This window comes from Schistocerca serialis, chromosome 5, assembly GCF_023864345.2.
Source record: "Schistocerca serialis cubense isolate TAMUIC-IGC-003099 chromosome 5, iqSchSeri2.2, whole genome shotgun sequence".
Taxonomy (NCBI): Eukaryota; Metazoa; Arthropoda; class Insecta; order Orthoptera; family Acrididae; genus Schistocerca; species Schistocerca serialis.
In genome coordinates, this window is record NC_064642.1 from 833,867,532 (window position 1) to 833,939,620 (window position 72,089).

A 72,089-nucleotide genomic window follows, 5' to 3' on the forward strand; every position below is an offset into this window, starting at 1 on the left:
GATAAACCACACCAGATTTGGGTATTATTTGTATTAACAGCTATTTCAGTATTAGATAACGACATTTCAATTTTTCATGTAGCAGAACGTTTGACGAACTTCGATGAGGTAATAGATTCTTTTGCAGAAAGGAAAACACGCCATGTAAAGCTGTAGCATCATTGGAGAGAAAAAATGCTAGGAGCTAAGGCTTGAAGAAATGTGTACTTTCTTGCTTCTCATGACTTTATTGGTTTTATGTATCCTATATTTAATTTGTCACACAAAACAGGAAGTTATTAGCCAATAGGCAATAAACGCAAATTTTCTGAAGAGTTCTTTCTCTCCCGATTACAAATAATCCCATTCGCTATAAATTGCGAGATTTTTTTAAAGAGGGTCAGGCTGTCAAACTGGCTGACTGGGAGCAGGAGAGGCACTACAGGACATTTCAATTTCCACTGTCCTGAATATATATTGATGGCGCCCATTACAAAATATACACGTTTCAATACCACAGAGCGAAATACAGTGATGTGCAATAGAAGAATGCTGTATGAAGAGGCGTGGCACTGCACCTTGCCACACTTAAAGGCCATGTCTTAACATTTCCTCGAAAACATGTTTTGTTTCAGACTTTTGAAAAAGACGTGCGCTACAAGATGAACATATTTTCAAAAATACGATTTTTTTAGTATTGACCCGGTTAGCAAATATCGTAGATCCGGGGCTGATGCGCAGAGCAGTCTGAGTTATAGTGGGTATTCGCCACGTCACCCCTGTTTACATTTAGTGGTTTTGCAGTTTCTTCTTCGTTTACTCTCACGTCAAATGAAAACAAAACGGATATCTGTGGCCGGGAGCTATAAAGTGCATTACAATACATTCACATAATTACGGAAGGCTAAAATATGTTATTAGTTTCAGATTTTATTTTATTTCCACGTTTCTGACAGTCAAGCATGTTTAATTTCACACTGTTGGCTAGTTTCAACTGTTCGCTGCATTTCAAGTGCACGTTTTCCATCTTCTAGCTCGAATGGCACTATGCCATAATAAAGAACTAAGCATGAGATACTACAGTACTGGTACTCAAGAACATTTACATCCGAATCTGGACATACGAATGTGCACTTTGAGCCCAATTATACATTTTAGTATGGTTCACGAAATTCCGATGAACTTTAAGTGTCCTCTGATGTCTTGTTTCTTTTGTGACATAGTGAAAGATCTTATAATGTTTTACAAGTACGAAACTTACGGGCTTCCTGTGTCATCGTAGCTGCGCAAGAGCGGTGGCGCCTGTTATCTGGCGCTCTCTGGCAACTGCTGAAACGAATCAGTTTTCTAACAGGTCACGGGAAAACATTGTGGATGGTGGTTTGAAAAGCGTTACTTTCAAAGTAAATTTCCTTTTACACAAGATGAACTATATGCGAGAATGTACGATCAATTTCTTAAATCACAGAGCTTTTGACTCTCAATTAAAAATCAACTCTGAGGACGACCATCTAGAAGAGTTTCGAGCCCAGAAGATCAGACATTTACGGCGCTATTAAAAATTTTCCTGGGACATTTGTGTTATATTTTAAAGTATATGTGTAAGCTTAGCTTCTCTTGCAAGCATATTAATCTTCGAGACTACGATTACATGTGAAACCTTCGTTTTTCTTGTAGCAACACTGTTGTGGTGGCCTTCAGTCCAGAGACTGGTTTGATGCCACTCTCCATGCTACTCTATCCAGTGCAAGCTTCTTTATCTCCCAGTACGTACTACAACCTACATCCTTCTGAATCTGCTTAGTGTATTCATCTCTTGGTCTCCCTCTACGATTTTTACCCTCCACGCTGCCCTCCAATGCTAAATTTGTGATCCCTTGATGCCTCAGAACATGTCCTACCAACAGATCCCTTCTTATAGCTAAGTTGTGCCACAAACTCCTCCCCAGTTCTACTCAATACCTCATTAGTTATGTGATCTACCCATCTAATCTTCAGAATTCTTCTGTAGCACCATATTTCGAAAGCTTCTATTCTCTTGTCCAAACTGTTTATCATCCATGTTCAACTTCCATACATGGCTATACTCCATACAAATACTTTCAGAAACGACTTCCTGACACTTAAATCTATACTCTATGTTAACAAATTTCTCTTCTTCAGAAATGTTTTCCTTGCCATTGCCAATCTAAATTTTATATCCTCCCTACTTCGACCATCATCAGTTATTTTGCTCCCCAAATAGCAAAACTCCTTTACTACTTTAAGTGCAACAATATGCAGATTAATTTAAACCATCAACTTTACTTACTTGTGTGTTCGTGCTACTTAAGAGTGATCTTGCTATTGGCTAACTACATCACGTGTCCTATGCTGTCATCAGTTGACGAGATGACATGACAGGGTGTTTACGAGGGCAAGAAAAAAAATTCCCGGATTTTCCGGTTAAAAATACACTTTCTCCCAGGTGAAATCACACTTCTTCCGTGTTAAGTGACAGTATATTTTCCCTACAAAACTGATCAATCCTTCGAATGGATATGGGTTTATACACGGGCGTTTAATTTCCCAGCACTTTAGAAAAGGAAACTCAGGGAAAAAGACACGTTTTGGAAATATCCTTGGCATGCAGCAACATGTACGCTGTGTATTTTCGTATTACAAAAGTATACATTGTAATTCCACCAAACACCGCATGTTACTTTCCGAATCATTGAAATCGAGATTGCGATGCGCTTTTGTAAGCCAGTCATAGCTCGTGTCACGTGAACTCGCCAGCCGATGACAGCGGATATTCAGAGCATAGGACACGTGATGCATTCAGCCAACCGTAACTTCACCGTTAAGTAGCACAAACACCCAAACAGGGAAAGCTAGTAGTTTAATATACATAGTTTTGCTACAAGAAAAAAGCTTTCACATATAATATTGGTCTCTAAGGTTAATAAGCTGCAAGAGAAGCTTAGCTTTCGCATATAAAGTTTTTGCGCGTAGTACACTTTGAGATACATCACACAAATGTGGCAGTAAAATTTTTAATAATCACATAAATGTCTGATCTTCAGGGTTCGAAATTCTGAATGGCGCGTCATCAAAAGAGTTGATTTTTAAGTGAGAGTCAAACGCTCTGTGATTTAAGAAATTCATGGTACATTCTCGCACATAGTTCAACTTATGTAAAAGGATATTTACTTTTAAAGTAACGCTTTTCAAACCACCATTCGCAACATTTTCCCGCGACCTGTTAGAAATAGGTTCGTTTCAGCAGTTGCCAGGGAACGCAGATTCAGGTGACAACGCGCTTGCGCAGCTACCATGACGTAGGAAGCCCGTATGTACGTACGTGTAAAAAACTGAAAGATCATACATTATGTCATAAAAGAAACAGAACATTAGAGGATACTCCAAGAGCATCGGAATTTCGTGAAATATACTAAAATGCATAGTTAAAGTGCACATTCGTATGTTCAGATTCCCAATGAAGTAGACCTCGACTTGATATTAAGCTTTTAAGTGTGGTTTTCGGGATGTAAATTTTCTTGGAGCACCAGTATCATGTTTGGTTCTTTATTATGACAATGTCATACGTGCTGGAAGATGAAAACGTGCACTTGAAATGCAGCGAACAGTTGAAACTAGCCAGTACTGTGGAATTAAACATTTCGTTTCAAATACATTGACTGCCTCTGCGGAAAAGGTTAGTAAAAGTCAAATTTCTTTAGCATACAGACAAAAATAACTTCATTGTTCAGCAAAGTGATTAATGCTTGACTGTCAGAAAGGTGGAAATAAAACCTGAAAATAACATATTTTAGCCTTCCGTAATCATGCGGACGTAATTCATTTGATAGCTCCCGGCCACAGAAATCCGTTTTGTATTCATTTGATGTGAGGGTAATAAATGAAGACGAAACAGCAAAATCACTAAACGTAAACACAGGTCACGTGGAGACTACTCACCTCCCCACCACAACTCAGACTGCACTGTGCATCAGCCCCGGATCTACGATATTTCCGAACTGGGGCAATACTAGATAGTGGCGCCCAGCCACACATCCGTAGCCAGAAGCGGGAGAAGGCACTACCCATACGCGACGCAACTGCGCATGCACAAGAGAGCGCCCGCAACTGCTCAAACGAATCTAATGTCAACAGCTTTCACGTCATGCTCCTTGTAGTTATGAACCACTGCATAGTCTTTCGAAAGCCTTTGACACACATTGCTGTTGGCAGACACTTGTATGAGCACTATGTTTTGTTGTATATGGCGGATTTCCTTTGCGACTTAAGTTTTATTTTCGTTTATTCTTCCTCTTGTTAATGTTTTGTTGCTGCAGTATTATCCTGCAGACGCGGGATACAGTAATATCCTTTGTTGGAGTATTGGTTCTTACCAGTCAAAATCACAAAAATTTAACTGAAAACTAAAACAACGAAACATTCCTGGAGTTCTACAAAACTCCCAGGTTGTTCCCAGATCGTATACACCCTGGTATGAAGCAGAACTATGAAGCTAAGTGACACTGGTACGGTGGCAGCTGTTGTTTATATTGGAACCTTATGGTGTTATGTTTTTGATAAGATATTGTGGTTTAAAAACGTGAATTTCAGAACATTTTCTAAAAAATCATTTCTCATTGTAAGTAAGTGTGTGTCTCTCTGGCCGTGGGGGAAGTGATAGAAGGGGGCGCGTTCCAGCACTTAAGAACTGGTGGAGACTGTGCTGGATGAAGTGATCATTCCTGCCGTCAGCACTAGAAAGGTAACTGTCCTGTGTCATGCCATGCATCAACCCATGGATGTTTTAGTGGAATGTAAGAGAAGCATACCACTGAATAATAACTTTGTCATCCCTGCCTCTGTCGCCTTGTTTTAAGAACAGATTCGGTGAATTGTGGATAGTTAACTGTCGCCGAGAACCGCAGATCCTTCCAAGAGACATGTGCAAAGCAAACGCTGAGCTGTTAATTGCAGAACAGCTGAGTGTCGTAGAAACCTCCCATGCTGAGTCTGAGGGCAAAATTAGCGCTATCGCTACAAGACAAGATCTTCGAGCTCGACTATCACCAGATCTCACTTAGGAACAACAGAAGAAGCTACTTGCCATTTTTCAAGAGTTCCCTGAATGCTTCAATCCACAGGTGAAGAGCAAATTAGACAAATCACGGTGAAGCAACAGATTAGCACTGGAGACCATCAACCAATAAACCAGAGAGCATACCGTGAACGTTGAATAATTTGCGACGAGGTAGAGAAAATGATAACGAATGGCATTCAGCCTTCACAGAGCCCATGGTCGTCACCAGCGGTTCTTGTCAGGAAGAAGGATGGCGGTTGGCACTTTTGTGTCGACTTCAAGAAGCCTAATAAGGATGTTTACACTCTACCGTGAAATTACGATCACTAGATTGTCTCAAGGGTGCTAAGTTTTTATCAACCATGGACATGTACTTGGGATACTGGCGAATTGAAGTAGACGAGGCTGATCGTGAGAAAACTGCATTCATCACCCCTGAGGGCCTGTATGAGTTTAAGGTAATGTGGTTTTGGTTTGTGTAATGCACTAATTGACGAACACACAAAGACTGAGGGCAATTCTTGTGTGTCTCCAACAAGCTGGACTGAAAGTTAATCCAAGAAAGTCTCTCTTTGGGGCAAAAGAAATCAAAATACTTGGGCACCTTGTGTCAAACGAACGTGTGTGGCCAGACCGAGAAAAGGTGAGATCTATAACGGAATTTCCAATTCCTAAAAGATGTGAGAAGCTTCCTCGGATTATGTTCTTATTACCATTGTTATATCAAAATACTTTTGTATCAAAGCCAGGCTACTCCAAGAGTTGTTAAAAGCCAATGCTAAATTTATCTGAGGTGGTGCTCAACAAGATTCTTTCGATGTGCTGCGAAAAGCTCTGATGACTGACCCTGTACTTGGTCTGTATGATAAGAGCATCTACAGAACTACGCAGATGCCAGTGGGTATGGGATCGGTGTTTTTCTGGTGCAAATTTCAGATGGAAAACAAAAGGTTATAGCCTATGCTCCTAGGACACTTACGAAAGCCGAGAGAAACTACTCAACTAGAGAAAGAAAATGTCTTGCTGTGATCTGGGCCAGGTGCAAATTTTGACAGTATCTCTATGGCAGGCCATTCACAGTTGTTACAGACCATCATTCACTTTGGTGGTTGACAGGTCTTAAGGATCCAACAGGACAACTCGCCTGGTGGGCACTACATCTTCAAGAGTATGACATTATTATGCTTGAATTAAACCGGTCAGAGGATGTGAAAGGAAAATTTAAGGTAGTTAATAGATTACTTTGCAAGAAAAACTTTGATCCATTTGGAAAGAGGTGGCTACCAGTGATTCCTAAACATGCGCTTAGATGTTCTACAGAAATTCCATGACACCTGAGGTCGGACATTTAGGATTTATTAAGACATATGATAGGATCCGCAAGAGATTTTTCTGGCCAGGTTTATTTAGGAGTGTCCGTCACTGTGTGTCACACTGTCTAGAGTGCCAGAGGAGAAAGGCAGCTCCTCAGAAACCACCCGGTCGAGTCATACCAATTCCCGTTTTTTGGTATTGACCTTCTCGGATGATTTCCAATGTCTTGTAATGGCAATAGGTGGATTATTAAGTGCACTGATTATCTGACATGCTAGGCCATTACAAAAGCCATGAAAACAGCTGAAGCATTCGAGGTAGCCAAATTCATCGTGGAGGACATTTTATTAAAACGTGGTGCCCCAAGGTTGTTAATTATGGATCGAGGGAAAGTTTTTCAATCTAATCCCGTGACAGAGATAAACCGTCGGTGCAACATTACTCATCACATGACGACTGCCTACCATCCACAAACTAACAAGCTTACTGAACACCTTAATAAGACCTTGAACGACATGCTATCAATGTTCATCAATGTTGAGCAGAGCAACTGGGATGAGGTGCTACCTTTCATGATTTTGCCTACAACACCGCCAAACAAGACATCACGGCATTTACACAATTTTTTCCTCGTGCATGGGTGTGAAGAGACTACAACGATGGACACAGTGTTTCCGTTACATCCTGATGATGTGGACGATGACTACATGGGCCAGCTGAGGAAGCTCGGCAGTTAGCTCAACTCCGCCCGCTGCAGGCTCAAGAAAACGATCGCCAAGGGTATTACGCGAGCTACTGCCCTGTTGTCTACCAGCCCTGTGACTGTGACTTCGTCTGGATCTTCACTCCTGTTCGGAAGGTTGGTCTCTCCGAGAAGTTCCTCAGGTGCTACTCTGGACCTTACAAGGTTGTAAGACAGTTGTCTGATGTTACTTATGAAGTTGAAGATTTCGACCCCAACACAGGACAACGAAAGATCAGAGATACAGTCAATGTCCTTCGAATAGAGCCCTATAAGGATCCTCCAACCCAGGGTAAAATCGAAGCTCCAGTGACAGGCACAAAGGTGAAGGAAGTTCTAAGATCACCGCCAGGGCAAACATCAGTCATCGTGAGTCGGAGTATTCAGGACCAATGACTTGTTCTCGGACTAGGAGGACGTAACACTGAGACACTGTTCTCTTAACGAGAGAGCAATGTTGCAAAAGAAGCTGAGCAGCACAGTCACTGTGGTGTAGGGGTTGTGATACTAGACTGTTGCATGGAGGGTCGTGAGTTCAAAACTCGTCTGAACTGTAACATTTTAATTTCTATATTCAGTTCGAGTACATTCTAGAAGTATCCACAAATGTCAAGAATCATTGTACTAAAATGTTCTGTAACTGTATATATACCATATGTGTTCTGACTGGAGGCAGTTCACTCTGTGCTCATAAATGTGCAAGTGCTGAATAAACCTTCGTTAAGTGAAGTTAGTGTTTGTCATTCATCTAATTCTACGTGCCAATATGTGAAACAGATTCCAATGTGATAATGGCTGCATCACAGGACATTACATTTTGGAAGTTGTTACGGAGTTCAACATTTCGAGATCCACAGTGTCAGAAGTGCGTCAAGAACACCAAATTTTAGGCATTACCTCTCAACACAAACAACAAAGTGGCTGACAGCCTTCGCTGAACTATGGAGGGCAGCAGCACTCGCGTGAGTTGTCGGCACCAACAGATACACACCAATGCATGAAATAACTACAGAAATCAATGTCGGTTGTACAACAAGTATATCTGGTAGAGCAGTGCAGTGAAACCTGGCATTAATGGGCTGTGGCAGCAGATGGCTGAGTGTCTTTGGTAACATCACAACACTGCCTGCAGCACCTCTCCTGGACTTGTGGCCTGGTCAGTTGGTAAGAGCTAATGGTATGAAGCCACGGACCCAAGTCGTCAACAAGGCATCATGCAAATTATTTGTGGACTGTGTTTACATTGAATGGACTGTGTCCTCTGGTCCAACTGACCCAATCATTAACTGGAAATTGTTATGTTTAGCTGCTTGGAGACCATTTGCAACCATTCATGGGCATCATGTTCCCAAACAAAGATGGAATTTTTATGGATAACAATGTGCCACGTCGTCAGGCCACAATTGTTTGAGACTGGTTTTAAGAACATTTCGGACAATTCAAGAAAACTATTTGGCCACCCAGATCGTCCAACTTTGACCCCACTGAACACTTACGGGGCATAATCTAGAGCTCAAACTACCTGAAAAGTTACACAAAAAGGTTGTCTAACAGCCCCAATTGAGTAAAAAGATTTAAAATAACTTTCAGAAGAATCAAGAGGATTTCTCAAATGTACATCCTGGCACAGGCATTAAAATTCAATACATCACACAATGGAAAACATTTTATATAAAACTTGATAAGTGGGAAAAGGGAGATAGGAAAACTACAGACGTTATGTCCAGTCAGTTTCATTGGAGATTAAGCTTGGATTTAACTACAGTGCGTAAGGGATTCGTTAATGCCCTTTAAAAGGAACCATCTTAGTACTTTGATTAAAGTACCTGGTTCCTGTCGAGGATATTAATAGGGGGGATTTTACAAGGCAAGGCCTACACCTCAATAGGAAAGGGAAGGGTAAATTGGCAGGGTTGTTAGCGAAATCCATGGGGGGTGGGTACTAGTGTTCATGGATGTACCTCTTTTTTAGACTAATATCAGTGTCCAACGACAAGTTCAAGAATGCAGGTGCTAAAGAGATCCAAAACTCACAAAATTCTCACAACAGGAAAGTAAATAATAATGTTACCATATTTAACCAAAATATTGGTGCATTAAAGAAAAAAGTAGATTCTCACGAAAGTAAAGTAAGAAATAATGTTACAATTTTTCACCAAAATATTCTGGGATTGAAGAATAAAGTAGATGAGCTCCTGGTTTGTTTAGATGACATTGAATCTGATAATGTAATAGATATACTATGTCTGTCTAAGCATCACATTGTGTGATATGGAAAAGGCAAATAACAGTGGTTATAAACTAGCTGCACACATGAGTAGATAGAATAAGGTGGGAGGAGGAGTTGCCATATATATGTCAAAAGTTATCACTGTGCAGAAAGCTTGGATACAAAAAAAATTTGTCTAGAGCAACATATAGAAGCATGTGCCTGTCAAACTTAAGGAGGGCTCTTTTATAATTGTAACAGAATATAGGTCCCCTTCAGGAAACTTTCATTTATTCCTGGAAAACTTGGATGCCTTGTTGTGCTATCTGTCAAATAAGGGGAAAGCAAATTATTATTTGTGGGGACTTCAATGTTGATTCACTGAAAGAGTGTAATAGGAAGAATGACCTGGAAGTCTTGCTCAGTTCTTTCAATTTGACATTGTCATTAATTTTCCTACTCAGATAGTAAAGGACAGCAGCACATTGATAGATAACACTTCTATAGACGAAGATAGGTTTAAAAACAAATTCTTGTCCTGTTGTGAATGGCCTTTTTGATCATGCTCAGCTAGTTACAGTATATGACATGGCTCCATACAATAACTCAAAACTACCCGCCAAATTTGTGCGTTCAATTAATGACTGAACAATTAGAAATTTCCGAGAAAACTTCAACAGTTAGACTGGGATGAGGTGTACAAGGAAACCAATGCTAATTTAAAATATAACTTATTTCATGATACACTTTTAAGAAATTTGAAAACTGTCTAGAGCAACATATAGAAGAATGTGCCTGTCAACTTAAGTAGTTAAATCTAATTATAAGAACCCATACAAAAAGCCTCGGCTTACTAAAGGAATAAAAATATCTTGTAACCATAAAAGGGAACTCTACCTAACAAAAAGGGTAATCTGGGTAATGACCCAGAAACAGCCAAATAATATAAAGACTAATGTGCTACATTAAGAAAGATTATTGAAAAGTCCAGAAGCATGTGCATCATGTCTGAGATTAATACCACTGATAAAATAAAAACAATTTGGAATACTACGAGGGTTGTTTTTCAAGTAAGGGCCGTTCGCGCGTATAGTCCCGTAGTTCGCGCGGACGCCGCAACAAGCCACCGCGCCACTTGCCGGCATCCTTCCCGTTCACACTGATGCATGTTGCAGCTCTGTAGCTGACGTGTACGCATCGCTGTGCTACTTTATAATGTTTACGATTATTGAGTCGCCCGCCGCGTGTGAGATACGGGCAGTGATAAGTTTTTTGACTGCGAGAAGCCTATCAGCTGCAGAAATTCATCGTCAGTTAACAGAAGTTTATGGCTTGAATGCAGTGAGTGAAGGTAAAGTGCGTCAATGGGTTAGAGAGTTTAAAAATGGCCGTCAAAACGTCCATGACGAAGAACGCTGAGGCCAGCCCTCTGTGATCACTGATGATTTGGTGGCTGCAGTCGAAACAAAGATTCGTGAGGACAGAAGATTCACAATTTCCACTCTTTCTTTGGAATTTCCACAAGTTTCAAGATCGGTTTTGTACAAAATTGTGTCTGAAAACCTAAACTTTAAGAAACTGTGTTCTCGGTGGGTACCCAGACTCCTCACAGAGGACCACAAAGGGAAGAGATTTGCCACTTCATTGGACTTTTCGATTCGTTTCGAGGAAGAAGGGGATGACATGTTGTCAAATTGTCACTGGAGATGAAACATGGGTATCCCATATCACTCCCGAAAGCAAGAGACAATCGATGGAATGACCCGTCAAGGTCAAAGCCAAACAGACGCTGTCAAAGCGCAAGATTATGGGAACTGTGTTCCGGGACCGGTGCGGTGTTTTGCTAGTGGACTTTATGCCACGAGGAACGACAATCAACTCAGATGCCTACTGTGCAACTCTAAAGAAGCTCCGCAGAGCAATTCAAAACAAAAGGCGCGGCATGCTGACAAAAGGAGTTTTGCTCCTCACACCTCTCAAAAGACTCGGGATTTGATTGATTCTTTTGGCTGGGAAGTTTTGGACCATGCACCATACAGACCCGACCTTGCTCCTAGCGATTTTCACCTTTTCCGGTACCTGAAACACCATCTTGGCGGGCAGCGCTTCAATGACGACGATGAAGTGAAAGCGGCCGTGAACTCTTGGCTGTCGGAGCAGGCGGCCGAATTCTTTGAAGAGGGAATTAAAAACTTTGTTGTACGGTATGACAAGTGCTTAAATAAACAAGGCAACTATGTAGAAAAATAGGTAAAAGTGTGTAGAATCAGAAAATAAGTTTTTTACAAAAGTATTTGTATCTCTTTTTTTAAATAAAAACGGCCCGTACTTAAAAAACAACCCTCGTATTACAAGGGAGACAGGGCAACCAAGAGTACAGGATGACGGCATCACCATCAAAGTGAATGGAAACTAGATAAACAACAAGCCGGAAGTGTAAAACATTTTGACTAAAAATGTTTTAGAGAAAATAGGATCTAAATGTTCAGTAGAAGAAGCAAGGCAGTTAATGGAAGAGGCCTTACCCACACAATTTGATACAACTGAAATTCCACCCACCTCTCCAACCTGAAATTAGGAAGATAATAAACTCATGAATAAAAGCTCACATGGAATTGGTGGCATTTCCAGCAGGATAATAAAAGCTTGTTCCCAAGAGATAAATGGGATTCTTAGCCACTACCTTAGCTCTCTGAAGCAGGGTATTTTCCCAGATAGACTGAAGTATGCCATTGTTAAACCACTGCGTAAAAATGAGGATACGTCTGATGTCCACAACTACCGCCCAATCTCTCTTCTGACTGCCTTATCCAAAATTCTTGAAAAAGTAATGCATTGTAGAGTAGCTTCACACCTTTGTAAAAATAAAGTTTTAAAAAATGTCAGCTTGGTTTCCAGAAGGGTTTTTCAATTGAAAATGCTATATATACTTCCACTAATGAAATATTAAATGCTCCGAGTAACCGGAAGTCACCCGTTGGGATTTTTGTGATCTATCAAAGGCTTTTGATTGTGTAAATCGTGGAATACTTCTAGATAAGCTCAAGTACTTTGTTACGAATGGGACAGTGCTCAAATGGTTTAAATCATACCTAACTGGAAGAGTGCAGAAAGTTGAAATAACCAGTTCACATAATATGCAAAAAACTGGTGGTTTCTCTAACTGGGGAACAATAAAGAATGGGGTGCTGCAAGGTTCGGTCTTGGGTCCTCTGCTGTTCTTAACACTTACCGTGCGGGTGCCGTAATATTACGTCCCACCGCATTCCATACTGCTTTAGTGTTTCAAACGCATTGTTAGCGTTCCCGATACAACCTGTAGGTCCTGTAATGCTTGTAGTTCATCATATTAGCGCTTGATCGCAGCACCTAGTGAGGTTGTGCGATATATCCGTATATATTTCCGAACGAATTCAGATGTGTTTTTCACACGTATGTTACGTGTTCTGTGGTGTCCTGTCGTTTGTTTACCGTTTATTTTGGTGCTAGTGTTTTGGTTTTAGCTTGTTTACCTTCTTTACTCACGATGGCGAATGATGAGGACGCAAAACTTCGAAAAATGATCGAAAAAGTACTTGCTGAACCTACTGCTGATGATTTTTCGGATTTCGATAGTGACAGTGATTACGAAATGCCGGAAAATAACGATAGTCCAGATAAGTCTAACATCTTACTAAATCGATGCAGAACAAGACAGTTCATGTTGCGATTTGTTCTGTTACTTTCTGTATTATTTCAGACAGATTTGTCCCCCAGATGAAGGTGAGCCACCGCCTGTGTTCCCCCCCCACTCATCATCGAAAGAGGTCAAGATTGAGTGACATTTCGCAGGATGACTGGACTATAGCGGATCAAACACCAAACATTTTGTTATTTACAGGATCTCATGGTGTACTAAATAATGTAGGGCTCAGTCAGTCTAGTGAATATCTAGATTTTTTCCTCATTTTACAAATGACAGGGTTATTTCAATTATGAAGGAACAAACAAACCTATATGCTAGACAGAAGCTGGCCACACAGAGCACAAAACAAATTAGGGCCCAATTCTAGATTCAAGCAGTGGAGGACGCTAACAATTGCTGAAACAAAGACGTTTCTGGATATTATCCTTCCCATGTCAATCAGTGGTAGGACAAGTATGGCCAGTCACTGGTGTAGTAATCCAGTGGTTAGCTGCAATTTTTGCCCCAATATTACGCCAAGGGACAGATTTCTGAATATTTTGTCTATGTTCCACATAAATGACAATTCAAAGCAAAAACAGAAAGGTGAAGTAGACTTTGATGCCCTTCATAAGGTCAGGCCTCTTCTGGATGATTTGGTAAGGAATTTCCAAGAATGTTATCAGCCAGGTGTGTCCTTTTAGAGGGCGTGTAGGTTTCAAAGTTTATATGGCTAATAAGCCAAACAAATATGGCAAGAAGCTATACATTCTTGCAGAATCCAAAACTGGGTAAATTTACAACTTTGCAGTTTACCACGGAAGGGACGATAAACTGGACAACAGTGTTTCTGCAGTGGTAAAGCGATTGCTCGGCTCACTCCAAGGTAAGGGCCACACTGTATATGTTGAAAGATTTTACACCAGTGTTCAGCTAGCCGAAGAACTGGCTAGAGCCAACACTGGTCTTGTAGGGACCGCAATGCCAAACAAAAGGATTGCCCAAGGCTCTCAAAGAGGGTAAAGTCAAAAAGGGTGAACAAATATTTCGCCACAAGAACGATGTGCTAGCATTGCGATGGAAAGACAAGAGGGATGTGTGGATGATAAGTACCAGGCACACATAATGTTACCTGTTGCTACAAGAGAAGGCAATGAGAAGTTGAAACCAGTGGCAGTGCAGGATTACAACAAACAAAGCTGGTGTAGACCCTTTTGATCAGAGTCTTTCATATGGAGCACATGATCAAAAAACAGTGAAGTGGTGGAGAAAGCTTGCCTTCCACTGTATAATTGTGGCAGTTTCCAATGGTTGTATTTTGCACAATTGCATCAATGAGAAGAAACTGAGCACTCCTAAGTTTATACAGGAGGTCTGCACTGCATTAGTGTTACAGAGGAGAGAGAATTGAGGATTCTCATGGATCTTCAACAATTGCTCAATTGTCGCAGAAACATTTTCCGAACCGCGTGGAAATGGCAGAAGGGAAGAAGAAAGCACAAAGACGTTGTGTATAGTGGAAAACAAAAGAACATTACTGGGAAAGCTGGGAGGAAGGATACTTATGAGAGTAGTGAGTGCAATGTAGGTTTGTTTGTCACCCCGTTCTTCAAGATTTATCACACTGTGGTTCACTATGCAAAATAGCTTATGTGTATGTAGCTATGCTTTATGTGCAAATGGTATAACAAATGTCTTTTCAGTGTCAAATGATTACTTTCCAAAGTTTATTTCTTCTTTAAACTGAATAAAGTAGTAAAAATAAATTTTTGACAAATTTATTTTCACAAAATAGAGGAGAAATCCGCATCACTTCTTGGAAACAGTATATGCCCCATACACATGACTTAACCCATGTAAAGTTGAAACCTTAAAGTTTTAAACCATACCTGTAGTTTTATGTATCTCTAAACATCCTTTACAGCTATTTAAAGTCTGTTGAAAATAGAAAAATCAGCCCGCACACAGGGAGTGGCATGCAGTTCAAAGCTCAGCATGGTAAGTGTTAATATATATTAATGACTTGCTATTCTATATTCATGAAGATGCAGAGCTGGTACTTTATGCCGATGATACAAGTATAGCTATGACACCCAACAGACAAGAATTAACTGATGAAATTGTAAACGATGTTTTTCAGAAAATCATTAAGTGGTTCTCTGCAAATGGGCTCTCATTAAACTTTTACAAAACACAGTATATACAGTTCCACACAGTAAATGGAACGACACCATTAATAAATATAACTTCAATCAGAAATCAGTAGCTAAGGTAGAATATTCAAAATTTCTAGGTGTATGCATTGATGAGTGGTTGCACTGCAGGAAAAAAACCTGAAGATCAGCTGAAACGTTTGAGTTCGGCTACTTATGCTATTAGGGCCATTGCAAATTTTGGCGATATACATTCCAGTAAATTAGCTAACCACGCCTATTTTCATTCTCTGCTTTCGTGTGGCATTTTCTGGGGTAACTCATCATTGATTAAAAGAGTGTTCATTGCACAAAAGCGTGTAATCAGAATAATTGCAGGAGCTTATCCAAGATCAGCCTTCAGACACTTAAAGAGCTAGAGATCTTCACTGTAGCCTCTCTCTCTCTCTCTCTCTCTCTCTCTCTCTCTATATATATATATATATATATATATATATATATATATATATATAATAGAAGGAAACATTCCAAGTGGGAAAAATTATATATAAAAACAAAGATGAGGTGACTTACCGAACAAAAGCGCTGGCAGGTCGATAGACACACAAACAAACACAAACATACACACAAAATTCAAGCTTTCGCAACAAACTGTTGCCTCATCAGGAAAGAGGGAAGGAGAGGGGAAGACGAAAGGAAGTGGGTTTTAAGGGAGAGGGTAAGGAGTCATTCCAATCCCGGGAGCGGAAAGACTTACCTTAGGGGGAAAAAAGGACAGGTATACACTCGCACACATGCACATATCCATCCACACATACAGACACAAGCAGACATATTTAAAGACAAAGAGTTTGGGCAGAGATGTCAGTCGAGGCAGAAGTGTAGAGGCAAAGAAGTTGTTGAAAGACAGGTGAGGTATGAGTGGCGGCAACTTGAAATTAGCGGAGATTGAGGCCTGGCGGATGATGAGAAGAGAGGATATACTGAAGAGCAAGTTCCCATTAGAGATGGGGGATGCGCTCTTGAACTGATTCATAGAGTTGAATCTTTCAAAGGAGTGAACAATCAGTGATTCAGAAAAAAAGAACGGTAGCTCCAAACGTTTCTCACAGCAGAGAGAGAGAGAGAGAGAGAGAGAGAGAGAGAGAGAGAGAGAGAGAGAGACGGAGCATATCAGCGGGGCCTTTGCTGGTCAGAGCACACTGAACGCCACACAACACAGCCAACGCCGGCCTCTGCCCTGCTTCTACCTTGGCTGCCTGCATTGTGCAGTGCCCCATTGGATTTTGTGTTTCACATATGCCGTGCCGTCCATGTGCGTCGTCTGCCGCGCGCAGTGTCTGCCGCAGCTTAACTTCGCATCGCACTCTGTCGGCGATCGTTTCAGTCGCACGTCCTGCCCTCTGGGCAGTTGATGCGAGCAACAGGACAGAGAGCCACCTAGCGGATAACATAGGAACTACTTGCAACAACCTGCTCGCAAGAGAACAGACGATTTGTTTCGGAGCGGGTGAGTTCACCGCTCCCCCCACCCTCGGAACTCGCCCGCTCAACGCTCACCCCACCGTCTCGACTCTAGCCAGAGCGTTGAGCAAAGCTACTCAGGTGTCACTCTGCTCTCTGCGGTCTTAGCTCACGCAGTAATACAGCTCGCGACTCGACCCGCTCGACTCAGCGCCTCTGCATCGGAGTTCGTCCCTACTGGATATTGTTTTTCGTAGTAATACCGCTATGTATATTACATTATTATGTTATGTATACATCAATTGTTTTTATTTTATTTTTATTTGTTTAAACTGATTAGATTAGGTTCCTGATGACTTCTCTTACTATAGGATTTTTATTATGGACACTCGAATTTACGCTTTAATTACGAGCGAACCGATAAACGTATCGCAAAATGTGATACACCAATATTTTCCTTGTTTTATTCTGCGTAAGGCTATATGCAGCACTTTAGTTTTACAGTCAAATTTATATTTTTTTTTTCTTATTCTGGTACGGATTTTGCGATTTTAGGCGTCTTCGGAAGGAAACGTTCACTTTAAAAATATATGGCTTGCGATGAATTTGTATGAGGTTAATGAAATTTTAATACATTATAACCAAATATATTGTTAATGTAAATCTCAAGTTACAACATTTTCCGATCACCCAAAAAACCACGATAGTGCAAAATAAATCAATAATCAAAAACTTTGTCATATTGTGGAAATTTCAGTAAACAATACAAAATTCTTACTCATTATCTGTGTTACTTAAAAATAGGATCAAATAAGATCAAAATACAGGTGTAGTACTGGAATAAACCAAGTTTAAAGGACAATGTGCCTTCCATTTATTTTCTATTGTAAATGAGTGGTGAGTCATGAAAAAGAGCTAATTCATTTCAGGGAGTGAACAGTTCTGATCCAATCTCTGAAAAGAACAGTTTTGCCCATCTCTAGTTCCCATCTCCGGAGTTCGGATAGGTTGGTGTTGGTGGGAAGTATCCAGATAACCTGGACGGTGTAACACTGTGCCAAGATGTGCTGGCTGTGCACCAAGGCATGTTTAGCCACAGGGTGATCCTCATTACCAACAAACACTGTCTGCCTGTGTCCATTCATGCGAATGGACAGTTTGTTGCTGGTCATTCCCACATAGAATGCATCACAGTGTAGGCAGGTCAGTTGGTAAATCACGTGGGTGCTTTCACACGTGGCTCTGCCTTCGATTGTGTAGACCTTTTGGGTTACAGGACTGGAGTAGGTGGTGGTGGGAGGGTGCATGGAACAGGTTTTACACCGGGGGCGGTTACAAGGGTAGGAGCCAGAGGGTAGGGAAGGTGGTTTGGGGATTTCATAGGAATGAACTAAGAGGTTACGAAGGTTAGGTGGACGGCAGACAGACACACTTGGTGGAGTGGGGAGGATTTCATGAAGGATGGATCTCATTTCAGGGCAGGATTTGAGGAAGTCGTATCCCTGCTGGAGAGCCACATTCAGAGCCTGGTCCAGTCCCAGAAAGTATCCGGTCACAAGTGGGGCACTTTTGTGGTTCTTCTGTGGGGGATTCTGGGTTTGAGGGGACGAGGAAGTGGCTCTGGTTATTTGCTTCTGTACCAGGTCGGGAGGGTAGTTGCGGGATGCGAAAGCTGTTTTCAGGTTGTTGGTGTAGTGATTCAGGGATTCCGGACTGGAGCAGATTCGTTTGCCACGAAGACCTAGGCTGTAGGGAAGGGACCGTTTGATGTGGAATGAGTGACAGCTGTCATAATGGAGGTACTGTTGCTTGTTGGTGGGTTTGATGTGGACGGACGTGTGAAGTTGGCCATTGGACAGGTGGAGGTCAACGTCAAGGAAAGTGGCATGGGATTTGGAGTAGGACTAGGTGAATCTGATGGAACCAAAGGAGTTGAGGTTGGAGAGGAAATTCTGGAGTTCTTTTTCACTGTGAGTCCAGATCATGAAGATGTCATCAATAAATCTGTACCAAACTGGGTTGGCGGACTTGGGTAACCAAGAAGGCTTCCTCTAAGCGACCCATGAATAGGTTGGGGTACGAGGGGGCCATCCTGGTACCCATGGCTGTTCCCTTTAATTGTTGGTATGTCTGGCCTTCAAAAGTGAAGAAGTTGTGGGTCAGGATGAAGCTGGCTAAGGTAACGAGGAAAGAGGTTTTAGGTAGGGTGGCAGGTGATCGGCGTGAAAGGAAATGCTCCATCGCAGCGAGGCCCTGGACGTGCGGAATATTTGTGTATAAGGTCGTGGCATCAATGGTTACAAGGATGGTTTCCGGGGGTAACAGATTGGGTAAGGATTCCAGGCGTTCAAGGAAGTGGTTTGTGTCCTTGATGAAGGATGGGAGACTGCATGTAATGGGTTGAAGGTGTTGATCTACATAGGCAGAGATACGTTCTGTGGGGGCTTGGTAACCAGCTACAATGGGGCGGCCGGGATGATTGGGTTTGTGGATTTTAGGAAGAAGGTAGGGGTGCGGGGTGTCGGTGGGGTCAGCTTGATGGAGTCAGGTGAAAGGTTTTGCAGGGGGCCTAAGGTTCTGAGGATTCCTTGAAGCTCCGCCTGGACATCGGGAATGGGGTTACCTTGGCAAACTTTGTATGTGGTGTTGTCTGAAAGCTGACGCAGTCCCTCAGCCACATACTCTCGACGATCAAGTACCACGGTCGTGGAACCCTTGTCCGCCGGAAGAATGACGATGGATCGGTCAGCCTTCAGATCACGGATAGCCTGGGCTTCAGCAGTGGTGATGTTGGGTGTAGGATTAAGGTTTTTTAAGAAGGATTGAGATGCAAGGCTGGAAGTCAAAAGGATCATTTTTCTTCGTGAAAAATGATCCTAATCCTACTCCTAATGATCCGACTCCTCAAGACACCATCCAAATTGAACCCTGCCTGGAACAGTTCCGTCCTCCGTCACAGCGGGACCCACCTCCTCTTCCTCAAAATCACCCTCTCCAAACCTTCCAGGAATTTCTGACTTCTAGCCTTGCATCTCAATCCTTCTTAAAAAACCTTAATCCTACACCCAACATCACCACTGCTGAAGCCCAGGCTATCCGTGATCTGAAGGCTAACGGATCCATCGTCATTCTTCCGGCGGACAAGGGATCCACGACCGTGGTACTTGATCGTCGGGTGTATGTGGCTGAGGGACTGCGTCAGCTTTCAGACAACACCACATACAAAGTATGCCAAGGTAACCCCATTCCCGATGTCCAGACGGGGCTTCAAGGAATCCTCAGAACCTTAGGCCCCCTGCAAAACCTTTCACCTGACTCCATCAACCTGACCCCACCGACACCCCGCACCCCTACCTTCTTCCTAAAATCCACAAACCCAATCATCCCGGCCGCCCCATTGTAGCTGGTTACCAAGCCCCCACAGAACGTATCTCTGCCTACGTAGATCAACACCTTCAACCCATTACATGCAGTCTCCCATCCTTCATCAAGGACACCAACCACTTCCTTGAACGCCTGGAATCCTTACCCAATCTGTTACCCCCGGAAACCATCCTTGTAACCATTGATGCCACGTCCTTATACACAAATATTCGACACGTCCAGGGCCTCGCTGCGATGGAGCATTTCCTTTCACGCCAATCACCTGCCACCCTACCTAAAACCTCTTCCCTCATTACCTTAGCCAGCTTCATCCTGACCCACAACTTCTTCACTTTCGAAGGCCAGACATACCAACAATTAAAGGGAACAGCCATGGGTACCAGGATGGCCCCCTCGTACGCCAACCTATTCATGGGTCACATAGAGGAAGCCTTTTTGGTTACCCAAGTCTGCCAACCCAAAGTTTGGTACAGATTTATTGATGACATCTTCATGATCTGGACTCACAGTGAAGAAGAGCTCCAGAATTTCCTCTCCAACCTCAACTCCTTTGGTTCCATCAGATTCACCTGGTCCTACTCCAAATCCCATGCCACTTTCCTTGACGTTGACCTCCACCTGTCCAATGGCCAACTTCACACGTCCGTCCACATCAAACCCACCAACAAGCAACAGTACCTCTATTATGACAGCTGCCACCCATTCCACATCAAACGGTCCCTTCCCTACAGCCTAGGTCTTCGTGGCAAACGAATCTGCTCCAGTCCGGAATCCCTGAATCACTACACCAACAACCTGAAAACAGCTTTCGCATCCCGCAACTACCCTCCCGACCTGGTACAGAAGCAAATAACCAGAGCCACTTCCTTGTCCCCTCAAACCCAGAATCCCCCACAGAAGAACCACAAAAGTGCCCCACTTGTGACAGGATACTTTCCGGGACTGGACCAGACTCTGAATGTGGCTCTCCAGCAGGGATACGACTTCCTCAAATCCTGCCCTGAAATGAGATCCATCCTTCATGAAATCCTCCCCACTCCACCAAGAGTGTCTTTCCGCCGTCCACCTAACCTTAGTAACCTGTTAGTTCATCCCTATGAAATCCCCAAACCACCTTCCCTACCCTTTGGCTCCTATCCTTGTAACCGCCCCCGATGCAAAACCTGTCCCATGCACCCTCCTACCACCACCTACTCCAGTCCTGTAACCCGGAAGGTGTACACGATCAAAGGCAGAGCCACGTGTGTAAGCACCCACGTAACTTACCAACTGACCTGCCTACACTGTGATGCATTCTATGTGGGAATGACCAGCAACAAACTGTCCATTCGCATGAATGGACACAGGCAGACAGTGTTTGTTGGTAATGAGGATCACCCTGTAGCTAAACATGCCTTGGTGCACAGCCAGCACATCTTGGCACAGTGTTACACCGTCCGGGTTATCTGGATACTTCCCACCAACACCAACCTATCCGAACTCCGGAGATGGGAACTTGCCCTTCAGTATATCCTCTCTTCTCGTCATCCGCCAGGCCTCAATCTCCGCTAATTTCAAGTTGCCGCCACTCATACCTCACCTGTCTTTCAACAACTTCTTTGCCTCTACACTTCTGCCTCGACTGACATCTCTGCCCAAACTCTTTGTCTTTAAATATATCTGCTTGTGGCTGTATGTGTGGATGGATATGTGCGTGTGTGCGAGTGTATACCTGTCCTTTTTTCCCCCTAAGGTAAGTCTTTCCGCTCCCGGGATTGGAATGACTCCTTACCCTCTCCCTTAAAACCCACATCCTTTCGTCTTTCCCTCTCCTTCCCTCTTTCCTGATGAGGCAACAGTTTGTTGCGAAAGCTTGAATTTCATGTGTATGTTTGTGTCTATCGACCTGCCAGCACTTTCGTTCGGTAAGTCACATCATCTGTGTTTTTAGATATATATATTTTCACTTACGAAATTTGTTAACAATCCGAATGAATTCAAAAGTAATAGCGGTGTACAAGGCTACAACACTAACTCAAGGTTAAATCTAACTTTGGCTCAGAAGGGGGTAAATTATGCTGCCACAAAAGTCTTTGATCACTTACCTAATAGCATCAAAAGTCTGACAGATAGCCATATAATATTTAAAAGGAAATTAAAAGAATTTCTTAATGGCAACTCCTACTCATTAGACGAATTTTTGGATATTATAAGTGGGTAATTTCCCCAACCCCCACAAAAAAAAATTATTTTTAAGTGTTATAACTCTATAATAATGACACCGAGAACACTTCTGAACAGTCAACCTGGATTCATCAACAATGCAACTTTTTGTGAACTTCAATCACAATAAGATTTGCAAGATAATAATTAAATCACAACATATGACAAAACTAGTTCGTCAAACATATAAAAGTTCCAACAAAAAAATAATTATGTAATTTTTGATTAAAACACCACTAAACAAATTATATGAGTTTTTATTATCACTTGAATGTACACTTAAATATATCAGGTTTATGCTGGAGGGTCATCTCCTTTGGTTGTCCTTGTGTAGATGACCTGGGCATGGTGCTTTATAACCTGCTTTATCAGACCTGGAAAAAAAAATTGACAAGATTGTTATATCACAAAACTACTACAAAAGTGTGTATTTTTACTGCACACTGAAAGACAAGTGAACATTTCCAGGAAACCTACCACTACTCAGAAAATAAAATTCTTCATTGCCAGTTGTGACAGTATCAGTTTCATGAATATTAGAATCTACTAGCATCAAAACAATTTAACTATTTGTTTTTTTTTTAAATATTATGACTGACTTTACTGATCACTGTCAGCTGCTATGAAAATTATTTGTATCAGTTTCAACCGTTAGAAATTAGAAATTTATATAATTTTCTAGATTTCTGCAAAAATTACTACGTACTACATGTGTCATGTGATTCACATATTACTTGGTTATGTTCAAGAGAAGTTTAATTTATAATCTATACTTTTAAAGTTTACAACGTTGCAACTACAGAAGTTATGCTAGTTAGCTTCTGTTGATATATCTTAGACTGAAATCAATAGAGATGGATAAAGTCAAGTCCACCAAAGAGAAGCTAAAAGTGGGCAGTCCACCAAGAGGTGGATGACACAGAGGTGGGTTCTCACAACGTTGTAGGTAATCGTGTGTTAGCCATGTATGGCCAATGCAAAGCCAGCAGAGGATAACAGATTCCCTGTGAGAGGACCGCATGGTAGACTTCCACACATTCGTCGTCTCCTTAATAACACGCAGCTTGTCGTGTGTACTGCTATGCCATTCCGTCTCCCAAAGTCTGAAAACTGTGGCGTAAGACAGAACACAAGTCAGCTTCAGAGATGCCAATCTCCAGAAGCGGTTTCCTCGTCACCTGTTCGGCCAGCCTGTCACCAAGTTTGTTGCCTGGGATTCAGATGTGTCCTGGGGTCCACAAAAGCCACGGGACTCTTGGATGGATGCTACCAGAGAATGCCAAGGATAGCACTGGTCAATAACTTGTAGGCTGCTCAATGAGTCAGTACACAGGAGAAATGCCACACCAGGGCATCAGTGGATGTGCTCAAGAGCATGAGATATGGCTGCCAGCTCTGCAGTGAAAACAGTGCAGCCATTTGGCAAGGAGTGTCATTCAATATGTCCTTGATAAACATATGCAAAGCCTATGTGACCATCAGCCATCGGTGTAAACCACGTAAGAGCCCCAAACATGTCAAGAATCGTGTGGAAGTGACTGGAGAGCGGCGAAGTTAACGGAGCCCTTAGGGCCATTGCAAAAGGTTCAGACGAAGCTGCAGCTGAGGTGTACACCATGGAGACAATTGTGAACGGACCGCAAGTAGAGGTGGTAAAGGGAAGGACTCCAGTTTGGAGAGAAGGGACCACATGCAAACCGCAATCATTAGCCTCGAACTGGGCCGCCGATGCGAGAGATGGACAGCCGCAGACGGGAAAAGAAGGCGGTAATTCAGATGCTCTGGAGAACTACGGATGTGTGCAACGTAACTGGCGAGCAGTTGTGCACGTCCGATCTGCAATCGAGGCACCCAAGTCTTCTCCAATACGCTGGTCACCAGACTCGTCTTAAAAGCTCCTGTCACTAGTCGAACCCTGCAGTGGTGCACAGGGTCAAGTAAATGCAACACTGAGGGCTCTGTTGAACCATAAACCACACTCCGATAGTCAACTCAGGATTGGACAAGGGCTCTGTAGAGCTGCAGCAGTGTAGAGTGATCTCCACCCCAATTAGTGTTGCTCAGGCGACGGAGGGCACTGAGGTGCCACCAGCACTTCTGCTTAAGCTTACGAAGATAAGAGAGTCAAGTCAATCAAGCATCGAAAACCAGTCCTAGGAATTGATATCTCTCCACTACAGTGAGTGGATCGTAATTAAGGTAAAGTCCTGGCTCCGGATGAATGGTAAGACACCTACAGAAGTGCACGACACATGACTTTGCAGCTGAAAACTGGAAGCTGTGGGCTAGCGGCCTTGACCACATCTTGTGGATACCTCCCTGTAGGTGCCACTCAGCAACACCAGTACTGGAGCAGCAGTACGTAATGCAGAAGTCATCTGCATACAGAGAAGGTGAGACCAAGGGTCCGACAGCTGCTGCTAGACAGTTAATGGCCACTAAAAATACACACACAATACAGATCCCTGCAGGACTCCATTCTCCTGGATATGGACAGAACTATGGGAGTCACCAACTTCGACACGGAAAGTACAGAGCAACAGTAAGATTTGGATAAAAATCGGGAGTGGGCCCCAGAGACCCCACTCATACAATGTGGCAAGGATGATGATGTCAGGCTGTGTCTTATTCTTTACACAAGTCAAAAATGACAGCAACCAGGTGTTGGCATCGGGAAAAGGCTTTTCAGATGGCAGACTCTAGGGACACAATATTATCAGTGATACAGCGACCCTGGCGGAAGCCACCCTGACATGGAGCCAGTAGGCCATGTGACATCAGGACCCAAACTCAGCCACCGACATACCCATACGTTCCAGCACCTTACAAAGATTGTTGGTGAGGCTGACGAGACGATAGCTACCCACATCAAGTAGGCTTTTACTGGGTTTGGGCACTGGAATGGTGGTGCTCTTCCGCCATTGCGACGGAAAAACGCCATCGCACCACACCCAGTTGAAGATGACAAGGATATGTCGCGTGTAGTCAGATGAGAGATGTTTAACCATCTGACCATGGATCCAATCTGCCCAGGAGCTGTGTCGGGGCAATGTGCAAGGGCACTGAGGAGCTCCCACTCTGTATACGGGACGTTATAGCATTCACTGTGGCATGTAGTGAATGAGAGGACTTTCCCTTCCTGCCACCTTTTGATAGTGCAAAAGGTGGAGGGTTAATTCTCCGACGCACAGGCTTGAACATAGTACTCAGCAACTGCGTTTCCATCTGTAGATAGCACGCCATATATGGTAACACCGAGAACACGTGTTCGGGTTGGTGCCCGAAAAGACGTTTGATGTATGCCCAACTTGGGAAGGTGATGTAGGGCACCCAATGGTAGAGATATCTCTCCCAACACTCCTGCTTCCATCGTTTGATAAGCACAACTTCAATGGTCATTAGCGCCCACACTACGTTAGGAATGCACCGCGTGGCACAAGTTTAAAACAGCAACTAAAAGGGAAAACACGATAAAAGACAGACTGACAGGCATAGGATTAAAAAAAACAGCATAATCAAATGTCCTTAGAGAGGTTTGTCAAGTTGATAAAACGAAGAACGCGAGCAGCTGCTTGTGGGTCATCCGCTAAAATGGCATCTAGAGTACATGGCAGGCCAAGATCAAGACGCAGTGTGTTAAAATCTGGACAGGACGTTAAAATGCGGCGGACCCTCAGCAATTGCCCACATGGGCAGAAAGGCGCCGGCGCAGCAGTCAGCAGATGGCGATGGCTGAACCGGCAGTGTCCAATTCGTAACCGGGTCAAAACTACCTCCTCCCGTCGAGAAGGGCGGGAGGAGGACGTCCAAGCCGCAGGAAGAGGTTTCAAGGCCCGAAGCTTGTTGTCCGTAAGTGCAGCCCAATCGGCATACCACAGCGATAAAATGCACCGACAAATGACCCTGCTACAATCTGACAAAGGGACACAACAAGAAGCTGTCCAAGGCTGGAGGACCGCAGCCTTGGCCGCGGCATCTGCAGCTTCGTTCCCAGGGATACCAACATGGCCAGGAACCCACATAAAGCTAACCGGAGAACTGATGTCCACCAGCTGCTGAAGAGAGCTTTGGATCCGGTACACGAAAGGGTGAACCGGATACGGATCACTGAGGCTCTGGATGGCGCTCAGGGAATCTGAGAAGATGACATATGCAGGATGTCGGTGGCGGCAGACGTAAAGAACAGCCTGGTAGAGGGCAAATAGCTCAGCTGTGAAGACCGAACAATGGCCATGGAGCCGGTATTTGAAACTTTGTGTCCCGACAATAAACGAACACCCGACCCCGTCATTGGTCTTAGAGCCATCTGTATAAATGAAGGTCATATTAATGAACTTCGAACGAAGTTCGACAAAACGGGAGTGGTAGACCGAACCGGGGGTAACCTCCTTTGGGAGCGAGCTGAGGTCAAGGTGAACGCGAACCTGAGCCTGGAGCCAAGGTGGCGTGTGGCTCTCACCCACTCGAAAGGTTGTAGGGAGTGAAAACTTAAGGTGTTGGAGGCGACGAAAGCGAACTCCAGGGGGTAGCAGGGCAGAGACATACAACCCGTATTGACGGTCGAGAGAGTCGTCAAAAAAGGAACGATAAGACGGGTGGTCGGGCATTGACAGTAGCCGACAGGCATACCGACAAAGCAGTATATCGCGCCGGTAGGTGAGTGGCAATTCACCAGCGTCAGCATGAAGACTCTTGACGGGACTAGTATAAAACGCTCCGATCGCAAGTCGTAAACCCCGATGCTGTATGGAGTTGAGGCGGCGTAAGATGGATGGCCGTGCAGAGGAGTATACGAAGCTCCCATAATCCAGCTTGGAGCGGACGATCGACCGATATAGGCGAAGTAGGACGGTTCGATCCGCTCCCCACGACATACCACAGATAACATGGAGGACATTAAGAGAACAGGTACAACGGGCAGCCAAATATGACATGTGGAGACCAGCTAAGTTTCCTGTCAAATGTAAGACCTAAAAATTTTGTTGTCTCCACGAATGGGAGAGCAACGGGACCGAGTCGTGAGGACGGTGGGAGAAACTCTTTGTAGGGCCAGAAGTTAATACAGACCGTCTTCTCGGCAGAAATACGGAAGCCATTGGCGACACTCCAGGAGTAAAGACGGTCAAGAGAACGCTGAAGACAGCGCTCCAGGAAACGTACACTGCACGCTGCAATAGATGGTAAAATCGTCCACGAAAAGGGAGCCTGATACATCAGCTGGGAGGCAATCCATTATTGGATTGATCGCTATGGCGAAGAGAGCGACGCTCAAAACTGAGTCCTGTGGCACCCCATTCTCCTGGCGAAAGGTGTCTGACAGGACAGAACCCACATGTACCCTGAACTGTCGATCCATTAAAAAGGAACGAATAAAAAGAGGGAGGCGACCGCGAAGGCGCCATGTATGCATGGTGCGGAAAATGCCCGCCCTCCAACACATGTCGTAAGCCTTCTCCAAATCAAAGAACACAGCCGCGGTCGGGCGCTTCCGCAAGAAGTTATTCATAATGAAGGTCGAGAAGGTAACCAGATGGTCAACAGCAGAGCGGCGCCTACGAAATCCACATTGTACATTGGTAAGTAGGCGTCGAGACTCGAGCAGCCAAACCAAACGAGAGTTAACCATTCGCTCCATCAGTTTACAGACACAGCTGGTAAGCGAGATGGGTCAATAACTGGAAGGCAAGTGCTTGTCCTTCCCCGGCTTAGGAATCGGGACAACAATAGACTCGCGCCAGCATGCGGGAACATGTCCCTCAATCCAGATGCGATTGTATGTACGAAGAAGAAAACCTTTACCCGCAGGAGAAAGGTTCTTCAGCATCTGAATATGAATAGAATCAGGCCCTGGAGCGGAGGACCATGAGCGCGCAAGTGCGTTTTCGAGTTCCCGCATGGTGAATGGGGCATTATAACTTTCACGATTCGAGGAGCGGAAGGTAGGTGGCCTAGCCTCCTCGGCCACTTTTCTGGGGAGGAAGGCTGGGTGGTAATGAGCGGAGCTCGAAACCTCTGCGAAAAAGCGGCCAAAGGCATTGGAGACATCCTCAGGGGCCACAAGGACTTCATTCGTGACCGTCAAGCCAGAAACTGGTGATTGGACCTTAGTGCCAGATAGCCGGCGCAGGCTACCCCAGACAACAGAAGGAGTAAAACTGTTGAAGGTGCTTGTGAAAGCAGCCCAGCTGGCTTTCTTACTTTCTTTAATAATACGACGACACTGTGCACGTAATCGTTTATAATTGATACAATTCGCTACTGTAGGGTGGCATTTAAAGGTGCGTAAAGCACGTCGACGAGCACATAAAGCGTCTCTACATGCTGCGGTCCACCAGGGGACCGGTATGCGACATGGAGAAGAATTAGGGTGAGGGATGGAATAATCCGCAGCAGTGGGAATGACTTCCGTGAGGTGTGCAACCTGACGATCGCAGCTTGTAAAGGTTTGATCCTGAAAGGTCGCCCTGGAAGAGAAGAGCCCCCAGTCTGCTTTGGAGATGGTCCAACTACATGAGCACGGAGAGGGGGTACGCTGCAGGAGATGGATAACACACGGGAAATGGTCACTCGAATATGTATCAGAAAGTGCATACCACTCAAACCGGCATGCAAGTTGGGGAGTACATATAGAGAGGTCTAAATGGGAATAGGTGTGAGATGTGTCCGAAAGAAAAGTAGGGGCGAAAGTATTGAGGCAGACAAGACTGAGCTGGTTGAAAAGGTCTGCTAACAGGGAGCCCCCCGGGCAGGATGCTGGAGAGCCCCAAAGGGGATGGTGGGCATTTAAGTCTCCAATTAACAAAAATGGTGCAGGCAGCTGAGCAATAATTTGCATCATGTCTGCCCTGGTAACGGCAGATGACGATGGAGTGTAAACGGTACAAATGGAAAATGTAAAAGTGGGGAGAGTAATTCGGATGGCAACTGCCGGCAGACCGGTGTGCAACGTGATGGGATCATAGTAAATATCATCCCGGACCAGCAACATAACCCCTCCATGAGCCGGAATACCTACCACAGGGGGTAGGTCAAAACGCACAGAGGTGTAGTGTGCCAAGGCAATTTGATCGCATGGGCGTAGCTTCGTTCCCTGGAGGGCTACGACGAGCGGACAGTGCAAGCGGAGCAGCAACTTCAAGTCCTCTCGGTTGGCGCGAATGCTGCAAAGATTCCAGTGAATAAGTGCCATCGTAAGAAGAAAAGGAAGATGAAAGAAGGGGTCACCTCGAAGGCCGCTGAGGGTCTGGCTTCGAGCAAGCACTGCCGCCGCTATCAGTAGGTGGACAGTCATCGTCCATTGGTTCTATAGGTTCATCGGCCATCTTGGTAAGATGGCCGGGAGGAGGAGCTTCCTCCGCCGGTGAACGGCCAGATGTTCGGCTACCAGCGATGCGGCCAGGCGAAACGGATGACGGCCTGGGGCGGCAACCGCTGGGTGGCGCAGGAGGAGAAATGCGCCGTGGCGGAGAAGGAGAACTGTGCTTCCTATGAGCCTTCTTGGAAGGTCGTTTGGTGGAAGTACTGGTCGGTGGCTGGGAGGTCGAGGTCCATAGGAAGTCTGTACGGGACGGTTCCTTCTTGAAGGCCCGTGCATCTGACTTCGGGGTCTTCATCTTAGCGGAAGTTGATGAAGGGGCTTGTGTCTGTGGGGTGATGGGAGGAAGAGGAGACGTCGACCGCACGATCTTAGCACTGGCCGAACGGATGACCGTGGTGCTGAAGGTCAGATCGCATGTCTGGGTTGCCACCTCCCTGGTAGTCCGAGGAGAGGCAAGGACAGTACTGTATTTCCCCGCTGGGAGCAGCGTGGGCTTCCTACTAGCTAATAGCTTGCGAGCAGCCGAGGTGGACACTTTCTCTTTGACCCGAATTTCTTGGATACAGCGTTCTTCCTTATAGACGGGACAGTCGCGGGAGGATGCTGCATCGTCACCCTGACAGTTCACACAACGAGGAGACGGAGGTGGACAGTCACCCTCATGGGCATCCCTGCCACAAGTGACACATTTAGCCGCATTGGAACAAGACTGGCGAGTGTGATTAAAACGCTGACACTGGTAGCAGCGCGTAGGTGTCGGGACATAGGGGCGAACAGAAATAACCTCGTAGCCCACTTTGATGCGCGATGGCAGCTTAACACTATCAAAGGTCAAGAAGTGTCCGGGTCGGTACAAGGTCATTGTTGACCTTTTTCATGACCCTATGGACAGCCGTTCACGCCCTGCTCAGCGAGGAAAGACAATCTCCTCGTCAGTCAATCTGTCGAGGGATCTAGTATAGACCACACCACGAGACGAATTCAAAGTTCGGTGAGCCTCCACCCGGACAGGGAACGTGTACAGGAGTGTGGCTCTAAGCAGTTTCTGTGCCTGAAAGGCGCTCTCAGTTTCTAGTAACAAGGTACCATTACGCAACCTGGTACAAGATTTGACAGATCCGGCTATGGCATCTACGCCCTTCTGGATAACGAAAGGGTTGACAGAGGAAAAATCCTTTCCGTCCTCAGATCTAAAAACGACGAGGAACTGTAGGGCAGGTGGTAGTACTTTTGTCACTGGTGGCTGGTCATGTTTCCGTTTGTGGGCAGAAGTCGAGAGAGAAGAAGAGAAATCCATTGCGGAGGAATCCCCCATGATTGCCAGCGTCTCCGATGGCGCGCTCCTTCCTTATGGGGACCCTCTCAGAGGGCACTCCCGCCTTAGGTGAATGTTTACACCTCAGGTCACACCTCCCGAGAAACAGACGGAGGGACCAATCGGCATGGTCAGAAGGTATCAGCTAAGCCAATCACCCCTCCCTGGGCCTGGCCTTTACCAGGGGGTACGTGCGTGCCCTACTTGTCTACCAAGGGCGGGGAATTACGCGTTACCCCGTCACTGGCTACGCGTGCGAACGTGTGGGTCGGCCTTCAGGCGCGCACAGGGAGGAAGGAAGAAGAGGAAAAGGAAGAGAGAGAGGACAGACTGTCCCAAACGCCGAGCCGGAGACCAGAGAAGGCAAGGAGGAGGAGAAAAAGGCAAGGAGGAGGAGAAAAAGGCAAGGAGGAGGAGAAAAAGGCAAGGAGGAGGAGAAAAAGGCAAGGAGGAGGAGAAGGCAAGGAGGAGGAGAAGGCAAGGAGGAGAAGAAGGCAAGGAGGAGAAGAAGGCAAGGAGAAGAAGAAGGCAAGGAGAAGAAGAAGAAGGCAAGGAGAAGAAGAAGGCAAGGAGAAGAAGGCAAGGGAAAGAGTAAGGAAGACAGTGAGATGGAGAAGAACAAAGAAAGGAACCAACCAAAGGAACCAACCAAAGGAAGGAAGAAACGAGAAGTGAAAAACCAAAAAGACCACAAATATAGGTCGTGGAACCGTCCGTCTCCGGACGTAGGCACTAACTACCCACTTGAGGGGGATGGACTCCTTTTAGTCGCCTCTTACGACAGGCAGGAATACCTCGGGCCTATTCTAACCCCCGGACCTGCAGCGGGGGACGGAGCCGTTTAAAGGCTATGAGGTACTCCAGGGAGGGGTGCCGCTTATGCCGCTGCAGAGCTTGCCGACACTCAATTGCTTCAGCGACTTCCGGCGACCACCTTACGCTGGGGGCACCCTAAAGAGCGAGGGATCGCATTTTCTGCTGCAGAAACAATTTTGGTAGTCACCTGCTCAACCATGACACCTGACAAGAAGTTGGGGAAATGGTCACTACCACACAGGTCGTCATGTGCTCTCCAGTGGATAGATGGGAGAAGTCCGGTGCTGCAAATTGATAAATCAATGGCCGAGTAACTACCATGAGCCACACTGAAATGTGTGGCGGCCCCAGTATTGAAGAGGCAGAGGTCGAATTGCGACAGTAAAGTTTCGACATCTCTGCCTCTGCCAGTAAGTACGGTGCCACCCCACAAGGGGTTGTGGGCATTAAAATCTCCCAAAAGTAGGAAAGGTTTAGGGAGTTGATCAGTGCAGCTAATACATTCCGGGGCACTGCACCATCTGGATGAAGATATACAGACAGTTATTTCCTGTGTCATCCTTATTCTGACAGCCACAGCTTCAAGAGGGTTTGAAGGGGCAAAGTGTCACTACAGACTGAATTTAGGACTCCACCTGACACTATTATAGTTGCTACAGTTCCTGTAATATCCCTTATACCCGTGGAGGGTAGGGGTCCGCATTGCCGGAAACCAGGTTTCCTGGAGTGCAATGTAAATAGCAAGTGTAAAGCCTATAACAGTTGCCATAGCTCAGCCAGGCAGTGGAAAAAACCACCACAATTCCACTGGAGGATGACATCGTGAGACTGGGATGGCATGGAACATACAATGAGACAGTTTATGCCTCAGTCACCTGCTGCCACCGACTTTTGGCTTGAGCGGTCTACATCCATTGTGTCTGAGATTCTGGCAAGATCTAGGTCCTCAGCAGACACCAGAATCTCCACCCCATCCTCAGACGCAGAGCTTTTAGGCAGCGATGGTGTGGGTTCGATCGCAATTTCCTTGATCTTAGAGGTCTTCTTTTTGGATTTCTCTTGCTGCTCCTTGGGTTTCCCTGGCCAGGAGGACTTCAATGGCTCTCACTCTGGGACTGGGGGGGTGAGTGAAGCCCTACGACCAGCTGCTTTTGAGATTTTCAGACACTCTTGAGGATCATCTTTCCCACTAGTGTCATCTCTCCCACAAAGAGAAATGTGGGAATGGAGTGACCCAAGGGATCCCTTCCTAGCGAGAGAGGAGGAAGAAGACTTACGCATCTCCGGCTTAGAAGTGGGGACGGACTTCCCCGATAGTTTTGGGAGGGGAGGGGTGGGGGAGCGGGGGGGTTGCTCCTGAAGTGGGTGCTGGAGCAACAGGAAGGGAAATGCCCCCCCCACCACTAACAAGGCAGATGTAGTCTTCTGGCTCTGAGAGGCAATAGGGGTTGACGGAGCAGATGGTGCCAAAACTTTTGCAGCGGCGGCGTAAGACAATGTCAAACGTACAAGATGCAGACGTTCAAATTTTCTCTTAGCCTCAGTGTAGGTCAGTTGTTTTTCCGGGTCTTGTACTCCCTAATTTTCCTTTCTTTCTGGAGAATCCTGCAGTCTGGCGAGCAAGGCGAATGGTGCCCTCTGCAGTTGACACAGATGGGAGGTGGGGCACATGGAGTATTGGCATGTGATGGGCATCCACTATCTCAGAATGTGATACTGGAAGTACAGTGGAAAGACATTGCCTAACTTCCAGCACTTAAGGCACCACATCGGGCGAGGGATGTAGGGCTTTACATCACACCGGTAGACCATCACCTTGACCTTCTCGAGCAATGTATCATCCTTGAACGACACGATAAAGGCACCGGTGGCAACCTTATTATACCTCTGTGGAAACGCTGCACAAACTGTACACCTTGCCACTCAAAATTGGCACGCAGCTCATTGACTGCAAAAGAAGGTCCCTGTGAAATATAATACCCTCTACCGCATTTAAGCCTCTTATGGGGTGTGATGGTTACAGAAACATCCCCCAGCTTGTCACAAGTGAGTAACATCCGTGACTGGGCAGAGGATGCTGTTTTGATCAAGACTGACCCAGATCTCAATTTGGACAATCCCTCCACCTCCCCAAACTTGCCCTCTAAATGTTCAACAAAAAACTGAGGCTTCATCGTCATGAAAGATTCCCCATCAGCTCTCGCACATACAAGGTACCGCGGTGAATACGATCCGCTGCCATCCTTAGCCTGACGTTCCTCCCATGGTGTGGCCAGGGAGGGGAACGATTTAGGGTCGTACTTCTGTGCACTGAATTGAACTCATGATCGCTTAGAGACTGCTGGTGTTTCACCACCAGCAAGCGATGATGGACTAAACTGCAGCGCGTGTCATCTGCCCTGATGCCACCCACTCCGACCAGGTGCCCTCCCCACAGCACCACCCAGCCACAGCAAAGCCACCTGGCAAGATGACCATTGCCGGGAGTCCCTGATGCCCAAGGGAGATGGGCATCTACCCCTTGGCATACACGGAGAGTTAACGGTGCAGGCATTAGCAGAGCAATCCGTGTAGTCAGAGGGCTACAACGAACAGGGTACATGGCGGCTCCACCACAACTGGCTGGCTACCGTGCTGGATATCAGATACAAAGAAGTCTGTGGTCACTGCCAATGGAGAAAGATGTCAAACCCTAGAGGGGACCATCACATAAAGGCCAAAATGTGTGAGACTCCTTTTAGCCCCCTCTTACGACAGGCAGGAATACCTCGGGCCTATTCATAACCCCGGACCTGCTGGGGGGAGGGAGGGGGGGGATGTTATACGTGACCCGTTATGAATTTAACTGTTTTGTTATGCATTCCACTTCAGTAATACTGTTGTCCTGCAGTACCGGAATGAACAATATTGGGTAACATAAAAGGAATAACAATATTGGAATAGCATTATTGGTTGAAACATTAAGCCATGTAATGTTATAGCAGCAACAACGTTAATTCTAGTACATAAAGAATGCAGTGTGTTAACACAAAAGGAATAACATTATTGGCCTCAATAATGTTACTACGCTGGGAAAAGGGAGAATGGTAATGTACCCGTAACTAATAACCACAGGTTCATAACTTAATGAAGCTTACTAACAACATTACTTGGGACCTGTAGCGAATTAATATTTTTTATGTTCCACCTGGGTTGAACACTGTTGAAAGCCTGAACAACAACAATGTAAGGAAATTTCTGATCTTCTCGTAGTTACATTATAATGGGAGTGACTAGTGGCAAAATCTTCCTACTGTTTGTTCATATTTAGATAACTAATATTGTAATGAACTTAAAATTGTTTTCATTTGATGTTAAGAACAATTTGTTGTAAATTTGGAGGATGTTGTGGAAAACTGAGCCTTTTCTAGGAAATTGACTTAGAATATTGTTTTGAAAATATCAAATTTTGGAAACAGTGAATATGTTTGAAAATTTTTATTTAAATAAAAGATGCTATTTTATTAAACTGAATTACAAAAGAAACCTTCCACCAAGTCATAATCAATATGGTACTAACACTGAAAATGTTTCAAACTTTTATTTCCCCAAGAACTAACATTGCAATACAAACTGGATCATATCAACAATTATTGCAACCTCTTTTGCTACTACAAAGCAAAAGGTTGTTCTGGTTTTGTCAACTTTACACAACCGAAACAAACGATGATGAAACTGGTAAGCAGATTCAAATTATGGATTACAATGCCACGAAAGGGGGTGTGGACACAGATGACCTTGTGCATTCAAGCATTTCATCTTCTAGAAGAACTAAAAGATGGCCAATGACAATTTTCTTCAGATATCTGGATATTGTCGGAATAAACTCCATGCGAATTTACCAGATGAACAAGCCCTTGGAATCCTTAATGAGGTGGAAATGTCTTTCAGACCTGCCACGGAACTATTGAGTGAAAATTTGAGAGAATGAGCAAAAATCCCTAAAGATTTGAGCATTTTTCTTGGTGTCTACTGTGAAGAAGAAAGAAGATGAAGAAATCAGCCAGAGTTGACCATTTTGCTATATTTGTGGTTCAAGAAAAAATATAACAGTGCAACTCTTGTAACAACAGTTTTTACCAAAAACACTGGGTTCCTACTTTTAGTAATCACCGTAATAATGTGACTGACACAGACAAAGTCTGATAATTTTGTTAAAAGTTTTGTTTTTCCTTTCATTGCTTGTAATTTTTCAATTGTGTTCCTATTTTATTCTAATCTACCAAATTCTTAGACTTTATTGTGGTAGGATATTTTACAGTATTTACAAATTTATGATGTGAAAATCACTTTTTATGCATTTTGCTTAAGTTACAGTAAATTTTATTCTGTTGTTCCAGTTTTTTAAGACCAATTATTCTATATGTGAATGTCTTTAAAATGAGAATATTACCAGTTCAGGTAATTTTAGATCAATAATTGAGTAAAACAGATGAAAAAACAGCAATGCGGAAAATAACCGTCACACGCCCGTCCAAACCCTGATGAAAGTTAAGGAACAATAGTAGCAGACCAACCAGATGTTAAATAAACAGCTACTGACACTAGAAAACTGAATAACAGTTTACTGAGGTTTCAGCTAATTTTAATTTGTAGCTTACATCCCAAGTAGTACATTTAGTTCTAATGAACTGATACACTGCTTCAACAGAATTTTCATTTTGACAACGATAACTGCACTTGATCTCTTAAATTATTTGCAACTGCATATTTATAAAGCAGATTCTTTCTTTGAAAGTTATAATTTGGGAATTAAAAACATTCTATTACTCCCACATGAAATACTCAATTTGAATTCAAACGATTCTGCAAAGGAGAACAGCTGATTGCATCTGATATGCACCCTACATAACTGGAGTGTAAAATTAAACACTTCTCACTACACTTACTCAAACCAGCAGTTGGCCATTCACTCAAGTTGTCTTCAAATAACATTTCCAAAATTGACTCCAAAGTGAACATTTGACTCTTGTAAAGAAGAAGCCACATCCTTCGGAGTATAGGAATGACAGGCAAACTACATTCATGAGTATTTTTAATGAATGTTATGATGAAAGATTTATTTGTAGTAAACCTAAAGGTGTAAACTAGTCTGGAAGGTGATAGTTTGATTGGGAGATGGTATAACCAACATACAGGGTGATCAATCCTCAATGCAACAGCTTTCGTGGCATGCGGCTGCTGTACCTGCAGCATGAGTGACAGGAGGTCCACAGCAAACATTGTACTATCCGTTGCATCAGTTATTTCTTACATACAGAACAAACATTTAAAGAGAAAAGTAAATTACTCAAATATCTTTCTTCAAGCATTTCAGACATGCTTCGGAAATTGTTCATAACATTCTGCAGTTCCCTCTGAGAAATGGCAGCAATTTCTTGTCAGTTTTAAGTTCATTTTAAGCGTGTGGATTTGATTTGTACACTTTCTCTTTTAATGCCACAAGAGGTAAAAAATAGCTAGAGGAATGGAATAGAATGGAGGAGGCCATAGGTTGTGTATGGTAACCATCCTAAAACGCGAAACGCGCCATGAATTTCCAGTAATGGTAAGTTGGCTTCAAATGCTGTCACAGTTCTGCTGAGGTCACAAAAGCTTGTTCTCTCCCAATTGGGGGGGGGGGGGGGGGGGGGGGGGGGGAAGGGGGGGGGGGCACAAAATGTTGTCCACATATGTCTGAACTTAACTGTTTCCTGGAGGGAAAAATAATTATTCCCTCACCACTAATAGCACACCACACTTTTTTAGCATGCGAAAGTGATTCATTCTTATGTTAGGTTTCTCAGAACTACAATGACAGTTATTTTGTGAATTAACGTCGTCTTCACTTACGTGGAACCACGATTTGTCGAAAAAGAAAATTAGGCTAGGGCCATTTCTCTGTCACACGTACTATTCAAAACCCATTCGCTAAACTGCATCATTTTTACAGAGTCACCCAGTTTACGTTACTGCACTGCTGTTATTTTACATGTCTAACTTTAGTGACTTTAGCCATTTCAACAGAGCCACAGGGAATTTCCAGATGAGAAAGAAATCTAACTGATTTTCTAGGAAACCTTTGGAGTATGTCCAATGTTATCCAGAGTTTCTTCTCTGAGTACTGCATTTCCTGCGAAGAACACTTCCTGGTTCACAAAATTTATTTATCAATCTATGTATTGTACCCCAATTAGGAACTTTAACATCATGAAATTCCTATTGGAATACTCTCCTTACTGCATGCGCAGATTTTGTATGTACATATGAATCATACATGAATACTCGTTGGTCAATAGAATATTTGTAATTCACCATTCTACTTTTAAACACTTTCACTCAATACATAGTATTGTGTCGCCTGACAAGTGCTACACGTGCAAACAAAGGCCTCGCAATGGAGGGTGAACACTCACTCCGCTGGGATAGATCACCTTCTACAATGGCATGAATTTTTTTTAAAAAAACATACTTTACAATCACTTATATTTACACCCCAATGGAAAATCCAGTATGGAATGTAATATTTACATCCCCACTGAAAACAGATTTTTCCCACAGTAGTCTGATATTTACAAGTTTTTAACCAGTTTGAATGTGTTTGTAACTGTATGTCACGTACCACAAACATAGTGTCCTGATGAATAGTAGCATGGTTGACAATACTGATAAAAGCTTACTGGCTGCATCATATAGCTAAATACTCACAAAATCAATTCAATATTGATTTTGGTAACATACAGGCACTTGGGACACAATTTCAGCCATAAATTTACAACTTATAGAGCTTTATTATAACCATACGGTATCAGGCATGGAGGACCTTGTGTATCACCATCAGTTTACCCTTTCTTGTCCAGTCGCAAATTGCACACAGGAAGAATAGCTGTTGGTATGCCCCTTGTGAGCTCTAAACAATAAGCTTACTTTCATTCACTTCTCATGAGATACTTTTAGGAGGAAGCAATGTATTGGTTGACTATTCTTAAAAAGTACGACTGGACAAAAATTATTAAACCCTGAACATATAAACAATAAACGTATAAATTACATTCAAAATTCCACCACATATAACGTGTGCGTGTGTGTGTGTGTGTGTGTGTGTGTACACTATTGTTGACAAAAGCCTTAACCCTTTTAGTGCCAAATACGATCTGATCATGATGCCCTTCTCATTCATTTTTTCCGCGCTTGAAGGCAAAGTTGTTAGTATTTCCTAGCCAAGATGCAGAAGGAAGGTCGAAGGCACAGCATATCGATCTTTTCGATTGTCAGTGCAATATTTCCAGTAAAATAAACTTCTCTGGTGGTGTTTATTTACCGAGTACTTTGCGGCAGCATGGCGTCATCAAGGAAGAAGTTGCGGTTCGATGCGAGTGATATAGACAATAATATGGTAAGTAGTGGAAGTGAAGATGAATTTGCAGGATTTGCAGAATGTGAATCGGATTGAGATGTCTGGTGGAGAAGAGGACTTGTCGTTTTCTTCTTCAAGTGACGATTGTGTGTCAGCAAATGACGACAACCAAACAACTGAATTGCAATACAAATACTTCTGTTGAAATAATGGATGAGGCGTCAGATAATCTGCCCCCTCCAAGCTTTGTGTATGCAGAAGTACCAGGCCCTAAACATATACCAGCAAACGCCACACCAATTGATTTTTTCAATTTGTTGTTCTCGCAACAGCTTCTTACGATTATGGTGACAGACTAACAGATACGCTTGCCAGGTGATTCAGTCAACACATTTATCGCCGAATTCGAGAATCAAACAGTGGCAACCAACAACTGTAGCAGAAATGAGGGCTTTTATAGCAATGATTTTGAATGTGGGACTGATAAAAAAAAACCGAAGATTTTAGTTATTGGTCAACTGATGCAAACCTGTTGATACAGTGATTTTCGCAAATGTTTTCATGCAACAGGTTTCAATTGTTGCTGCGGTTCTTACATTTTGTAGACAATTCGAAACTTCACCCTCCTGGTCACCCATTGTATGATCCAACAGCCAAATTTCAAGTGTTTGTGGATATTGCCAACAATGTTTTCGGTCGCTACAACACTCCACACCAGAAACTGAGTGTAGATGAAAGTCTTGTTGGGACAAAGGCGCACTCGCAGCTAATCCAGTACCTTCCCAATAAACATCATCACAGATGGGGAGTCAAATGTTGGATGCTGTGTGATTCAGTAGTAAATTACTACCTAGGGTTTTATGCATACCGTGGTGCAAAAAGTGATGACAAAAACGAAATAAAAGAATGGCCTGGGATATGTAGTCATGAAACTACTAGCTCTTGGGAGCTACATGCAAAAAGGTTACCATGTGTTTTGCGATAACTTTTTTTACATCTATTCCTCTGGCAGAAAAGCTGTATTCAGTCGGCACTTATGTAACGGGAACAATTAGAAGAAACAAAATTCCTGCAACGTGGTCTTCTGTCGAATTATGCTGTAGGTCAGCTAAAGTTTTTCGAGAAATCTTTTTTACTTCTCTATGGCTTCAAATGGAAGAAATCACAGAAATCCAGTCCTCCTCGCAAGTACATTATCCTCTGCTACATCATCAGAAAAGACAATTCGCAATAGACAGTCGGTCAAGAAACCAGATGTAATTTTGGATATAATAAGTATATGGGTGGCATTGACTCATCTGGTATGATGGCATACTGCTATTTAGAGGAGAGGTGGTCTGTCAAGATGTGGAGGAAGGTAGTATTTAGCATAATTGCCAGGATGTTGCTGAATGCATATGTTTTGTATAAGGAAAGCCTAAACCCCAGCGACAAACCACTGACACGGCTGAAGTCATAGTCATATGCAAACTTTCTCAACAGTGGTTTCAGGCAACGACTGCAACCACAAGTGCAATAGATATAAATGTACCTGCTCCAACAGTATATGGTGTAGAGACTCTTCCGGGGAGAAAGGAACGCTACTGTAGTGTTTGTCCTACGAAGGATAAGAAGCGGCACTCACGCACAGTATGTGTTTGTTGCAAGAAAGGACTGCATCCTTCATGTGTTGGTCAGCATGTGTGCAAGTAGTTGTCATAACTACCACCTCACATTTATCAGTGATTTATGACTGAAGAACTGAGAACACATTCAGAGCAAAACAATTTTTTTGTAATGTTATGTTCTTTTTTATTTTTTCCTTAGTGAAATAAAAAATCTTTTATTCCTTTATGATGTTTTTGTTGAGGAAGCTACAGAGATTCCATATATATATCTGAAATTTGAGTATATCATCATTTGTGGGTCTCAGAGTAAACTGAAATCAAAGTTTCAATTTTTTTTTGATAAACCCCATCATGAAAATAAATTTTTTCTCTGAAAATATATTCTTTGACACTAGTTTATATTTTATTGCAAGTATAGCAGAGGTCTGCATGCATTACTGTAAAATTGCATGGTACTTTGATATTTTGAGAAAACGTCTGGCACTAAAAGGGTTAATGGCCGGAAGCTTTATTTGTGACAAGTCTTTGTTGTGTGTACCTGCAACTCACCATCCCCGCTACATGGTGAGTAAGTAACTTTCCTTTTCAATATTGTTGCATTCCATCCTGGATTTTCCATTGTTTGACATCACATCAATCAACACTCAACTGTGACTAAGCACATTCATAGTTTGCAAAATTAACCAAGATTATTTTATGTTAAACAGCTACTGCAGACAGTTAGTTTAGAAGATGTTTCAAAGCCCCTGGGCAATGGAGAAGAACACTTTAAGCCTAGGTGGCAGTGAGGCATCTTGCAGCTCCCCCATTTCAAGTTGCCATGGAACCACAAGCAGAAGACGACCTTTCAACTATGGATATTGCACTAGTAGCAGAAAATTTGGCATTTATACACACAATTCCTGTAATTAGTCCACATTAAAAAATAATCAATAGTAACTATTTATGTGTGTGGCCATGCCAAATCAATATCAGCTGGCATCAGGTTCCAATAAATTTGAATTATATGTGGACTACATGTTATTGCAATCTGGAGCAAATTGCGAAAACAACAGCTTGCAACTGATTTTGGTTACTGTCAAAGTCTGCGACAAGAGGTACACATGACAATTTGTTACAAGAGGTATGACATGCTGAGTTGTCAAGGGCTATGCCAGGCAAACAGGTCTGCAGTTCATTGGTGAGATTTATTATACATTATCTTTCACAGTCTTATTTGGTAAGAGTTCCAGAGCAATAAGTAATCCACATACCCTACCAAAGTATGGCAACTTGCATGTCTCCGATACGAACAGCTGTACCACAGGTGGAATCACAGTGGAAGGCTACCTGTGGAGAGGCCTGACAAATCTGCAGTTCCTGATGATGGGGAACAGCCAGGATGACTGATTTCAGGGGGCTAATCAAACTTATATTTCCCTGAGAATTCCACGTATGGGGAGCAAGATGGCAACAAGAAGTTCCTGACAAAGAGAAGGGAGGAGAGGGCAGGGGCAATCTCACAATAACTTTTCTTTCCTCTTGGTTGAGATAGTTTGATCACAGTTTTGAACACTGGTAATTAATGTGGAACAATATTCACATAATTAACATACTTCAAAATATTAAGTATTTTAAAATTTTGACATATAAAACTAAACATAATTAAATTCCAATGCTAGATTAAAAAGAGAATTCCCAATATTCTCCTAATTTTTCCAATGTCAAATTTAATTCCCAGAAAATTCCAGATTTTTCAGAAGAATCATCAACCTGTATTTGTCATTTTAACATATAGCCAATAAGGCCTTCCTACATTGGTATAGCACATGGCTGAAAGTAAAGGAAGCTACAGCCACTATATTTCCCGAGAAAAATGTAGCTTAATGATGATGGCCACCTCTCAGGTAAAATAATCCACAGGTAAAATAGTTCCCCCATTTATATCTCCAGACAGGGAAGATAATATTTGGAAAAACAAAAAGTGTCGGGTGTACAGAATGTTGGATCCCTTTACCAAATAGGTAGGTTGGAGAATTTAACAAGGAAAATGGACAGCCTGAAGTGAAATACAGAGGAATTAGCAGAGTCCAGTTACAAGAAGTGCTCTACTTCTGATCAGGCTTACACGGTTATAAACACAATTTCAACAATGATAGAGTGCACACGACGTAACTTGGTGGGTGACAGACTGCTGTGTAGACAGTAGTTAGTAATGTAGGGGAACCATTGGTTGGAATGAAGTCCGACTGTTCATTAGCTGCACTCCATTCGGTAGTCAGCTACTGACTGACAGTTATGTATGCATACAGGAAAGGTGGCAAGAGCAACAATGTACGCCTTTGTGAGGAACACTGAGCCATCAAACTGTGCACCTTAAAATACAGGGCTTTATGAAATATGTAACATGGAAAAATAATAACGCAACATAAATGGAGGAAAAGTGACAATAACAGATCTGCACCGTGTCATTTCCTCCATAAATGCAAGAGTAATTGGCAAAAACTACAGTGCATTTATTTATCTTTCCCATTCAAACTCTGTTCATCTTGGGATGTCTTGCTAAATAAAATTTAAAAAGGAGAACACAAATACAGTGAAAAATATGTATTTACTGACACATCCTGCACCAGCAGTGCCTATTGACCATCCTCAAATGCAATAAATAAAATATTGTGGCTATTATGCTGTGGTCAAATGGATTTCATATAAAAAATGTTTGAGGACATTTCTGGGGAGGGCATTTTTAAGGGGTGATCGGAGCTTTGTTGAGTGTGTGATTCACACCCTGGCTCTAGTGCAACTGGCCATTGCCAGTTGATGTCCACTGTTGCTTCCATGATGGAAGACACTTACACATCATCTTCAGCACAGGGACCCAGATGTCATTCAATTTCATGCCCTCCTCCTTCCTATTGAAATTCCTAGGGCGTTTAACAATCTCTATGGCCTCTATGTATAGCATGTCACAGCTGCCAGTAGTTTAGTCCTATCAAAATGAATGTGTGTTCTCACACATTTTTGTCTTGTTCCAAAGCAGTGTTATTCCGAAATTTTTGAGAATTAAGTGCCTATGCAGCTCAGTTGCAGTTGATTATCAATTGACAGAAGAGGTCTAATGAGAGCAGATTCAACTGACCTGCCATGACCTGGAAAGCAAGGATTGCAAATCAAAGTCTCTATATTACTATCAGTAAGAAATTCTGTAGTGGCAACTACAATAGAAGTGAGACTATTGCACAAGACTATTAGGAAGCGTACGTTTACAGCGTCTAGCAGACAGATGAAGAAATTTGATAATTTTCAGCCTAATCTGATAATCCGCCATTTAGAAATTTCCCGCATAGTTATCAATTTATCCAGACATTTATCTGACGAGAGATATGTGCTTGCTAGGGGTGGAAATTATGCTACTTGTCGGCAAATTTTACTCAGAGGAAATAACAAGCAGTGCAGAAGCAGGTATTCATAGTGTGGACACACAAATCCATATAAAAGCTGTAAGTGTATTGGTAGACACCAAACGTATAAAAAGAAATTTAAGTGTGGGTGGGGGTAATGCCTTAAAACACCTAAATGATGACATCACTTATCATTCTCCTTACACGACAGTTTTTCTGAATGTGACTGACTATCATAGTAAGATTAATGACTTACTAGACTCACAGACCTGTAGAAAACTTAGTACAGACCACACTGACAAATTTCTTATGACTTCTATGAGGTTAGTAAAAAAGTCGTACTGAACATAGAGAAAAATCTGAACATTTTTATAGCTGTGGACCAATCTGATTCAAACATCAAAAATTTGACACATTTTATCAGTAAATTAAACAGCACAGTGGTCCAGTCAGAGGACATATTAAGTTAGTTTTGATGTGGTATCACTATGTACTATGGTTGCACTCAATGAGGTGTTGCAACAACTTAATCAGATTTTTCTTCCCGATATTGCATAACTTTTTAAATGTTGCCTCGCAACCATATATTTCAAGTGGAACAAGAGTTCTATGAACAGACTGGGAGCCCCTTAACCTCATTTATAACTAATTTCTTTGTGGAAAAATTTCAGAAGCATGCACTAGAAACTGCAGTAATGTGGTACTAAGCAGTTCTGACACAGGCAAAAATCATCAATACTCTCACTGTCTAACTCACATGAATCAATCATGAAGATTATGAGAGGTTCCATTACTGAGTCTTTACCTGTTTCCTTTTAAAAATCTTCTACCTGTAGTGTTTCTCTCTGTCTATCGCGGATGGTTACTTTGTTCACTGCTTCATGTGTGGATCTTTCGGCATCAGCAATCCAGAAGGTGCTATTTCTTCATGTGATATGGCTTTAACTTGCACCCATACCAGCTCAATAGGATTTTGGTGGCAGCAATATGTTGGTATCCTGATTACTCAGTAACGATGCTGTCCTCCTAGATTATCTTGCAAGTGCAGTATTTTGGCTTGTATCCATTTACGAGCACAAGTAACTCTGCTCTTGTTTGTAATGCCGTGTGAAGAATTCCATACAACAGCCATGAAATAATTTCATCCTTTCTGACATTTGAAGTAGGAGCCTTATTCATTTGCATGAAGTACATCCATTACAATAATACAACTCTCCAGTGGGTACGGAAGTAGCTGTTGTACAAACCACCACTTTGAGATAGCATTAAGTCATTTCAGAGTGGCAGTCATCTGAATGCTTTGACTTTGATGCTTTAAATATTAATTTACCTTTTGGTATTAAGCCTGTCTGCATGAACAGCATGTAGCACAGTAAGGCACCTCCCTTTGCCAGCAGGAACCTTCAGGCCTCCCAGATCCTCATTTCTCTTCCAGCACATTGATCTCCAACACTTTCAGTTCACAAGTTTCATCAGAGTAATAAATGTTATTTTCCAGCTTGTTTTATCTCGTGCATTTTTCTCAAGAGAACAATTCTTGCTGCTACAATGTCATTTCTCTTCAGTCACTGGTCCTTCTGTATTTGAATCCCATTTCTCTTAATGTTCTGAGCACAGCATATTTGCTTCCGTTGAAAACTGTCGGCTTCTTTAAAGTACGAACATAATTTATCTGCTGTAGGATTTCACCCATTTTGCACCATAATACATTCTCTCTGAAATCATTGAGCTCACTTGTGAATTTCTTTCTATTTCAGCACTTACCTGGCAACTTAAAAATAGGTGATCCGTTCTTCAGCAGAAGTGTTTGCTTCACCTGCAATCTGACTAAACAGTTCCCAACCTGATATTGCAGCATTCAGCTGTTCATTCATGGCACTTGGCAAGACCAGGAGACAGTTTGTTACCAGACTTGGATGGCACATTCAAATCTCGTCCAAAGAACTGACACACGAAAGACTATTTCCCTCCTTTGTGTAATACAAGGCGAGATCTGATTTTGCCACTCATTGATCAGAGTGCTTCGAAATAACTTTCAAAATGACACCACAGAGTGCTAAAACCAATCACAAACTTGCTCCGCACAGAACAAAGGAACTCTGTTGCATGCTACGGCTGACTGGCTGCTATTTGTCAGCAGGTCACACGACATATCCATACTTCTGCAAATCCAAGTCTTACGCACCAAGTCAGGTAGCGAACACTAATGCAGGCATAGCTCCAATAACAAAGTAACAATGTGGGTGTAAGCTACTATAGGCAACAATGAATATTTTAACCAAAGTGAAAATGAACCCAACACTCACAACCACAGAACAATTTTATATGCAAACTAAAACAGTTGGCAAAAAAGGTCCCTGGTAGATGCACTGGGCTTGGCATGAGTATTTCAGCTGTCTACCTCAACTAATTGCATAATACTATTTCCTATACATCTCTGTTGTCACAGCTCTACTATTAACTACCCTTTTTGCTTGCTGGAGTCTGCTTCAAAGCTGAAAGCTGACAACAATTCTGCTGGTTATCAAGGATCATCTTCTATCAACTCTACTATAGCTCCCTCCAGGGATGAAGAAATTGGAACACTGCATTATGATTTAAAAAATTCAGATGTTTAAGGGAGGCAAAAATTAATTGTGCTGGGAGACCATAAATCAATAGTGGGAAAAAGATGAGAAGGAAAAACAGCATGACATGAAATGGGGAAAAGGACAGAGAGGAAGCTACTTGGTAGAATTTTGTACAGAGCATAATTTAATCACTTGAAACAGTTTAAGAACCATGAAAGGATGTTGTACACATGGATCAGACATGGAGGAACCAAATGTTTCAGATGCATTATAAAATGGTAAGACAGATTTCAAAACCAGATTTTACACTGCTAAACATTTCTAGAAGTCCTCAAATCAGATGGGAAGAGAATTTGATTAGGGAGCAATACCAAAATTAGACAAGTATTTCTATTTCAAGTAAAATAGCCGAGTATGGCTGAAAAAGATGATATAACACACAGGCTTCAAATTGCAGCAAGAAAATAGTCCTGAAAAGGAAACCGTTTCAAAACACACACACACACACACACACACACACAGTGAGACACAGACAGAGAGAAAACCATCACCTCTCCACCACTGGACCGATTTCAAGCAAACTTTGTATACATATTACTTACTGTCAGATGTTTAAGGGAGGGTAAGAAACACTTGTAATAGTTCAAGACAGACGATGTAGTAAACAATGAGATGTGAAAAACTTCCTTATCATGCATGATGTTTGAATGTATTACTTCTTTGCTACTAACTCCACTTGCAGCACACTTCACTGACAGTCTCCACAGATTTCACTGAATGTACATACATAAACAGATCATTGTGTGACATAGTTCAAGAGATGTGATAAACACAGATACATGAAAAAATCCTGCACCAATGCATTAAATTTTAATACATTTATTCTTTACAGATACCTGGCAGCATTTCTGACAGCTTTCAACTGCAGAGCACGAACTACTGTAGGTGAAAATGGTATAGAGCTATGAAGGGGTGTTGCCATAAAGATGTACAAAGTCATGTTGCAGACATGCTAGGCAGCTGCTTCCTGAGTGCAGAAACTTGTCTGGGATCAAATTTCTTAATTTGGATAATGGAAAATCCAGAATGGAATGCAACAATATTATGAAAAGGAAAATTGCTACTCACGTGCGTTGGTGCGCACACTGTGTGTGTGTGTGTGTGTGTGTGTGTGTGTGTGTGTGTGTGTGAGTGTGTGTGTGTATTTGTCTGTTGTTGACGAAGGCCTTAATGGCTGTAGCTTTATTTGTGACGGTCTTTTTGTTGTTCCTATCTGCAACCCATCACCTCCGCTATATGGTGAGTTCCAGAATTTCAAAGGTGTTTTCACAAACGCACATACATGAAATTTTTTTGATACTTCACTACAAAAAGTTTATTTTTTTGTTTTTGTTTAATAGAATTTTGGCAAAATGAATATCTGGACAATGCTAGGCTTGTCAGCTAATTGAATATAAAGTTTTATGAATTCTTTCCTGAAAGTATTTGTCTGGAGTGTAGCCTTGTAGGGGGAAGTGAAATGTGAATGATAAAAACACAAAATGTAACATCACAGAAGAATGCTAAAAGATGGGTAAAATGAAAACTATTGAAAAGGATTGAAGTGAAAAGGAAAAAGGAAGAAGTTAAATTTAAGGCACAACCTAACCTATGTTTCAGTAGTTTTGCACATATCAAGAGGCTTGCACAGCACAGAGTAGCACGGAGAGCTCCCTTTAACCAGTCTCAAGAATGAAAACCACAACTGGTCAAACAAGGGTTTCATCTGCTATTTCCTCTGTGGGTGAACTATACTTTGAGGACTGTTACAGAGTAAACAGTCTCTAGCATCCACTTGAGCATTTGAGTCTATTGCAGTGTAATTGACTAAATCTGGGACTGTAACAAGTATTTTACACGCACACATTGGGGCCAAAATTGAAAAGTTGTCAGCTATGCAGTTCGGCACCCAAGCAGTGAAAGTGATATAATAAGGGACAATTCTCCCTAACACAAAGTGTGAATACAGTAACATAACCAAGAAACTAGCACTGACAAATGTTTATTAATGATCTTTCCTTTCTAATGGCCAATAAACAATGAAAATGATCTATCTCGTTAATCAATCTTTTACTAGTTGGTGAATGACAAACCAGCCCCTTTGCTTCAGTGTCATAACGAGTTTCAGACTACCATGCCCATCTTCATATTGCTAATATTTTCAATTACAAGGTGTTTTGAACAACAGCTTATCTGTCTCAATACTCAATCTTTTTAAAATATTTTATTCGTAGCCACAAACATACTCTGTATGGTTTTTTATGACTGTACTGCTCGCCAAATTCTGCTAGTAGTACTTCGTGATGGAATTCAGGCCACACCGGAATACTTATTCCATTTTAAAAACATTAAGTGAAAAAATTAATTTTGCATATCTTACAGTTTGACATCTCCTCTCCATAAACAACAATTTCTTTTCCTTATTCGTCATAGTTACTGCACCACACCAACTTAAATAAAACATTGTACCATATTCTAAAAAGTTTACAGAGGTAAAAACACACAGCATCAACTGGGCATATGGCTGATTTTAGCTCATACCCTGCCATATATGAAATGCATGTAAGACACCAAACTTTTGTTTTAATTTTTTTGTTGAAAATATCTCATTTCAGTGTTCAGTTATTGGTTGTTATATCCAACTAATGGTCACTTGGGACACACTTATTTCCGCCTGTGTGCATTGCAAATCGCGTCCTAACAAGTCATACTTCATACATGGTTCAAGGTATCAGAATGAGGTTTTATGCAAATTATAGCATGCAAAGAGGCACAAACATTGTATGATAAACATCCACAATTTATTACCATATATGAAAGTAACTTGCCTGCAGCAGTGAGAGGTTGGTGCAATAGGACACAGACATCAACAGTGCTTCAGTAAAAGAGGCAGTACATTAAAAAAAATCTTTAGCACCTGGGAAGCAGCAGAGCACGAGGTAACTCTTCCACTGCAGTTAAAGGATTAAAAAGGCCACTGCTCATGAGATTTTAGCAAAATTCAGTACACATATTCTGTAAAGTTGCTCATTTTTTTGAAGACAAGTTAATACAGAAAAATCAGACTAGTTCTGCCAAAAAAGCTTAAACCTAAAACAGATGGCATTGGTCAAATTTACGAAAAGAAAAATCGGGAACCAAGGTAGAGGCTTAGAAATACACCAACAAATGAAACAGCAGGAAAATTGCCAATACAGTACATAACCTGTAAATGTCTCAAAAGAAGTACTCACCACTCAAATAAAACCAGAAACACTTAGCTTTTTTAAACCACCTTTTACTGCAATCAGAACTGCTATCTGGTAGAGCATGAGCACAAGGACATCTTAAACAGAAAGAATGCCTATGGCAAGAAGCTGGTAGGAAACCCACCCAAACAAGTGAAGTGAAGCATATTCTCAGTCAGAAACTGATGGCAATATGCAATTAACTGCAAGTTTCAATACCACTAGAGTGAAGAGCAGTTACAAAGGTGGGTGAGGGTCAGATGCGCAGAAATGCGGAAGTGTACCACATGACACTCAGCCTGTTTATTTCAGTCATTATGTTCTGTGCTGAGTGCTGACTGCATTCATAGTGTTCACTATGAGTGACAGTATGCAACCATGCCAAGTGCTACACAAACTGGCAAGAGGAATAGTGTTCCGTGTGTGAAAATACTTTAAGAGACAAACTTCCGCTGAATCCACACCATCACAAGGTGCGGGTCGCACCGTTGCAGATGCCAGGAGCAGACAGCTGAAGCCTGTGGTGCTGCTTTGAAGATCGTTCAGAGAGTATCCAGCAAAGCTAAGACATCAATACAAACCTACAGCTCAGCTGTTTTCAAATTACCAGGGAAGCAACACAACCGCAAAAAAAAGTGAATGAACTAGACGATTTCGCAAAAAAAGTTTTTCAGCGCATAGTGTTCAGCAGGTATGCTGAAAGCGAGTATCCAACAGCAGAGAAACTAGTTTCACGTATGCAAGAAGCTGAAAATTTTAATGGAAGCAAACGGACCATGTTGGGGATACTGAAAAACATGGGGTTCAGCTATCAGAAAACAAATGATAGTAGGAAATTATTAATGGAATTAAGTGATATTGTAGCTGCAAGGACTGTTTTTGAGAACAATGCAGAAGACCAGAGAAGATGGCGCACCTCAAATTTATTACTTAGATGAAACTTTCGTTAATTAGAACCACACAAGAGCTATGTGCTGGAAAATGAGTGATGGGTACACTGGATTAGAAGTTCCTGTTGGTAAGGGTAAGAGAATTATAGTGCTTTATGTCTGATCTAGAAATACTGGTTTTACTCCCCAGAGTAAGCCGATTTTTAAGGCATCTACAGCTAAGAATTCTGAAGATTACCACTCTGAAATGTACAGTGCCTTCAAAAGGTGGTTTACACAACTATTATTGCCAAATATTCCGGAGTCTTCAGTTATTGTCATGGACAATCCGAGCATCCACTCAGCGCAAGTGAACAAAGCTCCAAATACGAACTCCAAAAAGGCACATATTATTGCATGGCTGTCATCTAACGGAATACCTCATAACTCGTCGCATACCAGAGCAGAATTGCTGGTTCTTGTCAATCAACACAAGTCTGCATACAGAGTTTATGAGATAGACGAAATTGTAAAGCAGTATAGACACCGTATCCTTAGATTACCCCCATGCCATTGCCATTACGACCCTATCGAGCTGGTAGGGGCTCAGGTGAAAGCGTATATTGTAGAAATTCAAAGCTGCAAATGTTGAGACTTACATATGAGTCAATTGACAGCATCTCAACATCTGTATGAGCAGCTTGCATAAGACATGCAGAAAACTGCAAGATGAAGATTACAACAGGGAAATTGGCAGGGACATTGTTATGGAACCATTCATCATAAATCCTGCCGAATCTGATTTATCTACTTCAGACAGCAAAGATGGTGCGAATTTCTTGCTGTGAAGTATTGAAGTACCAATTACTGTTACTTATGCCACATTTCGTTCAATTAAGTACACATACTATAAGGCCACAGCAGGTTGCAAATGAAAGAAAATTAGCTTTTAGTAACACACTAAACAATCTGTTTCTGATATCTTTATGCTCACAAATTGTTAAAACTTGAAGATGCTTTAAATGTATTCGATCACTGTGGGTGCCTAACGTAAGCAACACAAAAGTTGGTTTGATTAACAAAACAAATTGCTGTCGTTCAAAAGATGGAACACTAAACATTGACAGTATTTAAAGAAAGAAAGAAGCTACATAACGCTGATAAAATAGGGTCTTGAGATTGAAGCTCTTCTGTCTTTGCTTTACAAATAAACTGTACTTTTTGAAGGGATCTGCCTTGACCAAAACTATTGTTTCTTTTTGTGCTATCACCCACAGACATTTCGTTGAGGTTTCAGCATCCCTGGGCTTTCATTTGCTTTATGTTATACAACAGGAAAAATATATATAGTTCTTAAAGTTTTTACAAATCTGCAAACAGGGTAAGTTTTGCACATATACCTTGTTACCACATGCAGTGGTTTTCCTTTTTTGTTTTTCTTCACAGCTGTTTTACTTTCAGAGTCTGTCGTCTTGAATCATATAGAACTAAATGTACAGAAATTATTTATCTCAATATTTTATACGACTGGGAATGTTGTAATTGAGTTAAACATTAATTAATTCTATGTGGAAGGTTGCGTGTGCACGAGTGTAAGGATTCTCGTTACTAAGAATTCAGTTCCTTAAGTTCACTGTGGAATGATGTTTACGCTAGCGCACCATCAGTTACCTCAGTGTGTGAGCTGACAGAAGGAAATTGGCAGCTCTAAATGATTACTCTAGGTATGTAAAACGTAATATATATATATATATATATATATATATATATATATATATATATATATATATATATATATATATTATTCATAGAAAATATTAATATATTTTAATATCATCATTTTTATCTTCAAATGTGTATAATAAATAAACGTGCTGCAAAAATTCATGATGTTATCTAAAAGAGTTTAAGATAAGCAAATTTTAAGTTTTGAATACAAATTAAATGGACCATTTCCGAAGGTTCAGAAAACGCAAAAACATAAAAACTTTAAAAATTTATAAAAAACTGTAAGAGATATAACAACAAAAAATTGCAGGTGTTGTCAGGATGGTATTAGAACCATTTGAGCCAAATTTCATGAAAATCTAAGGAGGTGGGCGTAAAATTTATTTTTTATTGGGTGATTTGATATGGAATGACCCTCCCATAACTTAATTAAAAACATAGATCCACTTATAATGTCCAACTAAAACTAGTTAGTCATGGGTTCTCCAGTCTTTTCCTGTTTGACTGCTTACTCATTTTCAGTTCCCGTCACTCACTGCACATACAATTACCAACTGCAACATGCAATAGAAAAGCCACAGACACCACAACCAAACTTTTAGCCTAGGACTGAGCTATATAGGTGAACTGGAAAGTGTGATACCAGCTTTGTGTAATTTCACTGGGTTTAGTCAGCACTGGTTACTGTGAAATTTGAGGGTGCTATAACCAATGTTTTAGCCACCATGTTAGATATGCTCAAAATAGGTCTTTTCGACATGACGTCATGGGTCAAAGCAGATAGGCGAATTGTCTCCAGTAACCCCAAAATCATTTTGCCACAACACTCAAAAATACACCTGACCACCCCCCCTCCCCCTGAAACAGCAGCTCCCCAAACCCCCCCGAGAACTGTGTCGCACCCCCAAATATACATTTTTTTAAACACACCTAAATATTTCTAACAACCCTGCATGCCACTACAGTCCTACTTAATGAACTTCACTGCAAAGCAAGGACCAATTAACAATAGTTCACTCAACCGGTGGGGGGGGGTGGGGGGGGGGGGGGTGTAAGATATGTGGGGGGGGGGGGGGGGGTGTAAGATATGTAACAACACTAGACAGAATGGCTGGAACAGTATCGCTTTCTCAAGCATGTAATTTAAAATAAACCACCAGATGTTCTCAGAGGCACCTCGACAGCCATTCACAAGATCAACCGCTTATCACAAATACACCAATCCACAATATCCAGCAATATCTCAAAGTTTTGCAGTAAATTTGTGGTCACTGCCATATTTACCATCCTCTCCCACATGCTGATACTTGTCTCCACTCTAATCCACATCCAAATAACACTGTAGTCTATCACCATCAGCAAAAGACACATGTAAACTGATGTTGAAACAACACACACACACACACACACACACACACACAGCCTCAAGAACTCACCTTTTTGAAGCAGTTCATCCAAAGCGCGCCTAGCCAAAGATCCTCGTACTTTTAACCTTTCACTAACAACAGAAGGTGTGATAAGTTTGTAAGCAGGTACTTCTTTCAACAGTTTCTCATATGTTGCCTTGTCAAAGAGCACCTGGTTGTTCAGCTTATCACGAACTTTTCCTTTTGACCACTTCTGCAATAAACATGGGAATATGTTAGAGCTACTAAATACTTCTGAACATCTGAACAAAAGAAATTACTCACTCAGACTCATTAAATCAGCTTTTGCCATCACAGCATTCTGGAGTTAGTGAATTCATCATATATGTAGACATGAATGAAAATTCTATCACATAAAAGTATGACTTTCAGGCACTTAAATCACTAAATTTAAATGTTATATATGTTAACTTGTGTGTGCCACTAGTAGTATCACACTATCAGTTTACTTGTATCTACACGACAAACTATAACTTTGAGGATTAAATTGTACCATTAATACACACTTAAAACAGGGAATGAATACCATAAAAGACATTACATTTTCTTTCTTACAAATGCAGTGCCACTTAAAAGTAGAACTTCAAACTTTTGTCAGTAGAACACATTACAGCCCATTTTTATTAGAAATGATAAGCACTAGAGTGCAGCTTTTCAAACTGTGCACAGGATCCCCCATTCCGAACAAAAATTGTGTTTTGAAAATGAGAATGAAAGCTGCATAAGTAATGAAATGGAGAACAATGACATCACAAAAGTTCTGAATAAATGATTGAAATCTGTATTAAAGGGGGTGCTACATGAAAATCGACCAAAACTGAAACACCTCAAGGTTATTTTTAGTGCATTGCTTAACATTTCGAGACGGCAGCTATCCTATTTACAAACCTTCTTCTTAGCTTTGCCTCCAGATCCTCCTTCCTTTTTTTTCTGGGTTTTCTGAGGTTGCTTTGAAGAACCCCCTTTTGAATCCTTTTTGGGCGGCTATAACATAAAAATTAGTATTACACCACTCACATTCGTACTAACACACAGTAAGTTAAAATAATTGCACTCATTTCAAAGGTAAGATGAACGCTCATTTTATCCGATTTAGAACAATCTACACATCTGATTGATCCAACTAATGTACTTCAGTTCCATAAAACTTTGGTAGATTAGAATCTAATTAACAACCATAACGCATAATTAAAACGCTCCACACGAGAGCCTAATTCCAGCAGTTCGGTCCATGTGGCCACGTTAACATTAAATTTAACCTCGTCACAAACGCATTTGGAAAAAACTTATAACTAAAGACTTATCGCGGCATCTGCACCGGCACATTAACTGAATAAATAAACATATAAAACAAATACGTTTCAATCTATATTTCTAACACGAAAACTCAAACCATCTCACACTCACCATGGCTGCAACACGAACAGGAACAGGAAACACACAGGCGTAGTGGTGGGCAGGAAATCGCGTATCTGTTAGAAATCACAGTGACTGAGAAGTCACAGATATCACAGTAGCAACTTTACAGAATCTAACTGCGATTTCAGTCACAGTTAGCAGTCGCAAGTAGTATTTCACACTGAAAGACGTGAGCCATCTATTGGTCGAATTTAGCACTGCTTTCTGCGATTTCAGTGACAAGTCGCAACTAAGAGTCGCAAGTAGCAACTAAAAAGCGCGGTTAACAGTGGCATCTGTTGGCCGAAGTTCGTACTACGTCCATCTCTGCGGTACGCTATGGAGTCTAACTGCGATTTCCGTGACAAGTCGCAACTAAGAGTCGCAAGTAGCAACTAAAAAGCGCGGTTAACAGTGGCATCTGTTGGCCAAAGTTCGTACTAGGGAGTCTAACTGCGATTTCCGTGACAAGTCGCAACTAAGAGTCGCAAGTAGCAACCAGAAAGCGCGGTTAACAGTGCCATCTGTGGGTCAAAGTTCGTACTACGTCCATCTCTGCGGTACGCTATGGAGTCTAACTGCGATTTCCGTGACAAGTCGCAACTAAGAGTCGCAAGTAGCAACTAAAAAGCGCAGTTAGCACTGCCATCTGTTGAGCAAAGTTCATACTACGCTATTCGCTACCGAGTCAAACTGCGATTTCTGTGACAAATCGCAACTAAGAGTCGCAAGTAGCAACTAAAAAGCGCAGTTAACATACTTTTCCTAGTGTCATCTGTTGACCGACGTATGTACTTCGTTATGAGAGCCTTGTGCCTCACGAGATCGATGTGCTGTGTGTGCATATGAAGGGCTTATTTCAATAGTGGTACAAGTCCATTTTTGTTAATTTTGAGATATAGAGTCGTAAAGTTAAATGAGTGCTGAAAAATCTGCAGTTGAGATACCAGAAATATTCAAGCATATGGCTTCTTGCTAGAGATGAACCTTTATTTATGTTTGTTTGGACCACTAATTTCGGAAGCATTATAGACAGAAAAGTGTAGGTAATGGACTTGTACCACTATTGAAATAAGCCCTTCATATTATATGACGACATGCACATTCAGCATCAGTTATGGTTGGTCAAATACTGCTGTGACTCTGGATGTATTATATTAATAAGAAGCAACATTGCCTTTTTCTCCTGAAAATATCATGTAACGTAACAAATGTGTTTGATTCTACTTCCAATATGACAGTTTTGGTTAATACTCCACATGCCTACAGGACTTTGCAATGTTAACACAGCAGAACTCAGACATCTGTATAAGTGTAGAGAAATGAAAACAGTCATATGAATGCCTCACTTTTGTTCCGACACAGTTCAAGACTCGGGAGAAAAGTTTTACACCTGGTGTTCTACATGGCAACTTCACACACAACAACTTTTTGCCGACACTACTACCACCTACATAAGTAAGCTTTTCCTGTGTCACTTTCAAGTAATGCACTTAAGCTATTCCTGATTTAACTGGAAGATCTGTACTTCCCACTTTCATATCAACAGCCTCAAAATGCATATTGTAGACTTCGGGATATGTTACAGGTCAGTGTCACACCAAGATTGTGGAGTAAGGGGGTGGGGGCGGCATGTTACTCTCCAAGTGTTTACCAATAAATAAGTGGCGGAAAATTACGGGTATAGGACGGCTTAACATGTGGAAAATGAGATTTTTATTATTCACTCAATGTATTTAACATTTATTATTCCTTTAAAATCGCACAACAACTTCAATAAAACACTTTAATCAGTCACACAATTATTTCATAATTATTTCACTTTTAAACTGCAAATTCTCTAAGAGCTGTCTTGAATCTTCACGAGTCTCTCTCAACAGCCTTGATGTGGATAGATATGTACAGCAACCAGTAATCAGTCAGAACTGCGTCTGCAAAAACACAAGGATTATTAAACAATTTTTGCTGTCACTAATTACTAGCAATATAATTGACAGAGTAGATTGCTAATATTTGCTATATCACATTCGCAAGAACGATCTCACTGAAGTAATTAAGTCCATCAAAACGCTTAGAAACTAACCTGTCGTCTGACGAAAACGGTCTAAAGACTGGCAATTTCTTCAGATCTGTTGACCATGATATTTTGAATTATCACTTTACTGAGTGACTGAAATGTAGTTCAGGTACCTATGAACATAAAAATATGTTAGAACTCATTTTCTAAACACGAACTATTACGGTACTGTGCGGCTACTTACATATTAATTACACTATTAATATTTTCACAGTTGTTTCTTTAATACAAAATTAAAGCCAACGGAAGAATAAACGTAAAACATACTTACCAATGACAGGTTTGTTGAGATGCAATTTTCTGTGTGGACAGATGTAACTTTTTCATACGGTGGTACGTCGCAGAAATCGCAGGAGTCACAGAAATCGCAGAAGTAGCAGAAGTCACAAAAATCGCAGAAGTAGCAGAAGTCGCAGAAGTAGCAGAAGTCGCAGAAATCACGGAAGTAGCAGAAGTAGCAGTGGCGGAGGGATACGCGACTTAGGTTCCTTAACTGCGACTCTTAACTGCGACAAATCACAGTTAAGAATAACAGATACTGAAAAGTAGCATTCACAGAAATCACTGATATCGGAAAATCGCAGTTTAGCCCATCACTACACAGGCGTCTAAAGCTAGCGAAATGAGGGATGCTCAACTACCGGACCTACCGATAGATGGCTCTACCAGCTGATTACTATCGTCTGTATTGCCCGCCATATTTGAATTTGCCAAGAAGTTTCTCTCGGTCTGTACGGTGTATAAGGAATTAAGGATTATCGAAATGGTGATTTCTTGTTCCGCTTTCAATTGTGCGAAGCGATGGAGTAAGGAAAGTGACTTACCATTTCACAGGTGATAAGACTGCCGATACAATACGACAACAATACAGACTTAGTGCGTTTGCTAATTCGATGTTTTTGAACAGGTTTCCTCTAAAGCACCCAGAGCTGCTAAAGAAGTGGATTACTTCCGTGAAGCGGAAAGATTTTAAACCTAAGTCTTGCAGTTTTCTTTGCGGAAACCTTTTCCCACAAGATGATTACGTAGTGAGCCCTGGAACGTGGAAGAAACGTCTCAGATCCGAAGCAGTGCCATCAATTTTTGACTTTCCGACACATTTGATGCCACCAAATAAGCAGCCACGACGACATTTTAGGATTTTGAGTGACTACGATGCTTCTCCATTTGAGGTAGCTAATTAATTTCCTTGCTATGTGTGTGGTTTTGACTTTTGTGAATTTATTTCGTACGGACACAGATGGGCTACATAGGTCTAAGCAATGTTGTAATACAGTTCCATATTTTTGTTTTTAGCGTTCTGTCCTGGAGTCTGTGCTTCATTTGCTCTCTACAGAAGCTACTGATTGCGTGGAGAATGTTGTCAATGAGAATTCTTCCCTGGAAAGCATGTCCCGTTTATCCAATGCAGAAGCTGCGAATTGTGTCGAAAACGTTAGTATAAGGATGTTTTCACATCCCCAAAGTTTTCTTATAATATTTTTCATCAAGCCTTGAGTTATTTCAATCATATATAACGAAATTATTTCTTTATTTCAGAGTGCAGTTGGTTCTCAAGTAATTGATTGTGGTATACAGTCGAAAGTAGAAATGGAAGACAAGGTATCCGAAACTTGCAATTTTTCTCAGACATTGTGCACGAATTAAAACGTAAACTGAAGTGTGTCTGTGAAAAACTTCGAAGAAGAGAGAAGAAAGTGTTTTCCATGGATGACATCATAAGTTCATCGAAGGAGAAGGGGCATCTTCCTGAATAGTTACAAAACTTCCTCAATCATCAGAAAGGAACATAAGTGGAATTAGTGTGCAATTTAGTGGACAACTCTCTCTCGTCAAGGGGTAATAGATACACAACAAATGTGAAAATGTTTGCGATGACTGTGTACTTTTATTCACCAGCAGCATATGAATACCTGCAAAAATTAATGCCTCTGACCCATAAATCATTGATTCCCAAAAGGGGGGCAAGTGTCGACTGTGAAACTGGCTTCTTAAAAGATGTTTTTAAGTAGGCCTACATTGATTCGAGCCCAATTGTAAGGGACCAGTTCAGCAATTCATGTCTAATTGTAGACAGTGTGGCACTTAGGAAGCAAGTAGTTTGGGACCAAGGAACTAAGCAATACACAGGTTTTTTAGAGTTTGGTGGGGAAGTGCCTCAGTCAAAAGAAGTAATAGAGGCATCTGAGGCTCTGGTTTTCATGCTTGTCTCTATTAAAGGCAAATTTATATGCCCGATTGCATATTTCTTTATCAACGGTGTACAGGCAAATAATCAGGCCACACTGATAAAATCCGCTTTAGAGAGGCTGCATAGTTCTGGCATTAGGGTTTGGTGTGTTACATGTGATGGCTGCAAGGTAAATATAAGCACTTTACGTACACTTGGCTGTACTTTAAATTTTTCCAAGGGTGATTTTAAGAGCTACAATGTTTATTGTATCTTGGGCATGTCATATGATTAAGTTTGCCAGAAATGCTCTAGCAGAAGTATCTGCTATTGAGTCTCCAACTGGCATTATTAGATGGCATTTCGTTGAGCAATTGAACAAGGTACATCATCTCCAACTGGCACTATTAGATGGCCTTTCGTTGAGCAATTGAACAAGGTACACCAAGAAGAAGGTATGACATTTGCCAACAAACTATCAGGACAACATATAAGTTATGTAAATAGAAAAATGAATGTTTCATTAGCTCCACAGACTGAGTTCTAGTGTGACAGATAGTATAGAGTGTTTGAGGAGGGTTGGTGATCCAAATATTAAAGGAAGTGAAGCAACAGTAGAATTTTTGTATAATATTGATAGGATTATTGATATTCTGAACTCCAGAAATCCATTAGGTAAAGGGTATAAGAGCCCCCTGAGACTTGACAACAAATCTTATTGGCTTGGTATTTAAAAAAAAAATTAAATTAAAAAAAAAAAATGGTTCAAATGGCTCTGAGCACTATGGAACTTAACAATTATGGTCAACAGTCCCCTAGAACTTAGAACTACTTAAACTTAACTAACCTAAGGACATCACACAACACCCAGTCAACACGTTGGTATTTTCAGACACACTGAAAATTATATCAAAAGCTTAAAAATCATTGGTGTTCCATTGCTGCTCCATGCAAGAAAAATTTTTGCTTTTGGGATAATTTTCAATGTGCAATCAGTAAGGCACATAGCTCTGACAAGTATGCTTCGTGTTGAATCTCCTTTGAAGTATTTGCTAACATATAAACTGTCACAAGACCACATAGAGCTTTTTTTCCCCTGCATTCGGTCCAGATGTGGTTGGAACAACAATCCAAAAGCATACCAGCTCAAATGTGCCATGAGAAAGTTGCTCTTGGGTAACAGTGTCACTGCAATGAATGGGAATTGCTCAAATTTTAATGTGTGTTGTTTGCCACCTGTTTATGATTTTCATGCAAGAAAGCATGTAGTAGAAAGTGATGAAAGTGCTGCAGAAAATGAAGTAGAGGAGTGGTGTGCACTTCTTGATGATAAGATTAAGTTCTCATTTCACAAGTAAGACATACTCAATTATATTGCAGGGTATGTGTCATTGCGCCTTTCAAGGCAGATCACATGCAAAGACTGTCTTCACATACTGAAGCCACCAGTAGTTAAATCTGCATTAGAATGTGATTCTCTCTATGCTTTTCCCAATATGGCCAATAAAAATGCATTTGTAAATTTTGTTAAACGGGGAAAACTGGTTAAAACAAGTGACTGCATGTACTCTGTTGTAGAATACTCAGAAACTCTTTCAGATGATTGTGACTGCTGGGGATATGTGACAAACATATACAGGCCAAGATTTTGCATTGTGTTAAAAATAAATTTGTAGATTACCCATTTCCTGCTCTTCATGATTACCGTTATGAAATTAGGATTGAGGACTTACATCAGACTCGACTTGTTTGTAAGATTGCATCCCTATACTCCTGCATACGCTTAAAAACATGTGGAAAAAAAGCCTGCTGAGAAAATTTTAAAAACAAATCAAGTAAAAGGCAGAAGTTAAATAAACTCATATTGTTTAATCATGTATAGTGCTCAAATTGGAAAAATTATGTAATGAGACATTCCATGCAGATGGGTGCGACATTTTGACAGATTTTTTAAAACTATTTTGTCCATAGATTTGTTGTTGTGTAATGATGAACTTCAAAAGATGAATCACATTGAAGTAAAATTAAGTCTTTACATCCTGTGTAGATATTGTAACAAAATTATAATTGTTTATTATACAAGCTTATTTTAAGATGTTTGGTGTTACAAAATATGCACTTGCATTAAAAACGGGTGATTTTTGTGAAATTAATGAAAAAAATGTGCTGAGACTTATTTGACAGATGGCTTTCAGTGTGAGAAAATATGTCCCTCAATAACTATGTTAACTTGAATTTTTCACTTTAAGAAAACAGTTTAATCACAGGATGGGTGTGATCTAATGAAGTATGCAGTGGCCCTATGTTTCAAACAGTAATGTTTGTGGATACTCTGCAACATAAGAGCAATAAAATTGTTACTCTGTTAATTCTTGTTTTAATACTTCCTATAATGAACACAATGTTCCAGTTGATCATAAGCATTCTTATTACTTTATAACCATTCTAGAATAAGGGGACCTGAGTCAGGCAAAACCTAATTTTCTGAATTTTGTCCTTATTTTGTTAGGATGTCTTTCTATTATATTTTCCTGTGGAAAGGAGTGGGGGGGGGGGGGAAGAGAACGCAAATAATCATATAGAATTATCTATCTAGCTTTACAAAGTACAGAATACAGTGATTACAGGTACACGTGGAAATCTAGGAAATTTCAGTATTCATGTTACATGCCTAATTTTCATCAACATTTACCTTAATTATACGGTTACACTTTTTGCTGATTTGAACTGTGTACTACATGTTAAAAAGATTTTGTTTGGTCATAGTAATAAAAGCATTTCATTTTGTTAGTTCTTATGTCCCATACGGAACTGAAATTATCAAGTTATGATGACAAAGGAAGGAAATAACATTAAGGAATCTTACTTCACAGAAATTATGTAACAATGGTTACACTTTTTGCTTGTTAACTTTAACATAAACCATTTAGTTTTCCATTAAGAGTGAAAGCAGTTGCACGAGTCACATAAAGAACAAAGTTTCCCATAGGGAACTAAAGTATTTTACGTTTGAATTATTGCAGACCCAAAGTATTGTGATCTTCATATTTCTATTTAAAAAAGTTTGTAACTCAAATTCACAGACATTTTGGAATCTGTACATACATGTGTGTAGCAAGGTACTTTTCATGTGCCATGTGGAACCTTTAATTTTCTGGCTTAAATATAATTTATTTCATGAATTACCTTTAATACCAGCACTGTCTGAATGCATTATTTACCATTTAGAAGAAGAAATATTAGTGTACAGAATAACAAACCTCATGAAAAATGCGAGAGATTGTTCTGTACAGAACTTGTAATGGCTCTTTATCAATAGCAGGTAAAAAAGAAGGCTTCTATTAAATGTTCAAAGAAACCAATTAGTACCTCTTTAATTCACCATAGAGGTGATACAGTAATAAAACAATTTACTTTTTTCAGAAGTATTAAAAGTGTGGAGACCTATTCAATTAGTATTTGCTTTACCAATAACCTGTAGTACAAGCACACGTATAAGCAGATAATTATGGGAGTCAAGAGTTATGTTAAAATTAAAGATACTGACTATTATTACTTGCTCACAAAGCATTGTAGTTGCTGTACTATTTATGCTGTATGTGGTGTACCCAATGTGATTCCTGGAGTACATAATATTCTGTTATCCTGTGGGAGTGCACTGGTACCACACCTACTGAAAGTACGTTTTGTTGTGGAATAGTTGTATCAGGTGTCTGTACCACAAAACAGATCTCCACTGTGACACCCTCATGTTCTTGGTATGCTATTAGCTATTATTACAGGAATACTCTTCACATGGAGGAGGAAGCATAGTGAGATTTTCTTTTTCATCATTTCCAACATTGTACACAACTTTCTTGCACTTTTATGTTATCACATTTTTCCTTTGATAATCGAAAAGAGAGAGAGGGGAAAAAAATTTAAGCGAGCTTTCATAACTGAGAACTCTAATTGCGTCATTTGTTATTTTCAAAATGTTACTCTCTTTCCCAATACTGTCCTATTTCTTCAAACCAATTTTGAATTTCTCAGATTATTACATATTATTTACTGTACATTGTCCACTAATACTTCTGTTGTTACCAGATAGTTTGTAATGTGGCACTACCATTGTGCCACTGGTATTGGCTAGTGTACTTTTGCAGATAAGAAAATCGACTGGACTAGATTGTCCTGTCAGTATAGGACAAATTCAGACAACATGGAACTTTTTACAATAAATTTGCAATATAATGTCACCCTTGTCTCACACAGATTGTAGCAGCCATTGGGGTGCCTGTCTGGCCAGCTTCTGCAGCTTTCACTTTCAGGTTTGTTTTTTGCTTGGGCCGTATACTGACAACCACTCATTCCAGTGATTGACACCATGTCAAAGACTGGAACCAAGATTCACAGAAATAGAATTCTGTGGTTGCAAGTCAAAGTGTAATTAATTTTGCTCACTGACATGTTTTGAATTCAATTTTAAGTTTGTTTGGGTGTCAGACTGGAAAATTACAGTTTTAAGACACGCCAACCTTAAAATTAACAGCTGTGATCGAGGTTATTTTCAACAACTTCCTTCACTCTCTACATCATCATGGATCAGTCCAATACAAGTCATGCATTTAAGAGGAGCCTTAATGTTGGGCTTTGAGTTTATCTCATTCAAATGTATTTCTTGTCTCGTATCAAAGACTGAAGCACTGTTAAATACTGGTGCTTCTACCATATCACTCAGTTTAAATACACCGTGTCATGTACAGGCGTTAATAAAATCATGGCATTTAAATTACTGATCAAAGGGAGAGCCAAATTCGTAAGTGCATGTTGCAATTACAGTGTCAGCATGGCAATGCATCACTTCAGATAAAGAAAAATAACATTTTTTTCTGTTTATACGTAAGTAATACTTTAATAGTTCAGTTGTAATTTCTGTTGTCAGTAAAGATACCCCTCAGCAAACGATGTCAACTTTTTTTCAAGAGACGTCTTCACTGTTGTCCACACTTGATTTTCCGAATTATACCAGTAGTTAAAAGTTTCGGCAAGTAAGGTAATTTGTTGACCTCCATTGAATCTTAAATAGTGTTTTAAAACGGGCAAATAAGTAAAGCACTCATAAAATGGTAAACAATTTATAGGTCCGCTTGTCGAACTTTCAAAACACACTCGAATTTAGGAATTTCATAGCAGAACTGTCACTGTTTTTTCTCGCTAGATTAGAAACACTTCATTATGTTGATGTGTAGATATCTAGAACATCCAATATAAAATACTTATGAGGGCGCAGAACGAAAAACATTTTCATCCGTGTTTTGACACTTCGTTTGTTTGCCGTACGTACGTGGGGTCTGGACTCCTCCTCCATCCTCCACACCTATAAATCCCTCATCCGCCCTATCCTTTGTTATGCCCATCCGGCTTGGATCTCCGCCCCCCCCCCCCCTACCTTTTATAAATCCCTCCAAATCCTTGAACGCCATGCTCTCCGCCTCGCCTATCGCATCCGTCTCCCCTCCCCCACGCGGATCCTATATGATCTCATCCCCTTCCCCCACCTCCTCCTCTTCCTTGAAAGGATACGGATCCTGTACACCTCCCGCAAACTTGATCCTCCTCGTCCGCTTGTCTCACCCATCCTCTCCCACCCCCGCCCGCTGCCACGCCTGTATTCCCACGTCCCACCTGGTCTCCATCTCTCCACCCTCCACACCCTCTCCCAAGGTGGCTTCCGCCAGCTCCCCCTCCCTGATGATGTCCTCCTCCCCTCCTTCTACCCCTCCTATCAACGTTGATCCTCCCCCCCTCTTCCGGTGTCCTTTCCTTTAGGCACCCTCCCTCCTTTCTCTTTCCTTTTCCCCAATCCCCTCCCTCCTTCCCTCTTCCCCCGGGCTTCCCCTCCACCTTCCTCCCTTCCCCCTATCTCCCCTGCCCGTGGCATCTGCTCTCCCCTCTCCCACCCCCCACCCCCTCCTCTCTTGGCAGGTCCCCGGACTCGTACATGGTTAGTGAACATTAGCGCGCCGGAGATCAACGCCTCGTGTTCTGTGTGTGCCGTCGTTTTGTGCTTAAGTGCTTCAGTGTTATTCGTTTTGTGCACCTACGTTCACGTGTGCCAATTTTCGTCTCTGTCTGTGTCCAAGTGTATGCACAATTTTATCTTGGACTCTACGTCCGTGAACGGCACCTTGTATTTTAAAAAGTGTTTGTCTTCGTTTATATGTCCACCCTGTTTATTCTCGAAATGTCTTCATTTGTCTATTTGTGTTTCTCTGCGGCCCAAGAACGGCGTAGTGTGCTGCTGCAGGCCTGCCTGTAATACAGGTTTCAAAAAAAAAAAAAAAAAAAAAAAAAAAAAAAAAAAAAAAAAAAAAAAAAAAAGTCTTTGACATGGTGTCAATCACTGGAATGACTGGTTGTCAGTATACGGCCCAAGCAAAAAACAAACCTGAAAGTGAAAGCTGGCCAGACAGGCACCCAAATGGCTGCTACAATCTGTGTGAGACAAGGGTGACATTATATTGCAAATTTAGTGTAAAAAGTTCCATATTGTCTGAATTTGTCCTATACTATCCATTATAGTCCAGTCGATTTTCTTATCTGCAAAAGTACGCTAGCCAATACCAGTGGCACAAAGGTAGTGCCACATTACAAACTACCTGGTAACAACAGAAGTATTGGTGGACAATGTACAGTAAATAATATGTAATAACCTGAGAAATTCAAAATTGATTTGAAGAAATAGAACAGTATTTGGAAAGGGAGTAACATTTTGAAAATAACAAATGACACAAGTAGAGTTTTCAGTTTTTATGAAAGCTCGCTTAAATTTTTTTTCCCCCCTCTCTCTCTTTTCGATTATCAAGGGAAAAATGTGATAACACAAAAGTGCAAGAAAGTTGTGTACAATGTTGGAAATGATGAAAAAGAAAATCTCACTATGCTTCCTCCTCCATGTGAAGAGTATTCCTGTAATAATAGCTAATAGCATACCAAGAACATGAGGGTGTCACAGTGGAGATTTGTTTTCTGGTACAGACATCTGATACAACTATTCCACAGCAAAACGTACTTTCAATAGGTGTGGTACCAGTGCACTCCCATAGGATAACAGAATATTATGTACTCCAGGAATCACATTCTAAATGGTAAATAATGCATTCAGACAGTGCTGGTATTAAAGGTAATTCATGAAATAAATTATATTTAAGCCAGAAAATTAAAGGTTCCACATGGCACATGAAAAGTACCTTGCTACACACATGTATGTACAGATTCCAAAATGTCTGTGAATTTGAGTTACAAACATTTTTAAATAGAAATATGAAGATCACAATACTTTGGGTCTGCAATAACTCAAACATAAAATACTTTAGTTCACTATGGGAAACTATGTTCTTTATGTGACTCATGCAACTGCTTTCACTCTTAATGGAAAACTAAATGGTTTATGTTAAAGTTAACTAGCAAAAAGTGTAACTATTGTTACATAATTTCTGTAAAGTAAGATTCATTAATGTTATTTCCTTCCTTTGTCATCATAACTCGATAATTTCAGTTCCGTATGGGACATACGAACTAACAAAATGAAATGCTTTTATTACTATGACCAAACAAAATCTTTTTACATGTAGTACACAGTTCAAATCAGCAAAAAGTGTAACCGTATAATTAAGGTAAATGTTGATGAAAATTAGGCATGTAACATGAATACTGATATTTTCTAGATTTCCACGTGTACCTGTAATCACTGTATTCTGTACTTTATAGGGGTCGACAGAAGCGTCCGATCCAACGCGTCGGCTTTGACCCGTGACGTAAGGGTGTTGTCGTGTGTGACGTCATGACGGCGCGGAGTTTGGTTTGAGTGTGGCTGTCTCCAGTTCTGTTTTATCTTATTTTATTTACTTTTCTGATCTGTTTGTTCTATCTCGTGAGATTTTTTTTTAAATTTAAAAACACTTATTGCTTATTTTAATAATCTGTTTCCTCGAATTTCTGTTTTAGTTTATTATATTTATCTTTCTGATCTGTTCGTTCTATCCCGTGAGATTTTTTTTTTAAGACAAAAAACACTAATCAGCTACTGAAGCATCTTTATCTTCTATGGGTTGCAGGGGTTACGACCCCTGGGGAGGTGGGTGGGTATTCATGCATGGCTGTCTTCACTTACACGTTGTAGCTACGCAAGGCGTCTAAATTTGTTTATATTTAGTTTGCCCTCCACCCAAAACACCCCATTTCCCGCGCTTGTCCCGTTAGTGTCATTAGGCTTCTTGTGGGAAGTGTGTGTGTTTGTTTTTGTTTCCGCCATATTTGTGACGTCATGGGTCAAAGCAGACGGGTGGGATCAGACGCTTCCGTATTTCCCTTTGTAGTGCTAGAAAGATAATTCTATATGATTATTTGCATTCTCTTCCCCCTCCCCCCTCCCCTCAACACAGGAAAATATAATAGAAAGACATCCTAGCAAAATAAAGACAAGATTCAGAAAATTAGGTTTTGCCTGACTCAGGCCCCCTTATTCTAGAATTGTTATAAAGTAATAAGAATGCTTATGATCAACTGGAACATTGTGTTCATTATAGGAAGAATTAAAACAAGAATTAACAGAGTAACAATTTTATTGCTCTTATGTTGCAGAGTATCCACAAACATTACTGTTTGAAACATAGGGCCACTGCATACTCCATTAGATCACACCCATTCTGTGATTAAACTGTTTTCTTAAAGTGAAAAATTCAAGTTAACATAGTGATTGAGGGAAATATTTTCTCACACTGAAAGCCATCTGTCAAATAAGTCACAGAACATTTTTTTTTCATTAATTTCGCACAAATCACCCATTTTTAATGCAAGTGCATATTTTGTAATGCCAAACATCTTAAAATAAGCTTATATAATAAACAATTATAATTTTTTTACAATATCTACACAGGACGTAAAGACTTAATTTTACTTCAATGTGATTCATCTTTTGAAGTTCATCATTACACAACAACAAATCTATGAACAAAATAGTTTTAAAAAATCTGTCAAAATGTCACACCCATCTGCATGGAATGTCCCATTACATAATTTTTCCAATTTGAGCACTATACATGATTAAACAATATGAGCTTATTTAACTTCTGCCTTATACTTGATTTGTTGTTTAAAATTTTCTCAGCAGGCTTTTTTTTCCACATGTTTTTAAGCGTATGCAGGAGTATAGGGATGCAATCTTACAAACAAGTTGAGTTTGATGTAAGTCCTCAATCCCAATTTCACAATGGTAACCATGACCAAGAGCAGGAGCAGGAGAAGGAGATGGGTAATCTACAAATTTAATTTTAACACAATGCAAAATCTTGGCCTGTATATACACTCCTGGAAATGGAAAAAAGAACACATTGACACCGGTGTGTCAGACCCACCATACTTGCTCCGGACACTGCGAGAGGGCTGTACAAGCAATGATCACACGCACGGCACAGCGGACACACCAGGAACCGCGGTGTTGGCCGTCGAATGGCGCTAGCTGCGCAGCATTTGTGCACAGCCGCCGTCAGTGTCAGCCAGTTTGTCGTGGCATACGGAGCTCCATCGCAGTCTTTAACACTGGTAGCATGCCGCGACAGTGTGGACGTGAACCATATGTGCAGTTGACGGACTTTGAGCGAGGGCGTATAGTGGGCATGCGGGAGGCCGGTGGACGTACCGCCGAATTGCTCAACACGTGGGGCGTGAGGTCTCCACAGTACATCGATGTTGTCGCCAGTGGTCGGCGGAAGGTGCATGTGCCCGTCGACCTGGGACCGGACCGCAGCGACGCACGGATGCACGCCAAGACCGTAGGATCCTACGCAGTGCCGTAGGGGACCGCACTGCCACTTCCCAGCAAATTAGGGACACTGTTGCTCCTGGGGTATCGGCGAAGACCATTCGCAACCGTCTCCATGAAGCTGGGCTACGGTCCCGCACACCGTTAGGCCATCTTCCGCTCACGCCCCAACATCGTGCAGCCCGCCTCCAGTGGTGTCGCGACAGGCGTGAATGGAGGGACGAATGGAGACGTGTCGTCTTCAGCGATGAGAGTCGCTCTGCCTTGGTGCCAATGATGGTCGTATGCGTGTTTGGCGCTGTGCAGGTGAGCGCCACAATCAGGACTGCATACGACCGAGGCACACAGGGCCAACACCCGGCATCATGGTGTGGGGAGCGATCTCCTACACTGGCCGTACACCACTGGTGATCGTCGAGGGGACACTGAATAGTGCACGGTACATCCAAACCGTCATCGAACCCATCGTTCTACCATTCCTAGACCGGCAAGGGAACTTGCTGTTCCAACAGGACAATGCACGCCCGCATGTATCCTGTGCCACCCAACGTGCTCTAGAAGGTGTAAGTCAACTACCCTGGCCAGCAAGATCTCCGGATCTGTCCCCCATTGAGCATGTTTGGGACTGGATGAAGCGTCGTCTCACGCGGTCTGCACGTCCAGCACGAACGCTGGTCCAACTGAGGCGCCAGGTGGAAATGGCATGGCAAGCCGTTCCACAGGACTACATCCAGCATCTCTACGATCGTCTCCATGGGAGAATAGCAGCCTGCATTGCTGCGAAAGGTGGATATACACTGTACTAGTGCCGACATTGTGCATGCTCTGTTGCCTGTGTCTATGTGCCTGTGGTTCTGTCAGTGTGATCATGTGATGTATCTGACCCCAGGAATGTGTCAATAAAGTTTCCCCTTCCTGGGACAATGAATTCACGGTGTTCTTATTTCAATTTCCAGGAGTGTATTTCTGTCGCATATCCCCAGCAATCACAAACATCTGAAACAGTTTCTGAGTATTCTACAACAGAGTACACGTAGTCACTTGTTTTAACCAGTTTTCCCCAGTTAACAAAATTTACAAATGCAGTTTTGTTGGCCGTATTGGGAAAAGCATAGAGAGAATCACATTCTAATGCAGATTTAACTACTGGTGGCTTCAGTATGTGAAGACAGTCTTTGCATGTGATCTGCCTTGAAAGGCGCAATGACACATATCCTGCAATATAATAGAGTATGTTTTACTTGTGAAATGAGAACTTTATCTTATCATCATGAAGTGCACACCACTCCTCTACTTCATTTTCTGCAGCACTTTCATCACTTTCTACTACATGCTTTCTTGCATGAAAATCATAAACAGGTGGCAAACAACACACATTAAAATTTGAGAAATTCCCATTCATTGCAGTGACACTGTTACCCAAGAGCAACTTTCTCATGGCACATTTAAACTGGTATGCATTTGGATTGTTGTTCCAACCACATCTGGACCAAATGCAGGGGAAAAAAGGTGTATGTGGTCTTGTGACAGTTAATATGTTAGCAAATACTTCAAAGGAGATTCAACACGAAGCATACTTGTCAGAGCTATGTGCCTTACTGATGGCACATTGAAAATTATCCCCAAAGCAAAAGTATTTCTTGCATGGAGCAGCAATGGAACACCAATGATTTTTAAGCTTTTGATATAATTTTCAGTGTGTCTGAATATACCAACGTGTTGACTGGATGTTGTGTGATGTCCTTAGGTTAGTTAGGTTTAAGTAGTTCTAAGTTCTAGGGGACTGATGACCATAGATGTTAAGTCCCATAGTGCTCAGAGCCTTTTTTTTAAAATTTTATTTATTTTTTAATTTTTTTTAAATACCTAGCCAATAAGATTTGTTGTCAAGTCTCAGGGGGCTCTTATACCCTTTACCTAATGGATTTCTGGAGTTCAGAATATCAAAAATCCTATCCATATTATACAAAAATTCTACTGTTGCTTCACTTTCTTTAATATTTGGATCACCAACCCTCCTCAAAAACTCTATACTATCTGCCACACTAGAACCCAAAGTCTGTGGAGCCAATGAAACATTCATTTTTCTATTTACATAACTTATATGTTGTCCTGATAGATTGATGGCAAATGTCATACCTTCTTCTTGCTGTACCTTGTTCAATTCCTCAACGAAATGCCATCTAATAATGCCAGTTGGAGACTCAATAGCAGATACTTCTGCTAGAGCATTTCTGGCAAACTTAATCATATGACATTTCCAAGATACAATAAACATTGTAGCTTTTAAAATCACCCTTGGAAAAATTTAAAATACGGCCAAGTGTACGTAAAGTGCTTATATTTACCTTGCAGCCATCACATGTAACACACCAAACCCTAATGCCAGAACTATGCAGCTTCTCTAATGCGGATTTTATCAGTGTGGCCGATTATTTGCCTGTACACCTTTGATAAAGAAATATGCAATCGGGCATATAAATTTGCCTTTAATAGGGACAGGCATGAAAACCAGAGCCTCAGATGCCTCTATTACTTCTTTTGACTGAGGCACTTCCCCACCAAACTCTAAAAAACCTGTGTATTGCATAGTTCCTTGGTCCCAAACTACTTGCTTCCTAATTGCCACACCATCTCCAATTAGACAAGAATCGCTGAACTGGTCCCTTACAATTGGGTTCGAATCAACGTACTTAAAAACATCTTTTAAGAAGCCAGTTTCACAGTCGACACTTGCCACCCATTTGGAAATCAATGATTTAAGAGGCATTAATTTTTGC

At 41.6% G+C, this 72,089-nt stretch overlaps 1 protein-coding gene and 1 long non-coding RNA gene across 2 annotated transcripts in view; both read right to left on the reverse strand.

The window, feature by feature from the left end:
* Window positions 1-22,425: 22,425 nt before the first annotated feature.
* On the reverse strand, window positions 22,426-55,290 carry LOC126480822 (40S ribosomal protein S25). The gene is made up of 4 exons (XM_050104161.1): window positions 55,267-55,290; window positions 54,748-54,843; window positions 53,869-54,052; window positions 22,426-22,562 (listed from the first exon to the last, which is right to left on the reverse strand). The coding sequence occupies exons 1-4, from the start codon at window positions 55,267-55,269 to the stop codon at window positions 22,483-22,485; spliced, it is 363 nt and encodes a 120-aa protein (XP_049960118.1). The 5' UTR covers window positions 55,270-55,290; the 3' UTR covers window positions 22,426-22,482.
* A 15,999-nt stretch (window positions 55,291-71,289) lies between these two features.
* Window positions 71,290-72,089, reverse strand: part of LOC126480823 (uncharacterized) — a 2,110-nt gene continuing 1,310 nt past the window's right edge. The window contains exon 3 of the long non-coding RNA XR_007587468.1: window positions 71,290-72,089. This exon is cut by the window's right edge and continues 376 nt beyond it. This is a non-coding gene — a long non-coding RNA (uncharacterized LOC126480823).

Bases quoted from the DNA above. Each gene is read 5' to 3' on its own strand.
- LOC126480822 (XM_050104161.1), bottom strand. The intron at 54,053-54,747 runs GTTTGTAAATAG...TGTTTATTGCAG, and splicing joins GAGGCAAAGCTAAGAAGAAG to AAGTGGTCAAAAGGAAAAGT. The intron at 22,563-53,868 runs GTGAGTTCTTGA...TTTTTTTTCCAG, and splicing joins GGATGAACTGCTTCAAAAAG to GTCTGATAAAGCAGGTTATA.